Source organism: Triticum urartu, chromosome 3 (assembly GCF_003073215.2).
Source record: "Triticum urartu cultivar G1812 chromosome 3, Tu2.1, whole genome shotgun sequence".
Taxonomy (NCBI): Eukaryota; Viridiplantae; Streptophyta; class Magnoliopsida; order Poales; family Poaceae; genus Triticum; species Triticum urartu.
This window is the reverse complement of record NC_053024.1, coordinates 252,878,839-252,950,927: the sequence shown is the minus strand read 5'-3', so window position 1 is coordinate 252,950,927 and position 72,089 is coordinate 252,878,839. Positions and strand designations below refer to the sequence as shown.

General features: G+C 46.4%; 1 long non-coding RNA gene across 8 annotated transcripts; it reads right to left on the bottom strand.

The window, feature by feature from the left end:
- Positions 1 to 47,942: 47,942 nt before the first annotated feature.
- Positions 47,943 to 52,700, bottom strand: LOC125543764. Of its 8 annotated transcripts, none has more exons than XR_007298738.1 (4): positions 52,234 to 52,700; positions 50,576 to 51,375; positions 49,280 to 50,030; positions 47,943 to 48,517 (listed from the first exon to the last, which is right to left on the bottom strand). It is a non-coding gene; the product is annotated as an uncharacterized LOC125543764 (long non-coding RNA). The 8 variants fall into 8 exon arrangements; XR_007298739.1 differs by having other exon boundaries at positions 47,945 to 48,475; XR_007298737.1 differs by lacking the exon at positions 47,943 to 48,517 and adding an exon at positions 48,638 to 48,835.
- Positions 52,701 to 72,089: the final 19,389 nt, after the last annotated feature.

Sequence of the window (72,089 nt, the reverse complement as noted above, 5' to 3'; positions counted from 1 at the left end):
ACAAGGGCACTTTTCCAGGCCCTCTTCCTCTTAAACAATCGTCGATTGCTCCTCTCAAAGGATCTTGCACCAAGCAAAAAGCGGCACAGACGTGCGGCAGGGTGTCCAGAGGATCTTCAAGACTACCTTTCTTTTTTAGGCCCTGTATACAGCTTTCCCTTGTTCACAAATTCTCGGCATGTAAAATAGCCTTGAGGTTTATGGCATTATCTGTAATAGCATGTTTTGACGTATCAATCAGATTATAAGGGAAACAGTTTTTTACCAACCTTTGTTCGATATTGGTTTCTTTCACAATCTGTATTCCCCCTTCGCGTCAGATTGCCATATATACTCTGGTACGGCCCATGTGCCAAGGGCTTTATTCGGCCACATATATCTTCAAGAAGTCTGAACACTTTTATAGTACACTTCGGCGTCCCGAACCATCGCATTATATGCATCAGCTCTGAATCATGTCTTTGGTCAATAGTTGGGTTGCCCGGCTCCTATGGTTACTACATTACGCTCCGCTCGTTCGGCTAGGGTAGTAAAGGGAGAAATACTGCGATTGTGTTTTTGGTTCGTCTGTTAAAACACCTCAGTAGAGAAAGCAAAAAGCTGACTCTCATGATACGGCGAGAGCTGGTCAGCGATTCGGTGACTTTCTATAAATCTCTTATGATTTTTCCCAAAGGACTGGCCTTCGCTCAGTCCCGCGTCTAAGGCACACCAGTTCGGATAGCTGCATACGCACTAGGGGCTAGTACTTAGCCCCATTGTCAAACTCCTATGGCTAAGTGAAAGTGCTAAAGCCACATAGCCTGATTGCCTAGTTCGCTGCGCAGACATCTCCTTCACGGACCAAGATGTTGGGTCAAGTGTGGCCGTGCGCTATTCCGAACACCCCCGTAGCATCTACGTGGGAGCTGAAGCCGACGACTAGTAAACTCTCAGAAATAAAAACGGCCGCACAGGAGGAAAATAATTTTAGATAATGGCATAAGTATATTACAAAGCCTTGGTTCATAAAACAACACCCGGATAGCTCAGATACATTCATACAAACATGATATCCTTCTAGCACCCTCTACTATCTGGGCACCCTCCAGGACGTCGTCAAAAAACTGCTCCGGCTTGCGGTGGTCCTTGCCTTCGGGCGGGCAAAACCGGCGGATCTCGGGTAGGGGGTCCCGTACTATGCGTCCAAGGTCGATGGTAATAGGAGACAAGGGACACGGTGTTTACCCAGGTTCGGGCCCTCTCTATGGAGGTAATACCCTACGTCCTGCTTGATTGATATTGATGAATATGAGTGTTACAAGAGTTTATCTACCTCGATATCGTAATGGCTAAACCCTAGAGGTCTAGCTTGTATGGCTATGATAATGAGTCTGTCCTATCCGGACTAAGTCCTCCGTTTTATATAGACACCGGGAGGATCTAGGGTTACATAAGGTCAGTTACAAAGAAAGCAATCTACATATCCGGTCACCAAGCTTGCTTTCCACGCCAAGGAGAGTCCCATCCGGACACGGGTGTAGTCTTCGGTCTTCGTATCTTCACAGCCCATCAGTCCGGCCCATGGTGAACAGGCCGGACGCCCGAGGACCCCTTAGTCCAGGACTCCCTCAGTAGCCCCCGAACCAGGCTTTAATGACGAGGTGTTCGGCGCGCAGACCATCTTCAGCATTGCAAGGCGGGTTCCTCCTCCGACGTCCTTCAAGTAGGGTGTTCGGCTTTCAATCCAATGCCGCACCCCTCAGCTTCTGTGCATTTATGACTTTATCTTACACGTGTCGGGCGAATGTGGATGGTCAGGGTATTTTTTGCAAACAACACCCTAGCCCTGCAAGAAAGAGTGCCTATTTAAAGAGATTGGATCTCATATCCTTTCGGCATCACGTGGAGAAAATCCTCAGATACTGCCAGGCAAAACCATTCCAACATGGCCAACATTCCCAGCTCCTCTTCCCGTTCCAACCTAGAGAGAGGCAAGTGGGAGAGGTGCTCCATGCCCCACAGGCAATTAGCAAAGCTGCAAATGCAGGGATTTCTCCCTCCTGTAGATCTGGTCCCTGTTCGAGCAGGATTGGCCTCCTTCAACGGCAAAACCCAGACGGAGGATTTCCCAATCTGTCTGCGGGAGAACGAGTGTGCTTCGTCCCCTATTCGCTAGGGGCGTGGGATTTCCAATTCACCCATTCCTCCGAGGGCTTTTGGAGTACTATGGCCTCCAGCTGCATAATTTTACCCCGGCCTCCGTCCTGCACATTGCGGGTTATGTCGCTTTATGCAATTCCTGGGTTGCGAGGCCCATTTCAATTTGTGGAGAAGACTATTCTGCCTCGTCCCTCGCAATCAAGGTGGGTCAATTTTCGAACTGGGAGGAGCCGAAGTGTGGCGCATTGCCGGGACTGGATACCTGTCTGGCACGCCGAAGAAATCTCCCGAAGAGTGGCCTTCCGAATGGTTCTACATCGATGACGTCGCTCTACCCGACCCCGTCCGCATGGGCCTCCCCGAGTTTTCAAATGCTCCGCTGAAGAAACGCCATAGCTGGCGTCCTCGGAGCCTCGAGGAAGAGTATAGTGCGGAGGTCAGCCTGCTGCTAGGCAAGATTAAGGCGCTTGCCCAGTCTGGACTGTCAATAACCGAGGTAATGGCAATCTCTATAACGCAGGGGGTCCAGCCACTCCAATATAGAGGCCTGCCCATGTGGCATTACAACGGGGAAGATGATGCCTCACGCTATGGTCGGAAGGGCCCGAAGACCCCCGCTGCCCTGGCCAAAATACTGGTCGAGCTGTATAAAGGGGAAAAGGAGGAGTTCACCCATCTCCAATATCGAGATGGATTCTCCATGTATAATCCTCCCAGCTGGGTAAGGTTCAGCTCCACAATTTTACTTTTGTCCCTGAATCATTCTTGGCAGGCAACATCTTATATGCTCATAACAGGAATGGCGAAAGGCTATGAGGGGATCCATGACCCTGCCCCTCAGCCGGAGAATCGCGACTGGGATCTTGACCCCGGATATGAGGAAGATCCGGACATATTTGTGGAGCTCGAGGATGGGATATTCTATCAGATTAGTTATGACGGTACATATGTACCTATTATCACTGATTACCCCGGCCTCCTCCCTGCTTCATGTGTAAGTAATCCGAAGACACCTTTATCCAAAAGAGTTTTCTCATTCCTCCTTACCCACCGCACCGTCTTGTGCTTAGAAGGGGAAGCGATCGGCGTGCCATGCTGCCCCAGGAGCGTCTCCGAAGTGAGCCTCCCCCATACCAGGCAAGCCTTCCAAGAGGAAGGCAAACGAAGATATGTCCGAGCCTTCATCAAAAAGGTATGAATTTGCAAGTATGCACCTTGGCAGTCACATCCAACTGTAACCTTTCCGTTTGCCCTGTACCAGAAAAAAGGTGTGGCGGACTATATCCGGGGGTCTGGCCGGTTATACTTCCCAGAGCCAGGATTCAAATCATGCCATGAAGACGGGGGCTGATGCGGGGGTGACGCCGGATTGTCCTCCAGCTGAGGATTCGTATGATGTGTCCGTCACCAACTCAGAAGTGGAGAGCGCCATGAGTCATCGGCGCCGCAAGGCCGTTTTACAAGACCCCCGGCTTTTCAGAAGAGTCATTTAATGCCTTCAGCTCAGCCAATGCATATATTCGAGCTGCTCAAGATGGGCTTAACAGAGCCACAAAATAGCATTTAAAAGATGTGCAAGTAAGTTTGTTTTGTCTGACTATGATAACCATATACCAGTAGCCCCCGAGACTTAAAGTAGTTGAAACAACTGATTTAAGGATCAATGTACAACCCGGTGCTTACGGAGAAGAACACCTTGTTAACTCAAGAACTAGAAAAGTGTCGAAGCCAGCTGTCTGTTGCTAATGCCGAACTGGAGAAATCCAAGAAGGCATCCCCCGGTAATGTTTCCCTCCATCGAGAAATCATAATTGTACACTAATAATGCTAATATGGTTACTTATCTTTGTATTGGATCGTTAGACCAACTGTGAGAGCAGCTGGATGCCGCTCGAGGCAAAGAACATGGAGCCAAAAAACTGCTAGCAGCGGGCGAGCATGTGTTAACAAAGGTCGTTCAGGAGAAAAAGAAGCTCCAGGATTCGAACACCAAATTGGGAGAAGAACTGAAAGATGTGCGAGCTCAGCTAGCTGACTCCGTGAAGGACCACAAAAAACTACAAGGCGGCATATTCAGTATGTGGCCGCATTTATCTTATAACAGTTTGGAAGTAAAAGTAGATGATATAGCTGTGATTGCAGGTATGCTGATGGGCCGTCCTGAACAGGAGGTGTCCGGATCATCAAGTGATCTTCTGCCAGAGTTGTCGCAGTTGCACGAGAAAGCTCGGCTGGCAATGCGGAGTGTAGCCAAGGCCTTATGGCCATCCGACTCCCCTCCAGGGAGTATGGAGAAGCTTGTAGAGCTGTTCAAGGGAGCGCGGCGGCGTATCCGACTGTGGAAGATATCGGCCTGCCGGGAGGGTGCGCGAGAAGCATGGGCCATGATAAAAACGTGGTATACCAAACTGGATCCGAATCACATGGCTCGGGTTGGACCGCTAGGGTCAAATGGGAAAGAAATTCCCGTTAGTTTAGTATATGGCCAAGTAGAAGTGGCTGCTAAATACTCACAACAGGAATGTAAGTTAGACCGCCTGTTGGACGGTATAGAGGAGGAAGTTTTTGAGTCCTAAGTGACTATGTATTTTCCTTCTAGCTGGATAATAAAAAAAATTATCATGGCCGACCTTTTCGCTTTGACCTCTGGACCCGAAGGTGCGGAGTGTTTCCGAATACCCTAACGGTAGAACATACCGGCGCATGCATGGGAACCAGGCGTAGGGGTCATAGTTGCTTGAACACACAATGTGTATCTGGCTAGTTATGTTATATTACATTATGTAAGAAACATCTTCCAGAGAGAATAGTTCCGTTAAGGGTTCCTTTCCCTAGGTGTGTATGCGTTTGATGTGCATGTCCGAACTGTGATTGAAAAAATCGCAGAGTGAATAACTTCTGGAGTTTCACAATGGAGTGAATGCGGAAACATCTTTAATTCGCCGACCAAATATTCCCTTAAGAACGCTAGCTTTCGGCTTCACCCAGTCTGAGGTACACGTCCGGATGACCCGGCAGTAACAATCGCAGAGGTGCTCCCTTTATGCCCTAGCCGAAGTAACGGGAACGTACGGCATAAGCACAGGAGCCAAGCAACCCAGCTTAGCCAAAACTTAAGTCATATTGATGCATATGGTGGCAAAAAAAGGGTACATATGGGAAAACACATATGTGGTGAGCTTGATGCTCAAAGAATAATAGCAAGCTTCTGTACAAGAAGCCCCCAGGTATAATGAACGTCCATATGCAGAAATGTACGCATCGAGGGAGGACGGTCTAGCCGTACTGAAGTCGTAGGGCTGAAGAGGAAAACGAAAAAAGACGAAAACGAAAAGAGGGAGAGAGAGAGAGAGAGAGAGAGAAAATAACGTTAATAACAAGAGGAAGGGGACGAACACAGAGTTCGGCGCTAGGCATAAAACCATCGGAGTCTGGGCGCGTTCCAGGGGTTCGGCTCCAGGTGATTGTCTGATGCATCACGCAGGCGGTATGCTCCTCTGGTGAGGACTTCGTCAATGATGAAGGGACCCTCCCACTTGGGTTTGAGTTTGTCCTTTTTCTTCTCCGGAAGGCGTAGAATGAGTTCACCAACGTTATAAGTCTTGGCCCGTACTTCTCTGCTTTGATACTTATGAGCCTGCTGTTGATAAAATGCGTAGTGGGCTTTTGCGACGTTGCGCTCCTCCTCTAAGGCATCTAAGCTGTCCTGCCAATCAAGCTTGGCCTCTCTCTCTCTCTTCATACATGCGCACTCAATGTGAGTCATGAATAATATCGCATGGTAACACTGCTTCTGCACCGTACACCATGAAGAAAGGTGTATATCCAGTAGTGCGCTTGGGTGTGGTCCGCAGCCCCCAGAGTACGGAGTCAAGTTCCTCCACCGAGTGCTTGTCTGAGTCTTTCAAAGACCGCACTAGTCTAGGTTTGATGCCGCTCATAATAAGACCATTAGCCTGTTTGACTTGACCGTTTGTCTGCGGGTGATAGACAGAGGCGTAATCGAGCTTAATGCCCAGATTAGCACACCAGGTTTTCACTTCGTCGGCTGTGAAATTAGAGCCATTATCGGTGATTATGCTGTGTGGGACACCATAATGGTGTACCACGCTGGATATGAAATCTATTACTAGCCCCGCTTCAGCCGTTTTGACTGGTTTGGCCTCTATCCATTTAGTGAATTTATCCACCATGACCAGCAGATACTTTCTCTTATGGCTTGCTCCTTTAAGGGGTCCGACCATATCGAGTCCCCAGACCACAAAAGGCCAGGTGATGGGGATTGTTTGTAAGGCAGTTGGGGGCATATGGCTTTGGTTGGCGAAGAGTTGGCATCCGACGCAACGTTGGACAAGGTCCTGTGCATCTGCTCGGGCTGTCGGCCAATAAAACCCTGTACGGAAGGCCTTGCTAACAAGGACCCGAGCTGCGGCGTGGTGACCGCCGAGTCTGGCGTGAATCTCGGCCAAGAGCTGCCACCCCTCTTCCTCGGAGATACATCTTTGAAGAACTCTGGTAGCGCTTTTCTTATAAAGCTCTCCATCATGAACTTTGTAGGCCTTCGAACGCCGGACAATGCAGCGGGCCTCATTCTGATCCTCAGGAAGTTCTTTCCTATTAAGGTAGGCCAGGAAGGGTTCGGTCCATGGGGCAATGACTGCCATGATGAGATGCGCCGACGGTGTTATTTCGGTGGCTGAGCCCCCGATGATGTCGGTGTTTTCAGAATCTGGGCTTATGTTCGGATCCGGACTTGTGTTGCTGTTCTCCCCCTGCCACATCACGGGTGGCTTAAAAAGCCGTTCCAGAAATATATTAGGTGGGATGGGGTCGTGTTTAGCGCCGATACGAGCAAGAATGTCCACCGCTTGATTACTTTCTCGAGCCACATGATGGAACTCGAGCCCCTCGAACCGGGCCGACATTTTTATGACAGCATTACGATAAGCTGCCATCTTCGAATCTTTGGCGTCGAAGTCTCCATGAGATATTGCAAGGTTTGAGTCCCCACGCACTTCTAGGCGTTGTATGCCCATGGAGACAGCCATCCGGAGACCATGCAATAAGGCCTCATATTCGGATGCGTTATTGGAGTCTGTTTATAGTATTTGGAGTACGTACTGAATGACATCTCCAGTAGGGGACGTTAAAACGACGCCCACTCCTAGCCCTTCCAGCATTTTGGAGCCATCGAAATACATAACCCAATTGGAATATGTGTCGTACTCTTTAGGGAGTTCAGCCTCTGTCCATTCGGCGACGAAGTCAGTCAGTACTTGGGATTTAATAGCTCGACGTGGTTTGTATGTAATGTCAAATGGGAGGAGCTCGATGGCCCATTTGGCAATCCGGCCCGTGGCATCATGGTTATTTATAATGTCATTGAGTGTTACTTCGGAAGCCACCGTAATCGAACACTCCTGGAAGTAGTGACGGAGGTTTCGGGATGCCATGAAGACCGTGTATGCTATCTTTTGATAATGGGGTACCGGGATTTGCATGGTGTAAGGACAGTGGATACGTAGTATACTATCTTCTGAAGCGGGAATTTATATCCATCTTGTTCTTGTTCTACGACGAGTACGGCGCTCACCACCTGATGTGTTGCCGATATGTATAATAACATCGGTTGCCGGCGTTTGGTGCGGCCAGGATTGGATTGCTCGCAAGAAGGGTTTTTATTTCCTCCAGTCCGGCTGTTGTCGCGTCCGTCCACTCGAAGTGATTGTTTCACCGTAAAAGGCGATAGAGTGGCAGTGCCTTTTCTCCCAATCTGGAGATGAAGCGGCTTAGAGCTGCCACGTAACCCGTGAGTTTTTGAACTTGCTTAAGGTCTGTTGGTGTAGCCAATTGCGACAAAGCTCAGATTTTGGCTGGGTTTGCTTCAATTCCTCTATTGAAAATGATGAAGCCCAACATTTTTCCGGCCGGGACACCAAAAACGCACTTTTCCGGATTGAGCTTAATGTCATACATGCGGAGGTTGTCGAATGTAAGACGTAAATCATCTATTAGTGTTTCGACGTGCCTAGTTTTGATGATGGCGTCGTCCACATAAGCTTCAACTGTTTTGCCGATCTGTTTTTCTAGGCATGTTTGAATCATGCGTTGGTATGTGGCACCGACGTTCTTGAGCCCGAAGGGCATGGTGTTGAAGCAGAATGGCCCATATGGGGTAATGAATGTTGTTGCAGCTTGATCAGACTCCTTCATTTTGATTTGATGGTATCCGGAATATGCATCCAGGAAACATAGTGAGTCGTGTCCCGCGGTAGCATCAATTATTTGATCAATGCGGGGGAGGGGGAAGGGATCCTTAGGGCAAGCCTTATTGAGGTCTTTAAAATCGACGCACAACCGCCAGGATTTGTCCTTCTTTGGTACCATCACCAGGTTTGCCAACCAATCCGGATGTTTTATTTCTTTGATGAATCCGGCTTCAATTAGCTTGGCTAGCTCCTCCCCCATAGCTTGATGTTTGGGTTTGGAAAAGCACCGCAGTGTTTGCTTGGCCGGTTTATATCCCTTTAATATATTGACGATGTGTTCGGCCAACTCGCGTTGGATTCCTGGCATATCAGAAGGGTGCCAGGCGAATATATCCCAATTCTCACGCAGGAACTCTCCTAGCGCGGCGTCAACCGTTGGGTCTAATTGTGCTCCGATGGATGTTGTCTTCTTGGGGTCCGTTGGATGGACTTGGAGTTTGACTATTTCTTCTGCTGGTTTGAAGGAGGTGGATTTGGGCCGTTCGTCTAGGACCACATCGTCCCTGTCCACCGTAGAGCGCAGCGCGGCTAATTCTTCGGCCGCGAGGGCTTCAGATAATGCCTCGAGGGCCAAGGATGCGGTTTTATTCTCGGCGTGGAGTGCTATGTCCGGATCACTAGCTAGAGTGATTATACCGTTGGGCCCAGGCATCTTAAGCTTCATGTATCTGTAATGGGGTACCCCTTGGAAGCGTGTAAATGCATCTCGCCCTAAGAGGGTGTGATACCCGCTGTTGAAAGGGGCCACTTGGAAGGTTATTTGTTTGGACCGATAGTTCTCCGGCGTGCCGAATACCATGTTGAGTGTTATTTTTCCCGCACATCGCGCCTCTTGACTGGGGATAATTCCTTGGAAGGTCGTGCTGCTTTGCTCAATGCGGCTCCTATCTATTTCCACTTTGTGGATGGTATCTTCGTAGATGAGGTTTAGTCCGCTGCCGCCGTCCATAAGGACCTTGGTAAGCCGAAATCCATCCATAATTGGACTGAGGACCAAGGCGGCTAGTGTTCAGACTGTCCTGCATTTTGGTTCGTCGCCGGTGTTAAAAGTTATAGCCGTGTCGTTCCAAGGGTTTATTGCTGCTATTTGACATACTTCGGTGAGTCCGCATAGTGCTCTCTTGAGCCTATTATTTGAGGCGAATCTCTCGAAGACCGCCGGTACTTTGGGGTCGTTGTCCTCTAGGGGGTGTTGTTCTGGGTTATTCTTGGTGAGGATATCCTCGCCGCTCTTGGCCACTTTCCAGAGTATCCAGCATGCTCTGAGGCTATGTGTTGGTATATTATCCGGTGTTGTGTGTATTTCGCATGGCCCATCGAGCCATCCTTCCAGAACGGTTCCGCGCCCCATACTAGACTTGTATTTATTTATTGTTGAGCCGGGCGTGTTGCAAGGGTGCGCCCTTTTCTCCTGAATGAGGGGTTGAGTGGAACCGATGATTCCCAACGAGCTGCTTGAGTTTTCCAGGCACTTTCCGTTGCACTGTACTTATGTACGATAGTTGCCAAGTCAGCAAAGTGTAGGATGCGACGGCAGTTGATAGCGTTGAGGATTCCTTCATCCCTGCAATTGTTGCAGAACACTGAGATCACTTCCTCGTCGCGGCAATCTTTAATCTTGTTTTTGACAAGAAGGAATCTGGCCCAGAAGTGGTGGACCGTTTCCTGAGACTGCTGTTTTATTCTCATGAGAGCCCTTGTATTCGGGTGGGTGGGTGGATTTAAATCTGAACCCTGCCCCAATTTTGGATCCGGAGTCTGAAGGTCTTCCGAACTTAATAGATCGGGCTCCAGGATGTTCGTTGATTTCTTAGACCCGTCGTCCGATTCTATGTTCAGAGGGCAGGATGCTTCACCTCGCGGGTAGGTGGCCGGCTCTTCGAGACCGCAGATCCGGACATAGTCCGTCCTCAATATGGAGGAAAAGCTATCGACTCGCTCCTCAACTACCGCTATCTGGTGGGTGATCGGCGGAGATTTGATTTCTCTCTGATCGGGTTTAAGCCCAATCCGATCATAGTCTGTAGCGACCCCCAAGGCGACGATGCGATTTAGGAGCTTGTGTAAAGACGAAAGCTCCACTGGATCCATCTGCTTGGAGTGTTCGGAGTTGATACGAAGGGGGTTTTCGATGACCTGAGAGGTCATCGTTGGCTTAATGACCGAACGGGCGGTCATGGTAAAGTCGCCCAACCGGAGGGTTTGGCCTGGAGACAGCGTTCCTTCGATGGTCATATTATCCTTGAGGACAAGGCGAGACATCGATCTTGTTGTCGACGGCACAACGAAACTCTCAATGAGAGCACCAATGTCGGTGTCAAAACCGGTGGATCTCGGGTAGGGGGTCCCGAACTATGCGTCTAAGGTCGATGGTAACAGGAGACAAGGGACACGGTGTTTACCCAGGTTCGGGCCCTCTCTATGGAGGTAATACCCTACGTCCTGCTTGATTGATATTGATGAATATGAGTGTTACAAGAGTTGATGTACCTCAAGATCGTAATGGCTAAACCCAAGAGGTCTAGCTTGTATGGCTATGATAATGAGTCTGTCCTATCCGGACTAAGTCCTCCGGTTTATATAGACACAGGGAGGATCTAGGGTTACATAAGGTCGGTTACAAAGAAAGGAATCTACATATCCGATCACTAAGCTTGCTTTCCACGCCAACGAGAGTCCCATCCGGACACGGGTGCAGTCTTCGGTCTTCGTATCTTCACAGCCCATCAGTCCGGCCCATGGTGAACAGGCCGGACGCCCGAGGACCCCTTAGTCCAGGACTCCCTCAGAGGGAGTCCTGGACTAAGGGGCCTCGGGCGTCCGGCCTGTTGGCTATGGGCCGTACTGATGGGTTATGAAGATACGAAGACCGAGGACTATACCCGTGTCCGAATAGATATCGAGGTAGATAAACTCTTGTAACACTCATATTCATCAATATCAATCAAGCAGGACGTAGGGTATTACCTCCATAGAGAGGGCCCGAACCTGGGTAAACACCGTGTCCCTTGTCTCCTGTTACCATCGACCTTAGACGCACAGTTCGGGACCCCCTACCCGAGATCCGCCGGTTTTGACACCGACGTTGGTGCTTTCATTGAGAGTTCCTCTGTGCTATCTCTAAAAGGTTTGATGGCCCCTTCAATCATCCATAATGATGCCGTCCAAGGAGAAACTTTACTCCCCGGACAGATCTTCGTGTTCGGCGGCTTTGCACTGCGGGCCAATTCGCTTGGCCATCTGGAGCAGATCGAAAGCTATGCCCCTGGCCATCAGGTCAGATTTGGGAGCATGAACTACATTGCGGACATTCGTGGAGACTTGATCTTCGCCGGATTCGAGACCGCGATAGCCGCTCCCGGTCACCCCAATGATCATGACCTAAATCTATCATCTGGCCGCATCTAGGAGATTGCTCTTGTATCCGCTCCGGACCTAGATCCGGAGCAAGCTGCGCCATCCAAGGACGGGAGGATCAACCCCACCACGGAGGCCACAGATTCCACGGCATTGGAGCCGCACATAGACTTAACCTCTCACGACGTCTTTGTCAGCGGAACTCCGGACTCGTCTCCGGCCGTAAGTTCCGAACCACGTGAGCCCGCGGACGCCGAGCTTGATCGCTTATCGATCTTCGAATTCAGTGCTGCAGACATCTTTCAGCACTCGCCTTTAGGCGATGTGCTAAACTCATTAAAGAACATGTCCTTGGCGAAGGACTCACAGACGAACTATATCTGGCTTGAACTAGGGGCTAACGGTGGAGAATTTTTCTTCCCACCCGCCACCCACTTCATAGCCACAGTCAAGGATTTGACCGATGAACTTGATTACGACTCCAAAGACATCGACGGTATGGACGATGATGCTGGAGAAGAAGAGGCCCAGAACCCGCCGTTCACCCGACGCTGGACGGCCACTTCCTCGTACGATGGTGGATGCACCAAAGGAGAACAGCGGCGATGACAAGGAAGATCCAATTGAGGATAAACCTTCCGAAATACAATCCAAGCACCGGCGTCAGCGGCGCCACTCTAAGTCACGCCACAGTAAAGACAGCAACACCGGCACAGGAGAAGATAACACTCCGGAGGGTGCCGAAGACAATGAAGACCCCGTTGAAACAGCTAATGAACAATATGAACGGGAAGATGGGCAGGCTAGCCCTGGTAAACAGGCCACGCACGAAGACTCAGAGGACGGAAGTAATCTTTCACTCTCCGAGGATGAGGTGAGCCTCGGCACCGACGATTTCATCGTTCCTGAGGAACCTCTTGAGCAGGAGCGCTTCAAGCGCCAGCTAATTGCCACTGCAAGGAGCCTGGAAAAGAAGCAGCAGCAGCTTCAAGCTGACCAAGATCTGCTCAATGATAAATGGACCGATGTCCTAGCTGCCGAAGAGTACAGCCTCAAGTGCCCAACCAAAATCTACCCAAAGCACAAATTGCTACCTCAGCTCGACGAGGAGGCGCCGGAATACATACCTCCATTGTACAAAGCAGCTGACCGACCACCACGTGGTCACGACAAAACGACAACTCACGTCGAACACCAGCTAGCCCCGCCTAATCGCACAGGTAGAGGTAAATTAGCCCACGGTCATACATATGACCTCCGACAAAGCCTGAACAATAGAGCAGGACAAACTAGATCAATCTACGGATCGCGAGGACGTGCCTCGACACGCGACGACGGCCACCTATTCGGACGTGACAAACTTAGTCAAGCACGGGCTGAAAATAGCAGACGGATTCCATCAGAGCTACGTCGTGATACGACCCGATATAGAGGCGCCGCACACCCTCATTGCTTCACCGATGAGGTCCTGGACCATGAATTCCCAGAAGGGTTCAAACCCGTGAATATAGAATCATACGATGGAACCACAGACCCCATGGTGTGGATCTAAGACTTTATTCTCCACATTCATATGGCCCGCGGTGATGACCTCCATGCCATAAAATACCTCCCTTTAAAACTCAAGGGGCCAGCTCGGCACTGGTTCAACAGTCTGCCTACAAATTCTATTGGCAGCTGGGAGGACTTGGAAGAGGCCTTCCTCGATAACTTCCAAGGTACATATGTTCGACCTCCGGACGCTGATGACTTAAGCCATATAGTTCAACAGCCCGGAGAGTCGGCCAGGAAATTCTGGACTAGGTTCTTAACCAAAAAGAACCAAATCGTTGATTGTCCGGATGCCGAAGCCCTAGCAGCCTTCAAACACAGCATCCACGACGAATGGCTCGCTCGCCACCTCGGCCAAGAAAAGCCAAAATCCATGGCAGCCCTCACGGCACTCATGACCCACTTTTGTGCGGGCGAGGACAATTGGTTGGCTCGTAGCAAAAGCAATGCAAGCGACGCCGGCACCCCTGAAGCTAAAACTAGCAAAGACAAGTCTCGATGCAATAGATACAAGCGTCGAAACAACAGTGATAACACCGAGGACACGGCAATCAATGCCAAATTCAGGGGCTCTAAGTCCAGTCAGCGGAAGAAGCCATTCTAAAAGAACAATTCAGGCCCATCCAGCTTGGACCGCATACTTGATCGTCCGTGCCAGATTCATGGCACCCCAGACAAACCACCCAATCATACAAATAGAGATTGTTGGGTTTTTAAACAGGCCGGCAAACTAAACGCCGAAAATAGGGAAAAGGTATCGCAAAGCGAGGACGATGATGAAGAGCCCCAGCAACCGAACACAGGGGGACATAAGAAGTTCCCCCCTTCCCCAAAACAGTAAACATGATATAAGCTACCCACATCCCCAAAAGGGAGTGCAAGCGTGCGCTCAGGGACGTCTACGCGATGGAGCCAGTCACCCCAAAATTCAATCCCTGGTCATCATGCCCGATCACTTTTGATCGCCGGGATCATCCTACCAGTATCTGTCACGGTGGCTCAGTTGCACTGGTCCTAGACCCAATAATCGATGGGTTCCACCTGACTCGCGTCCTTATGGACGGAGGTAGCAGCCTTAATCTGCTCTATCAGGATACAGTGCGAAAAATGGGCATTAACCCATCTCGGATCAAGCCCACCAGGACTACCTTCAAAGGAGTCATACCAGGTGTAGAGGCCCGTTGTACGGGCTCAATCACACTATGTCTTCGGATCTCCGGACAATTTCTGAAGCAAGGAGTTAATATTCGATATTGTCCCCTTCCACAACGGCTATCACGCACTGCTCGGACGAACTGCGTTTTCTTGATTCAATGCAGTACCACACTATGCATATCTCAAGCTCAAGATGCCCGGTCCACGCGGTGTCATAACAGTCAACGGAAATACGGAACGCTCCCTCCGTACAGAAGAGCGCACAGCTGCCCTAGCAGCAGAAGTACAGAGCGGCATTCTCAAGCAGAACCTTAATTCGGCTGTCGAGCCCACGAACGCCATTAAGAGGGTCCGAACTACTTTGCAGTAGGAGAGCTCGGCTCGTCAGGAGCTTGACTAGCAATCCAGCCTCCATCGTAGTTCCGATCAAGTGGTGGCATTCATGTCGCGCGTACATAACTACGCACTCAAAATCCCATGGGCATCGACGGAGGCATAGCTAGCTTGTGGTCCATAGTACGGTTCAACCGACATTGGATACACACATACTTTCACTTTTACTCGTTTCCTTTTCAGGTCTCAATCCCACAAGCACCATCTGATGGCCTGGTCATCGGTCCTTTTGAAGGATCAACGCACCAAGACGACGAGAAACGCAGACATATGGCGGACTTTTTAGGTGATTCCGTTAACAATAACTCTACCTGTTTTTCAGGACCCATATGCAGCTCTCCCTTGGTTTCGGCATGTCAAAAGGCATGTTGCTTATCACACTACCTGTATCAATGCGCTTTGACGTACTAATTAAATTACAATAAGAACAGTTTGCAGCTGGAGCTATAGGACTCCAGCTTTTTACCTTTGTACCTTTTCTGTTTTCTTTCTTTTTTCTTTATTTCAGCTCCCCTGTGGACAATCCTACCAGGTAGCACCCGTACACTTTGGTACGTTTTCATGTTCGCTAGGGGCTGCACAGCACCCCACACTATTGCAACAAAAAGTCCAAACACTTTTTTTAAGTATAGTTCGGCACCCCGAATTTAGCATTATATGCATTGGCTCCGAATCATGTCTTTGGTCAATAGTTGGGTTGCCCGGCTCCTGTGCTTGCTACCTTACGTTTCGCTATATCGGCTAAGGTAGTAAAGGGAGCATTACTGCAATTGTGCCTTGGTTTATCCAAAGGAGCACCTCAGTAGAGAAAGTCGAAAACTGACTGTCATGATGCGGCGAGAGCCGGTCAGCTGTTCGGAGTTTGCAAATCATTGGATATTTCTTCCGCATTACGCGAAGGATTGGTACTTACCGATCAGACACTTATAGCACTCTAGTTTGGATACTAGGGGTTGCACCCATGTTTTTATTGTCGCACTCCTATGGCTAAGTGAGGGCGTGACAGCCGCATAGTCTGGTTGCCTGGTTCGTTGCGCTAAACAACTCCTTCAAGGACCATCTAATTGGACAAAGATTGTTTAGATTCCATCCCGAACACCCCCGTACTACCTACGTGGGGGTAGAAGCCGACGACTGGGTAACCCTCAGATTTCATACAACACGGACGCACATGAAGTAAAAATTTAAAAACATAACAAGCATTATATTGCATAAACAACTTGTTTTATACAAGGAAGAGGGATCTCGAGTACATTCATTCAAAGATAATGTCTTTCGAACAGTGATCCGCAACAATGCGGGACCCCTCTAAAACATCGCCGAAGCATCGCTCAGGTGTGCGGTGCTCCTTGCCCTCCGGTGCCCCCCGGTCGCTAGCTTGACAGCGTCCAACTTCGCCCACCAGAACTTGCAATAAGAGAAGGCCAGACGCGCGCCCTCGATGCAGACGGACCGCTTGATGACATCCAGCCGAGGACAAGCATCCACCAGCTTCTTCACGAGGCCGAAGTAGCTGTTGGGAATAGCTTCGGCTGGCCACAGTCAGATTATCATATCCTTCATGGCCAGTTCGGCCATCTTTTGCAGCTCGACCAGTTGTTTCAGCTGATCACTGAGGGGCACCGGATGTTCGGGCGCGCAATATTGCGTCTAGAACAGCTTCTCCGTGGAGCTCCCTTCTTTTTGCTCGGAAGAACTCCGCAGCGTCGGTCACACCGCGTGGCAGATCAGCAAAGACCCCTGGAGAACTCTGAATCTGGGTTAGTAAAAGATATTTCCTCTTCACACTCATGCTTTGCATATTGAATGCCTTACCCGCCGCGGTCTTCCTGGCCTCCTGGATCTCATGGATGGCGTCCTGGGCTTCAATACAGGCCGCTTCCTCACTCTTACGAGCCTTGACAAGTTCGGCCTCTTGAGCCGACGCATTATTCTCCAAGGTCTCGCACTTCCTCACCGCGTCCTGGAGCTCCTGTTGGACTTCGTTAACCCGGCCTTGAGCCTCTTACGGGCGGCCTGCTCCTTGACAGCCTTCCCCTCGGCTTGGACCAGGGCCGCTTTCAGGGCCTCAACCTCGGTCGTCGCCTCTGTTCACATCATGGTATTTCGATCATTGCATATCATTTTCCACCTTTTTTCGAATCTGTAACAGGTTATTACTTACCTTGTTTTTCCTGGAGCTGCCTCTTCACCCGACCCAGCTCCTCCTCGGCCTCTGCCAGTTTCTGCTTCAGTCCAGAGGCTTCGGCAGTATGCGAGGCCACGGCCAACAGTGATGCCTGCGCATACATTTCAGACAGATTTCGTTAGTTCCCTGTAATAGGAGATTGATCCTCTGTCCGGCCTTTTCTTTTCGAACACCGGACAGTGTCTCAGGGGCTACTATCTATATTGGGATTTCCTCCTTTTTTGCGTTGCTTACCTCAAAACATGTTAACAGGCTACTGCAGGCTTCGGTTAGTTCACTCTTAGCAGACTGAACCCTTTCAATTACCGTGCCCATGAGGACACGGTGTTCATCCACAATGGAAGCGCCTCGCAACGCTTCCAGCAGATTATCCGGTGCCCCTGGTTGGACAGGGGTCACCGGGGGAACGGGCATCCCCCCTTCTTCCAAAGGAGGTCGCGTACTGGATTCTGGAGCAGTCTTGGTCTCCGGAATTGAGTCCGTTTGAGGGTCGAACTGAGTTCGGACCTCCCCACCAGCCTCCATGGGAATTGATTCCCCTTGGTGTCCGGCGACGGGATTTTCGCCTTCTGGCGCCTCCAGAGCCTCTCCCCCGCCTGGAACCATCCTTGTTGGGATCTACGGTAGGGTGCGTTGACTGCAAATTAAAATTTCCTACGCGCAGAACAACCAAGAACATGCTACGGGAGATGGATCACAGTTCGTTACCACTAGACGTGCAGTGCCGTGCAGCGGAAGAAGAGTTGGGGTAGCGCGTCTGCGTGGATCGTCTCCTCCTCGTCCGATCTCCTTCGTACAGCTGGTGGTCGGTTCTCACGTACAGGTTCGCCGGAGCGGCGCAAGTGCACCGCCTCTAACGGTATCCGCGCGTGCAGGAGGAACGTCGTGCGGTGGACTGCTAGGTCCGATCACACAACCGGCGGCAAGTGGAGGTGTCTATTCGCAACACATGCAGACCCTAGTGACAGCGCCGAAGCGATCAACCGCGTGAGTGTGCGGCACCTCCACTATATATAGGCGTCCGTCGCGGGCTCAACACTTGGGTCTCGCACGGACCCTAAAGCCCATAAGTCTACTCAGCCACAATCTCAATACAGTTCGGATCACATCCGACCAATGTCCTCGGATCCGACCTCGTAGGTTCCTTCCCTTAAGCGTGCGACCCCTTAGGTTCAAGTTGGCTTGGTCGCAGTTCAGATCACCTCCGAACTGCACGGTTGGTAGCGGCCTCTAGCAAGTCATGCCGAACACCAAGCAGACTATGAAGCTGGTTAGCAAACCTGTACATCATACTTCCATTCCTTTTGCCACACGATACATGTTGTCGAGCTCAAGGCGAGACTGTCATCCTTGTGCTAGCCCGACCTCTTTCTCATTCCAGTGATGCCGACCACAAACCGGATTATCTCATAATCCTTGTCGCATGGCCATGCTTATCCTGGTCGGATCACACGAGGGGCCCAGAGTATATCTCTCCTGATCGGAGGGGCAAATCCCATCTTGCTCGACCATGTCTTGCGGCATGGTTCTGGACAAACCCGAAACCTACCTTTATAACTACCCAATTACGGAGTAGCGTTTGGTCGGCCCAAAGCAAGTCTGTCACCATCCCGAGTACATGCGTCAGCTCGGGTCTTAGGACATAGAACATAGGTTGTACTAGAGACTCACAGATGACATATCGCTGCGTCTCATAGTTGGGTCTGTCCGACTTGGACCTTGTCTCGACTCGGATCCGACTACGTCGAATCCGACGAGATCCTTCCGAGTCCATATTATCCGGTTAGCATCCAATGCTCCATGGCTAGTGAGACCAAGCCATCGACCGTGTCATATGCTAGTCTAGTTGGCTGTGTGTCCACACAGCCCTTTCGACTAGGGACCTTTTAGGACAGTCATCATACAATGCATAGTCCCACAAACAAGTCACGTACTTGCTGATAAACATCATTGATAATGTCCAACGACTATCTTTATTCATAAACACATAGGAAATATCATCATACATGATTGCCTCTAGGGCATATTTCCAACAGTCTCCCACTTGCACTAGAGTCAATCAAATAGACATTGAATGCCCATAGCTCTAACGTGCCCCTCATGCTTGGGTTGTGGAAGCGGCTTAGTCAACAGATCCGCAACATTTGCATCCGTGTGAATTTTGCATAACTCTACATCACCACTCTTTATGATCGTTCGTATCAGGTGATATTTCTGATCTATGTGTCTGACCTTGTGGTGATTCCTCGGCTCCTTGGCTTGTGCGATGGCACCAGAATTATCACAATAAAGGTCCAACGGTTTTACCGAGGCTGGGAAAATACCAAGATCATCCAGAAAGTTCCGGATCCAAACACCTTCCTTTGCAGCTTCACAAGCCGCAATGTATTCGGCTTCTGTAGTAGAATCGGCCGCCGTATCTTGCTTGGAACTCATCCAGCTCACTGCTCCTCCATTCATGACGTACACGAATCCGGACTGTGATCGAAAATCATCTCTGTCGGTTTGGAAACTAGCATCGGCGTAACCCCTTATGACGAGCTCTTCCTCACCTCCATAAACTAGGAACATCTCTTTAGTCCTTTTCGGGTACTTCAAAATAGTCTTTACCGCTGCCCAGTGACTCTCACCTGGGTTGGCCTGGTATCTACTTGTTAGGCTTATTGCAAAAGCAACATTGGGCCGTGTACATATCATGGCATACATGATGGATCCGATTGCCGAGGCATACAGAATCCTACTCATCCTGCTTCGCTCATCAGATGTCGAAGGACTCTGAGTCTCGCTTAGCCTTATACCATGTGAGAGTGGCAAGAACCCTTTCTTTGCCTCACTCATGTTGAACCGCTTCAACACTTTATCTATGTACGTGCTCTGGCTTAAGCCGAGCAGCCTCCTTGATCTATCTCTATAGATCTTAATGCCTAAAATGTACATTGCGTCACCAAGGTCCTTCATCGAAAACTTGCCATTCAATGACTCCTTGACCGAGTTCAGCATCGAAATATCATTTCCGATCAGTAGTATGTCATCCACATACAAGATCAAAAACACTATCGAGCTCCCACTTAACTTCTTGTATAAACAAGAGTCCTCTTCGCTTTTGATGAAGCCGAAACCAGTGACGACCTCATCAAAACGAATGTTCCAACTCTGAGATGCTTGCCTCAACCCATAAATGGATCTCTTGAGATTGCATACCTTACTAGTGCTAGTCGGATCGACAAAACCCTCGGGCTGTATCATATACACGTCCTCGGTTAAATTTCCATGAAGGAAAGCCGTCTTGACATCCATCTGCCATATCTCGTAATCGAAATATGCAGCTATAGCTAGTACGATCCTCACCGACTTCAACATCGCTACCGGCGAGTAAGTCTCGTCGTAGTCAATTCCTTGAACTTGTCCATAACCCTTAGCGACAAGCCGAGCTTTGTGGATCTGAACATTTCCATCCACATCGGTTTTCTTCTTAAAGACCCATTTGCAACCAATGGCCGTTACGCCAGGCGGTGGATCAACCAAGTCCCAAACTTGATTCTCATCCATGGACTTTAACTCGGATCTCATGGCCTCCAGCCATGCCTCGGAATCTGGGCTCACCATCGCTTCCGCATATGTGGTCGGCTCGTCGCTTTCTAGCAACAATACATCGTGCACTCCGCGCAATCTTTCCGACCTCCGTGGTTCCGGTGCCGCTTCCACTACGGGTTCCCTGACTGACTCCGGTATGATCTCATCACCAGCCGAGCCATCCCCGAGTGGTCCTCGAATTTCTTCGAGTTGGACCGTCCTCGCACTGGCCTCCCGACTGAGAAACTCTTTCTCAAGGAAAACCCCATTCCGAGCAACAAACACTTTGTTCTCTTCCCGGTTGTAGAAGTTATATCCCAAGGTTTCCCTCGGATATCCCACGAATATGCATTTATACGACTTGGGTGTAAGCTTATCTGACATAAGTTTCTTGACAAATGCTTCACAACCCCAAATCTTTAGAAAAGACAAACTGGGACTCTTCCCGGTCCACAACTCATGTGGTGTCTTGTCTACGGATTTTGATGGTACCCTGTTAAGTGTGAAAGCTGCAGTTTCTAGAGCGTATCCCCAGAATGACAAGGGTAAATCCGACTTGCTCATCATAGATCGAACCATGTCCAACAAGGTGCGATTCCTCCGTTCTGATACACCATTTCTCTGTGGCGTACCCGGAGGTGTGAGCTGAGGTACTATACCTCTGCTTTTCATATGATCATCAAACTCCTGGCTCATGTACTCACCTCCATGATCAGATCGTAGAAGTTTTATAGTCTTGCCGAGTTGATTCTCCACCTCGTTTTGAAACTCTTTGAACTTTTCAAAAGTCTCTAACTTGTGCCTCATCAAATAGATATATCCATATCTACTCAAGTCATCGGTAAAAGTCAGGAAGTACTGATAGCCACCTCTGGTAGTTGTGCTCATTGGTCCACACACATCACTATGTATCAGTTCCAACAGCTCGGATGCCCTCTCATAACTCTTTGTGAAAGGAGACGTAGTCAACTTGCCGAGCAAGCATGATTCGCATGTCTCGAACGACCCAAAGTCGGTCGAAGTTAGGAGTCCATCATCATGGAGCTTCTTCATGCGTTTCAGACTAATGTGTCCAAGACGGTAATGCCAGAAGTATGTCAAATTTATCTCATTGGGCTTATGCCTCTTGACATTCACGTTATAGACCGGTTCCTGTTCTAGATTCAATATAAATAGCCCATCAACAATGGGTGCATATCCGTGGAACATACCATTCAAATAAATCGAACAACCATTGTCCTTTAGATTGAATTCATAACCCTGACTCATTAAGCATGAGGCAGAAATAATGTTCCGACTAAGTGCAGGAATGTAATAATAATTATTCAATTCCAAAATAAATCCAGAAGGAAGTTGGAGCTGCATCATGCCGACCTCCAACGCAGCAACTCTTGCTTTGTTGCTGACCCTGATGTCAATCTCCCCTTGTGCCACACGCCTAGTTCTTACCAGCCCCTGTATCGAGTTGCAAATATGAACAACCAATCCGGTATCAAATACCCAAGAGCTACTAGGTATGTCAGCAAGGTAAACGTCTATAACATATGCAACAAGTGTACCTTTGCCTGAAGCAGCATTCCCGGCCTTCTTGCCATGCTCTGCAAGCCACTTGCTACAGTTCCTCTTCCAATGACCATTTTCCTTGCAATGATAGCAAATGGTCTTTGAGTCCGGTCCAGACTTCGGCGCAGCGGCGGAGGTTACCATCTCCGTGCCCTTTGCCTTAGCCTTCTTCTTAGACCAACTCTTCTTGAACTTAGCCGATTTCTGCACCATCAACACTTGATGCGTGCCTTTCTTAATATCCTGCTCTGCCACTTTGAGCATCCCATGCAATTCAGTGAGCTTCTTATCCATGCCATGCATATGCTAGTTCGAGATGAACGTCCCATAGTTGGGCGGAAGGGAACCCAGAACTGCATCAGTAGCCAGCTCATCCAAGAGCGGGAAGCCCAACCGATCCAAAGCTTGCACATATCCGATCATTTTGATCACATGCGGGCTCAGTGGATCACCTTCCTTCAGCTTACAATCCATCAAGGATCGCCAGACGTTGAACCTTTCGGTCCTAGCCTGCACCTGAAACATGCTCTTCAGACTCTCAATCATATCGAAAGCCCCAACGCCTTCGAAATGCTGCTGCAAATCGGGCTCCATACAAGCCAGCATGAGGCAGCTGATCTCGTTTGATTCATCAACGAGTTTAGTTTCTAGTAGGCATTTTTGGTTGTGGTACTAGCATTATCGGCAGGTTCCTCTGGAAGCGGATCCTCTAGAACATGTTCCTTTTTATCATGCTTGAGAACAATTCTCAAATTTCTATATCAGGTAGTAAAGTTTGTTCCATTCAGTTTATCCTTTTCCAGAATTGATTTCAATGCAAAGTTGGGTTGAGCAGGTGGTGCCATTGATCTACAACAGAAAAATATGCAATCACTAAGCTATGTGTTTATGCAGAGTAATTCTAGCCTTAAACAGAAATACTCCCACTAAAGTCAGCATCCCTCCGCAAACTCTCAGTGATTCAGGATCCGACTAGCACATGCGACTAGTGAGCTTTAGCATCACTGCTAGAAAACATGTCTATCCGGTAAGCAAATCCTTGCTAATCGTATCTCCATACGACTCCTGTCGGTCGGGTAGGTATCTCATACCCCGGCCCCAACCTTCTTTTCCACAAGGCCCAAAACCATTTTGATAGCCTTGTCAAGCTAACCTGATGCAGTGCATGTCTGTGTCCGACACGAACCCTTCAGTTCAAGGACACCTAGCAGCACTCCAATTTTATGAGCCCACTACTAGACGTACTTGACGTGCGAAGGTGCAACATCGGGGATGACAATTCGCTTGATATTCATGAGGGATCTTTCTACCATTCTAACATGCATAGAAAACAAGGAAGCATAACAATCACAAATAAACACATATAGTGAAATAGTATGTCTCCTTCATGGATGTTCTTCCAGGTTGGCTCCGACTCTGATGACCATCTAGGAACTCCATCTTGTTTGTCACGCCGGGACGCCAAGCCACCAACTTGATCTCTATTATCCAACTGCTACAACTAGTAATGAATTTTACATAGAGTCACAAGTCGACACGCAGGTCGTTATACAATATAATGACAGCACTTTGGCTCCTGTTGGCTGACAAACATGACACGCAAGCCATGTATAATTTACACACATGCATCACATACACATGAGCCATACTATTCACATCAAACCCTGCAAAATAAAGTTATGCATAGAATCGCATTCTACCGGTTTGAGTGATCGTGTACGAAATACAAGGCGCTACGCACATAGCGGTCCCGCTAGCCGGTTAGCGGGCGGGGTTCGAAGGGGCAGCGCCCCTCATGGGTGCGGCCAGTGCCTGGCGTTTTCGGAAATCACAGATCACATATGAACTCCGATCATGCCGAATTCTCTGATTTGACCGATCTCATCGATCATCGCGAATCCGATTCGGATTTACGTTTCACTGTAAACCCCGATGGCGGATAACCGACCGGTAGGGGTAGATCGTGTCATGACCTCATCGATCCCAATCATCAGAAAACATAGCCTTATCGATCCCCATGTGCAGTTGATCTCATCAACCGTGCACATAGCCGATCTTATCAACGACAACAGATCTCATCTGTCGCCTCCACATATCTAATATGCATACGATCTGAATCCAAATCCTATAGCAAAAGGCTCTGATACCACTATTGGGATCTACGGTAGGGTGCGTCGACTGCAAATTAAAATTTCCTACGCGTAGAACAACCAAGAACATGCTACGGGAGATGGATCACAGTTTGTTACCACTAGACGCGCAGTGTCGTGCAGCGGAAGAAGAGTTGGGGTAGCGCGTCCGCGTGGATCGTCTCCTCCTTGTCCGATCTCCCTCATACAGCCGGTGCTCGGTTCTCACGTACAGGTTCGCCGGAGCGGCACAAGTGCACCGCTTCTAACGGTATCCGTGCGTGCAGGAGGAATGTCATGAGGCGGACTGCTAGGTCCGATCACACAACCGGCGGCGAGTGGACGTGTCTATTCGCACCACATGCAAACCCTAGTGACAGCGCCGAAGCGATCAACCGCGTGAGTGTGCAGCACCTCCACTATATATAGGCGTCCGTCGCGGGCTCAACACTTGGGTCTCGCATGGACCCTAAAGCCCATAAGTCTACTCGGCCACAATCCGAATATAGTTCGAATCACATCCGACCAATGTCCTCGGATCCGACCTCGTAGGTTCCTTCCCTTAAGCATGCGACCCCTTAGGTTCAAGTCGGCTTGGTCGCAGTTCGGATCACCTCCGAACTGCACGGTTGGTAGCGGCCTCTAGCAAGGCATGCCGAACACCAAGCAGACTATCAAGCTGGTTAGCGAACCTGTACATCATACTTCCATTCCTTTTGCCACACGGTACATGTTGTCGAGCTCAAGGCGAGACTGTCATCCTTGTGCTAGCCCGACCTCTTTCTCATTCCAGTGATGCCGACCACAAACCGGATTATCTCATAATCCTTGTCGCATGGCCATGCTTATCCTGGTCGGATCACACAAGGGGCCCAAAGTATATCTCTCCTGATCGGAGGGGAAAATCCCATCTTGCTCGACCACGTCTCGCAGCATGGTTCTGGACAAACCCGAACCTACCTTTATAGCTACCTAGTTACGGAGTAGCGTTTGGTCGGCCCAAAGCAAGTCTGTCAGCATCCCGAGTACATGCGTCAGCTCAGGTCTTAGGACATAGAACATATGTTGTACTAGAGACTCACAGATGACATATCGCTGCTTCTCATGGTTGGGTCTGTCCGACTTGGACCTTGTCTCGAGTCGGATCCGACTACGTCGAATCCGACCAAATCCTTCCAAGTCCATATTATCCGGTTAGCATCCAATGCTCCATGGCTAGTGAGACCAAGCCATCGACCGTGTCATATGCTAGTCTAGTTGGCTGTGTGTCCACACAGCCCTTTCGACTAGGGACCTTTTAGGACAGTCATCATACAATGCATAGTCCCATAAACAAGTCACGTACTTGCTGATACACATCATTGATAATGTCCAAGGACTATCTTTATTCATAAACACATAGGAAATATCATCATACATGATTGCCTCTAGGGCATATTTCCAACAGTCCTTCAGGACAGCACCTCCACATCATCCTTGGCCTTGGGGGAGTGAGCGGCTGGCGGTGAATCGCTGGCCATCGCCTTGGAATCCAGCAAGCCTCCTAACGAGGATCGTGGGGACTTGTTGTGGACCGGACTACAATAAAACATAACCCATCATCTCAATACAACCAAGAGGAAAGACTTGGTTCATGAGCGGATATGGGTTTGAGCACTTACGATGCGGCCCGAGGCTTAGTACGGGGTCGTCTCTCCGGACTATTGTCAGCATCCCACGCGGTGTTATCCGCAAGGGAGCTCTTCACTTTCTTGGTTGTCTCCGCCTCCAGATTCGTCGAGGCCGCCCTCTTCTTCCGCCCCTCATCTGGGGGAGGGTTGTTCTTCTCCTCCTCTTCATCGTCGCCATCTTCGGTGACGGAGGAGCGGGTCTTATCTTCGGACGTCGCGTCCGAAGCACCCCGGCGGCAGGGTCCACTCAGGACCCCCTTGGCCTTTCCTATGGCCTTCTTTTCTGGTGCCTTATAAGGCGCCGCCTCCAGCATCTTCGCTAAACACAGGATGACTGGTTCTTCAGGCACGGGAGCCGGACACCGGATCTGCTTCGCCTTCTCCAACCAGTACTGAAAAAGCAATGACAATAAAAGCTTAGCTGTCACCCTTGAAACAAGCAAGTAGGGGATGTGTTGAAAATAACATACCTCATTGGGGAGGTGATTTATGTCGTGGCCACGGTCCGAATCTTTGGCCGGCGGTATCTCGTTGCCCTTGAAGAGCAACTTCCAGGCATCTTCATGATCTGTTTCGAAGAGCCTTTCCAAGGTGTGGTGCTTTTTCGGGTTGAAATACCATAGAGGGCGGCTTCGGCTTTGACAGGGGAGGATCCGGCGCACCAGCATCACTTGGACTACGTCGACAAGCTTGATGTCCTAATCGATCATACTTTCAATGCGCGTTTGCAGCGCAGTCAGCTCGTTTGATGAACACCAGTTCGGGCCCTTCTCGACCCAGGAGGTGAGTCGCACGGGAGCACCAAAGTTGAATGCGGCAGCCGCGACCCAGGTTGCACCGCGGGGTTCAGTGATGTAGAACCATTGTTTCTGCCATTCCTTGACAGACTCCACAAATGTGCCTTTTGGCCAAGAAACATTGGTGAGCTTGCTCACCATGGCACCCCCGCACCCTGCGTGCTGTCCATCCACCACCTTGGGCTTCACGTTAAAGGTTTTGAGCCATAGCCAAATATACTCTGCAAAAGAAAGGGCTCGATGTGGAGGAAGGCCTCCCACACGACGATGAACGCCGAGATATTGAGGAAGGAGTTTGGGGATATATCGTGGAAGTCTATCCCATAGTAGAACATTATCCCGTGGACGAAGGGGTGGAGTGGAAACCCTAGCCCCCGGAGGAAATGAGGGAGAAACACTACCCTCTCGTCGGGCTTCGGCGTAGGAATGATTTGTCCTTGGGCTGGAAGACGGTGGGCGATTTCCTTCGCCAGGTACCCGGCCGCCGGAAGCTCGGCGATGTCCTCCTCCCTGACGGAGGAGGCCATCCACTTGCCTTGACCTCCGGATCTGGACATGGTTGAGTGATTTCTTGAGTGGGAAATAGATGAGAACTTGGGCGCTGGGGCTCAAGAGTGAAAAGGCAGGAAGAAAGCATGGGGGAAGAAGGAGGAATCTTATCTCCTTATAAGGGCAGTGAATATTGAACACGGCCCCACTCGCCTCAAAATTCGCCTGTGTAATGCCCTCGATGCGGCTATATCTCCCACGTGTCGAAGCACGACTTAGAGGCATAACCGCATTGAAAGCAATGTCGCAAGTGAGGTAATCTTGACACAATCCATGTAATACATAAGGGAAAGAGTTACATAGTTGGCTTACAATCGCCACTTCACACAATTACATGAATAAAGCATTACATCAACCAGTTACAATCAAGGCCAGACTACGGAGCCAAAATAAAAGAAGACTACCCCAAATGCTACACAGATCCCCGATCGTCCCGACTGGGCTCCACTACTGATCAACTAGAACGAACAACACAAAGGACAAGATCTTCATCGAGCTCCTCCTGAGCTTGGTTGCGTCACCTGCTTGGTAACATCGGCACCTGCAAACTGGTTTTGGAAGTATCTGTGAGTCACGGGGACTCAGCAATCTCACACCCTCGCGATCAATACTATTTAAGCTTATAGGAAGGGTAAAAGGTATGATGTGGAGCTGCAGCAAGCGACTAGCATATTTGGTGGCTAACATACGCAAATGAGAGCGGGAAGAGAAGGCAAAAGCACGGTCGAGAAACCATGATCAAGAAGTGATCCTAGAACAACCTACGCCAAGCATTACTCCAACACCGTGTTCACTTCCCGGACTCCGCCGGAAATAGACCATCATGGTTACACACGCGGTTGATGTATTTTAATTAGGATCAACTTCAGGTTTTCTACAACCGAACATTAACAAATTCCCATCTGCCCATAACCGCGGGCATGGTTTTTGAAAGTTCAAATCCCTGCAGGTGTGTCCCAACTTAGCCCATCACAAGCTCTCACGGTCAACGAAGGATATTCCTTCTAGCGGGAAGACCCGATCGGACTCAGAATCCCGGTTACAAGACATCCTCGACAATGGTAAAACAAGTCCAGCAAAGCCGCCCGATGCGCCGACATCCTGAAAGGAGCTGCACATATCTCGTTCTCAGGGCAACACCGGATGAGACATCCCACGAGTAAAACCAGCCCTCAAGTTTCCCCGATGTGGCCCCGCAGTCTACTCAGTTCGGACCAACACTTAGACAAGCACTGGCCCGGGGGGGTTAAAATAAAGATGACCCTTGGGCTGGCCTAACCCAAGGGAAAAAAGGCTAGGTGGCGAATGGTAAAACCAAGGTTGGGCCCTGCTGGAGGAGTTTTATTCAAGGCGAACTGTCAAGGGGTTCCCATTATAACCCAACCGCGTAAGGAACGCAAAATCCGGGAACATAACACCGATATGACGGAAACTAGGGCGGTAAGAGTGGAACAAAACACCAGGCATAAGGCCGAGCCTTCCACCCTTTACCAAGTATATAGATGCATTAATTAAATAAGAGATATTGTGATATCCCAACCAAATATCCATGTTCCAAACATGGAACAAGCTCCAATCTTCACCTGCAACTAACAACGCTATAAGAGGGGCTGAGCAAAGCGGTAACATAGCCAAACAACGGTTTGCTAGGACAAGGTGGGTTAGAGGCTTGGCTTAACAATATGGGAGCAATGATAAGCAAGTGGTAGGTATCGCAGCATAGGCATAGCAAAAGAGCAAGCAACTAGCAAGCAAAGATAGAAGTGATTTCGAGGGTATTGTCATCTTGCCTGAAATCCCGCAAGGAAGAAGAACGAGTCCATGAAGAAGACAAACGGACGTAGTCAAACGGGTACTCACAAACGCGACATTCCCGGAACCAACCCGAAGAAGCAACATCGGAAAGAAGCCACAACATAGTAAACAACCAACACATGAACATGGTATGATATGCGGGATGCGGTATGTGATGCATATGCATGATTTGGAAAAAAATGATTGAACCTGGCCTCAACTTGGAAATCCAAGAGTGCCACTGGAAAGGTGAGGTGATTTCGGTTGAAATCGGTATAAAGATCACCGGAATCGGATGCACGGTTTGGAAATGGCAAGCAGAACAAATATGGCACCGGTCTGCGATAATCAGCAAGTGACCAACTAAATGCACCAAGATATATATGCTACAGCACTCAAACATGGAAACAAAATACAAGGAAGGGATCCACTCATGATGCTTGACAAAAGATGAACACTGAGCTACGGCTAATTCATCCATTAACAGGTTAAAACAAGCATGGCAAAAGAGCAAATGATAACAGGTTTCAGACTTAGTGAAATTAACACAAGTCTGGAATTTATCATCAGGAAGCACACTTTAGAACATGAAAACTACATAATACAGGAACTTAACATGGCAAAGCAAGGCATGGCATGAAGCTACTCAAAGCACTTAACAAAAGTCCCTTAGTGACCTTGAGCCAAAAGGGATCAGAAAATACAATGGCAAGCATGTGAACATAGCAAAAACATAAACAGATCTCAGACTTAGTGAAAAACTGGAGCATGCAAATCAGTTAATGAGTAGGCATGTTTACGAGCTCGATGCACTCACTACAGAGCATTGCATGACAAACTAAGCATACACCCATCAAGAATACATGGCATAGAAGCTAGACATGGCAAGAACAATAACATAGCATGCACGGATCAATAGCTACATCCTCGGCAAAATCGCTAACAAGTCAACAATCTGCCAGGATTCACGATATAGCAAAAGTAGAGCTCGATTGACTCAATCTAGGGTGCTCCATAAATGCAAACAAAGACATGGATGGATAGAGCACCACAATGTTAACAAAACATCCTTACTGATCATCCTCAAAAGAGGCACGGATCACTAAGAAACAACATGAACATATGGCATATCAACAAAATCAGGACAAGGACTTAGTGAAATTCTAAGTCCCTGAAATCAACACTACCGATTACGCTACTTTGCAAGCTTGTGCTAGTCACCACAAACATCAAAAAAATACATGGTAAGCACCTCTGTAAAGATGGCATGTCATATAACAAAACACATGTAGAGCTCAGGATCATATCATGCACACATTAAACATGGCAAAAATGACAAATATCTATTTGATGAAACAGATCTGGCAAATTACTCGCATAGCCCTCTTCCAACAGCATTTCGGGCATCAAGATGAGCTCAAATGCAAATGATGCAATGAGATGAAATGATGTACTCTTCGAGACGAACATTTTGATATGCTACACGCACGAATCGAAGCAACGGTGAAGAAGTAATGGCATGATGAAGAGGGGCACAAATTATGAGAATCTGAGGACTTCGCCGATTTCTGAAAAAAAAACATAGACGAGCTGGGAATAAGGAAAACATGTTCAGGCAAGGCTTAGTGCATCTCACCCAGTGGGCTTGGCCCAGTAGACGTGGCAGCAGCGCGGTGGGCCGGATCTGGCACGGCGGCCCACAGGAACGGGAGGAGGTCAACGGGGCGCGCGGATCGGCCGGATCGGCTGCGCGTGTGCCCGCACGCGGGAACGACGACGGAGGCCGCGACGGTGAGGAAATCCGGCGGGCGCGGCGCGAGATATTCCGGCGACGGGCGCGGCGGAGCTCGATGGGAACGGATACATCCGGGCGTGGGGGTCCCGGATCCGGCGAAGGTAGAGGGCGAGGAGGCCGGCGACGAGCTTGGTGACGGCGGCCTGGCTAACTCCGGCGACGGGGCCGGCGACCCTATGCGATAGAGAGAGAGACGGGGTCAGGGAGAGAGAGGAGGAAGCCGGACGGGGGCGAACGGGCTCCGCGGCTCACCAGCGAGTCCGGCGAGGGAGACGGGGCACAGGCGTCGAGCTCGCGGCCAGGTGGTCACCGGCGGGGTGCTCCGGCGACGGGCGGTGAAGTCCGGCGAGCACGACGAGGCGGCGGCGGTGCACTGCGGGCGAGGCGGTGGCGCACGCTAGGGCAGAGCGGGCGGCGACGAACGGGCTCCGTGGCGGGCTCGCGCGGGCCGGATCTAGGCCCCGCGGGCCCGATGGCGAAGTGGGGCGGCGCGGCGCTGAGGTGGCGCGCTGTGAGTGGCTGAGGCGGCGGCACGAGCTGACGTGGCGGCCGCTGATTGGCCGGGCAACGTGGAGGGCGCGGTGGACATGTCCGGCGCGGCGAGGACGTGTCCGGATGCGCGGTGGAGGAGGTAGACTAGGGTTAGACCGCGAATTTTGGAGGGAGACACAAATATATGGTAGAGGGAGTTAGGGGAGTCCAAATGAGGTGCGGTTTTCGGCCACGCGATCGTGATCGAACGACCGAGATGATGGAGGAGGTTTAGGTGGGTTTTGGGCCAGCTAGAGAGGGTGTTGGGCTGCAACACCTTTTCGGTCCCTCGGTTAACCGTTGGGGTATCAAACAAAGTCCAAATGGCACGAAACTTGACAGGCGGTCTAACGGTAGTAAACCAAGGCCGCATGACAAGTCTCGGTCCAATCCGAAAAACGTTTAACACCCGCACACAAAAAGAGGTAGAAAGGTACACCGGGTGACATGGAAGCGCCGGATTGCAAAATGGACAACGGGGAAAATGCTCGGATGCATGAGACGAACACGTATGCAAATGAAATGCACATGATGACATGATATGCAATGCATGACATGCAAGCAATGACAAGGCAACAACAGCGAATAAGCGGAGGACACCTGGCACATCGGTCTCGGGGCGTCACAGCCTGCTCCCAAGGGTTGTGTAAACGGCACTGTTGGGTTACCCATGCCCGTATTGATGAGAATCCCGTAATAAGGGGACACGATCTCTGCTTTGACAAGACGTGCCTCTGAGGGTGTCCTGGACTAAGGGGTCCTCGGGTGTCCGGCCTGTTGGCTATGGGCTGGACTGATGGGCTGTGAAGATACGAAGACCGAGGACTATACCCGTATCCGGATAGGACTCTCCTTGGAGTGGAAGGCAAGCTTGGAGACCGAATATGTAGATTCCTCTCTTTGTAACTGACCTTATGTAACCCTAGATCCTCCCGGTGTCTATATAAACCGGAGGATTTAGTCCGGATAGAAGAGACTTATTATCATAGCCATACAAGCTAGACCTCTAGGGTTTAGCCATTATGATCTCGAGGTAGATCAACTCTTGTAACACTCATATTCATCAATATCAATCAAGCAGGACATAGGGTATTACCTCCATAGAGAGGGCCTGAACCTGGGTAAACACCGTGTCCCTTGTCTCCTGTTACCATCGACCTTAGACGCACAGTTCGGGACCCCCTACCCGAGATCCGCCGGTTTTGACACTGGCAGTGGCCTTCATCTTCAACCATTGCATCTTGACGCGGGCGAAGGCCATCCGTGCACCCTCGATGCACGCCAAGCGCTTGACAGCTTCAATTCGGGGCAGCACATTGACGAGTTGCTTCACCAGGCCGAAGTAACTGCTAGGAATGGGTTCGGTTAGCCAGAGTCGGACTATGACGTCCTTCATGGCCAAACCGAACATCCTATGCAAGAGCTTCTCCGTGGTGTTCCCTCCTGGGCCCGAAAGAACTGCGCAAACGTTGGCCGCACTCCTCGGAAGATCCGCAAAGGCGTCTGGAGAACTCCATAGTCGATTAAGCCAGGCATATCTCTGACCGCCAAATATACTCTGCAAAAGAAAGGGCTTACCAGCCGCTATCTTTTCGGCCTGCTTGATCTCCTCGCGAGCCGACCGGGACTCGGTCCACGCCTCCTTGGCCTCCTGGAGAGCCTTGCTGAGATTGACCACTTGGGCCTTATTATTCTCCTCCAAGGCCTCGCACTTGCTGGCGGCATCCTTGATGATGAGGACATCAATACCATTGTTACACCCACAGCCCCTACTGTTACATATACTGGACCAATTACTAGAGCTCACGCACGCCAATTAAATTACCAGGTACTTTCGTTTCTTGGTAATGATTCTAATGTTCATGAGATTATGATGCTGCCTAAATTGGATATATTTGTTTTGCTTACAAATGAAGGGCCTAGCTTGGAGAGGGATGAACATTGGAGCAAGAACACGCATGGAGTTGATGGCATGTGCAAGGGGATCAAGAACGGAGTTACAAGTGATAATTTCAGGACTTTGAAGCCGCCATAAGGAGTGCATGAAGCCTTGGACGAAATATACAAGATGCCACTTCATAATATTCGTCCATAGGCTATTCTAGGTGTTGCGTCACCTTATTAATGGGCCAGGCCCATGTAATTTCGAAATACTTAAGTATAGGCTATATTTAGAGTCCGTATGTGTGGGGAAACAAGAGTTAGGGTTGGTTTCGGACCCCACCCTCAAGGGCCACGAAATTCCCCCCTCTTCCTCCATATATACAGCCCTTAGGGCGTCGTTTAGACTTTGGGTTTTGTTTAGATTAAAAGTTCTCCATAGCTGCAACTTCTCGTACTTCGTTTGTGTCCAACGACCAGACCAAGACGTCACAGAACCCCACCTTGATCAATAAAGCTTTCATCTAATATTCGTAATATCCAGATTGCAATCTCAGTTTCTTGCTTGTTCTTCGTTTGCTTGCAGGAAACAGACCCTCGTGGTCAGGTTGATCGTGCTCCGGCGTGGTCAATAACCCCTCGGAAGTTGGTTTAGCGATTGCTAAGGCGCGACGTCTCGCACGTTCATAGTCGGATCGTCAAGGTCGACTCCCCCAGAAACGATAGCCACCATCTCATCGAAACATCGGGACACCTTTGCCTCTATCAACAGATTTCCAGGTTGCTTGGTGAGATTTTACATTTTTTCGTAGATTAGATCGAGTCTGTTCTTCATACCTACAGTCCACGAAAAAGCCACAAAAAAATTAGGGTTAGTTCATCATATCCGAACCAATCTGAGCCTTTGCATAATATTTTTAGGGTTTTTGCTTTGTTGAATTTGCGGTTGCATCGTCGTGTCAAGTTGCTGGTCTTAGAGTCTAGTCTTTTAGAGTTTCGAGTTCTGGTCATAAGTTGTCACGCCGCCGCCGCACCATCATCATCGCCCATCTACCACCATTGCTTATCCGCCACCACTCTGAATCCGTATCCATATACAACCACCAATCCGTATCCATATACCACCACCAATCTGTATCCATATACCACCACCGCTACCATATACCACCACCGCTGCCATATACCACAACCATATATCCACCACCAATCCGAGTTCTTCTCAGATTAGGTTTGTTCTTGAGATCAATCTAAATTCCGATTCGTGTTTCCTTGCCTGCGTAGGTCTCGGGGAAAAAAAGAGTCTGGAGACCCCCGGGCAGTTTTTAGGCCAAAATTTTCATGGGCAAAAATATTTTTTCCCTATCCTATTTTTAGGCTTTTCTGAGTCTTTTGAGCCACGTGCCATCATAGTGATTTTTTGTCGCACTTTTTCGTCGTCGCTGCCCTGATTTCCGAAAAAAAGTGAAAAAAAATTGTGCCCCTCCTATCAGTTTGACGAGGGAAGAGTTTTGAGACACTCGCTATTATAGTGATTTTTCGCAAAAAAAGGAGCGCAAAAAAAAGGAGCGCAAAAAAAGAAAGAGTTCCAGAGTGTGGTTTTCCCTTATTTACGTGCAGCGCCGTGATTTTGTTAGTGTTCTAGGCTCGCATCTCTAGCACGGTCTAGCCTAGGACCAGCACAGCACCGTCGTTGAGCGTTTATTCAACTTTGCATCTCTGAATTCATTATTGCTGACCCTTTTTGCTACCATACTATAAGCCTTCCCAGCTCCACATACATCTATGTCGTGCGTTTGACTCTCCCTGGCAATCGCTCTATCCAAGCTTTTGAGAGTTTTGACTACAACGGTTGCCGATCACCGCCTGCTGCTGGGTAAGAACTGGTAAGAATTTGAGATTTGCTTGACGGATTTGTGACACCCGCCACCACCACCACTTGTTAGTAGTCTGTAGGATCATATTCTTGTGTGTTTCTATTGCTGCTAACCATGCCAGGATCACAAGCCGACGAGACTGGCTGGGAGAACTTGACGAACAAGGAGCTTCATGATAAGTTTCAGCAAATGATGAGTGGACAGGTGCAAGATGTGCTAAACAGATTTGAAGAGGCCATGGAGAAGATAGATGACATGGAGAAGACGTTCAAAACCAAGCTCGATAACAGGTTTAATGAATTGCTCGCGCGTCTTCCACCACCACCACCGGCTGCACCTAACGCACCTCTACAACAACAACAACAACAACAACAACAACAACAACAACGACGACGACTACCTACACATCGTGAAACAGCCCTCCGTCGAGCGAGCCGTTTCCCTCTTGCACCTGTCCAAACTGTTGGTGCTGCTGTTGATACTTCTGTGGCTCCTGCTGCTGATGCGGAGGAGGATGATTTTGCCGGCGATTACGAGGATGAGGTTGATCAAAATCAGAACTACGTGCCACCACTAGCACAGCAACCACCAGGTCGTCCACATGCAAATAATGGCAATGGTAGGGCTCACCCTCAGGTACGAGATCATGACCATCTCCCTAAACTAAAATTGAATATTCCACCATTTGAGGGTAGATATGTTCCTGATATATATCTTACTTGGGAGTTAGAAACTGAACAACGATTTACATGTTTATAATATCCCGAGGACAGACGTGTTCCTGCTGCTGTTTGTGCTTTCACTAGTTTTGCATGTGTTTGGTGGTCTGAGCATTGTAGATTATATCCTATTCCTGCTACTTGGGCTGCTTTGAAAACTGCTATGCGTACTCGTTGGGTTCCACCATATTATCAACGTGAATTACTTCAAAAATTGCAGCGCTTAAGACAGGGAAAAAATTCTGTAGAAGAATATTATCAGGAATTACAAACTGGCATGATTAGATGTGGTATTGTTGAGGAGAATGAAGCTATGCTTGCACGTTTTATGGGTGGATTAAATAGAGAGATTCAGACGATTCTAGAGTATAAGGAGTATACTAATATCACTCGTTTATTCCATCTTGCTTGTAAAGCTGAACGTGAAGTGCAGGATCGACAGGCATTGGCGCGGACTAACTTTTCTGCAGGTCGACCTTCATCATGGACACCACGTGCATCATCTACTTCCACACGTTCTGCTACACCGGCGCCTCCGTCGGCTGCCACCTCCAACCGTGATACAAGAAGCAGCACAACCACCACTATCTGCCAAGAGCACACCTGCTGGACCTGCGCAGAGCTCTTTTTCTTCCATGGCATCAACAGGGCACACAACTGATATTATTTGTCGTCATTGTAAGGGAAGAGGACATTTTGCGAGAGAATGCCAATCTCAGCGTGTGATGATTGCTACTGAGGATGGAGGGTATGAGTCTGCTAGTGACTATGATGAGGAGACTTTGGCTCTTATTACACGTGAAGAACACGGTGGAGATGATTCTGATCAAGAGACACAATACATGGCTCCTGACGATGCTGACAGGTATGAATGTTTAGTTGCTCAACGTGTTTTGAGTGTGTAGGTCACACAAGTTGAGTAAAATCAGAGGCATAATTTGTTCCATACAAAGGGAGTTGTGAAGGAACGTTCTGTTCGCGTCATCATAGATGGAGGGAGCTGCAATAACTTGGCTAGCATGGAGATGGTGGAGAAGCTATCTCTCACCACAAGACCACATCCACATCCTTACTACATCCAATGGTTCAACAACAACGGCAAGGTTAAGGTAACACGTACTGTTCGTGTGCATTTTAGTATCTCTACATATGCTGATTATGTTGATTGTGATGTGGTACCTATGCAAGCATGTTCCTTATTACTTGGTAGACCATGGCAATTTGATAAAAATTCTGTACACCATGGTAGAAACAATCAGTATACTCTTGTTCATAAGGATAAAAATATTACTTTGCTTCCTATGACTCCTGATTCCATTTTGAAAGATGATATTAATAGAGCTAATAAAGCAAAACAGGAGAAATAAGAGTGAAAATCAGATTGTGGCAAAAGAATTTGAGCAACAAATGCAGCCTATAATAATAAACAATCTAGTGTTGCTTCTGAAATTAAATTGAAAAGTGCATGTTTACTTGCCACCAAATCTGATATTGATGATCTAGATTTTAGCAAATCTGTTTGCTATGCTTTTGTGTGCAAAGAGGCATTATTTTCATTCGAGGACGTGCCTTCCTCTTTGCCTCCTGCTGTCACTAACATTTTGCAGGAGTTCGTGACGTCTTTCCACAAGACGTGCCACCGGGATTACCACCTATTCGAGGGATTGAGCATCAAATTGACTTAATTCCTGGTGCATCATTACCCAACCATGCACCATACCGTACCAATCCAGAGGAGACGAAGGAGATTATGCGTCAAGTACAAGAACTGCTCGACAAAGGTTATATACGCGAATCCCTTAGTCCTTGTGTTGTTCCTATCATTTTAGTGCCGAAAAAGGATGGTACGTCGCGTATGTGCGTTGATTGTAGAGGCATTAATAATATTACTATTCGTTATCGTCATCCTATTCCTAGGCTAGATGATATGCTTGATGAATTGAGTGGCTCTACAATATTCTCCAAAGTTGATTTGCGTAGTGGATACCATCAAATTCGTATGAAATTGGGAGATGAATGGAAAACAGCATTAAAACTAAGTTTGGATTATATGAGTGGTTAGTCATGCCTTTTGGGTTAACTAATGCACCTAGTACTTCATGAGGTTAATGAACGAAGTTTTACGTGCTTTCATTGGACGATTTGTGGTAGTTTACTTTGATGACATATTGATTTATAGCAAATCTTTGGAGGACATTTGGAACATTTACGTGCTATTTTTATTGCTCTACGTGATGCATGTTTGTTTGGTAACCTTGGAAAGTGCCCCTTTTGCACCGACCGAGTATCTTTTCTTGGCTATGTTGTTACTCACAGGGAATTGAAGTTGATAAAGCCAAGATTGAAGCTATTGAGAGTTGGCCGCAGCCCAAAACGGTCACACAGTGAGTTTTCTTGGCCTCGCTCGGTTTCATAGGCGTTTTGTTGAGAGATTTCCAGCACATTGGCTGCACCTCTCAACGAGCTTACAGAGGATGTACCTTTTGTTTGGGGTACGCACAGGAAGAAGGCCTTCACGGTATGAAAGATAGTTGACACCTGCTCCTTTACTCCAACTTCCTAATTCAATAAGACTTTTGAGCTTGAATGTGATGCTAGTGGAATTGGATTAGGAGGTGTGTTATTACAAGATGGAAAACCTGTTGCATACTTTTCTGAAAAATTGAGTGGGCCTAGTCAGAACTATTCTACTTATGATAAAGAATTATATGCTCTTGTTCGGACCTTAGAAACATGGCAACATTATTTATGGCCCAAGGAATTTGTTATACATTCTGGATCATGAATCTTTGAAACACATTAAAAGTCAAGCAAAAATGAACCGTCCAGACATGCTAAATGGGTTGAATTCATTGAGACTTTCCCTTATGTCATTAAACACAAGAAGGGTAAAGAAAATGTTATTGCTGATGCATTGTCTCGTCATTATACTATGCTTTCACAACTTGACTTTAAAATATTTGGTTTGGAGACCATCAAAGATCAATATGTTCATGATGCTGAATTTAAAGATGTATTGCAGAATTGTAAGGAAAGGGAGAACTTGGAACAAGTTCGTTCTTAACGATGGATTTGTGTTTCGTGCTAACAAGCTATGCATTCCAGCTAGCTCCGTTCGTCTTTTGTTGTTGCAGGAGGCGCATGGAGGAGGACTAATGGGACACTTTGGCGTGAAGAAGACGGAGGACGTAATTGCTACACATTTCTTTTGGCCAAAGATGAGACGGGATGTTGAGTGTTTTGTTGCTCGCTGCACTACATGTTAAAAAGCTAAGTCACGACTCAATCCTCATGGTTTATATATGCCTTTGCCTGTACCTAGTGTTCCTTGGGAGGATATATCTATGGACTTTGTTTTAGGTTTACCTCGAACAAAGAAGGGGAGGGATAGCATATTTGTTGTCGTGGATAGATTCTCGAAAAGGGCACACTTTATACCATGTCATAAAAGCGATGATACTGTTAATGTTGCTGATTTGTTCTTTCGTGAAATTATTCGCTTGCATGGTGTGCCAAATACTATTGTTTCAGATCGTGATACTAAATTTCTTAGCCACTTTTGGAGATGTTTATGTGTTAAGTTGGGGACTAAACTGCTTTTTAGTACTACTTGTCACCCCCAAACTGATGGACAAACTGAAGTAGTCAATAGAACATTGTCTACTCTGCTTAGGGCTGTTTTGAAGAATAATAAGAAAATGTGGGAACAATGCTTGCCTCATATTGAATTTGCTTATAATCGTTCATTGCATTCTACTACTAAGATGTGCCCTTTTGAAATTGTGTATGGTTTCCTACCTTGTGCACCTATTGATTTGTTGCCTCTTCCATCTTTGGAGAAGGTTAATTTTGATGCTAAAGAACGTTCTGGATTGATTTTAAAAATGCATGAGTTAACTAAGGAAAACATTGAGCGTATGAATGCTAAATATAAACTTGCTGGAGATAAGGGTAGAAAACATGTTGTGTTTGCACCTGGAGATCTTGTTTGGTTACATTTGCGTAAAGATAGATTTCCTAATTTGCGCAAATCAAAGCTAATGCCACATGCTGATGGTCCTTTTAAGGTGTTAGAGAAAATAAATGATAATGCATATAAACTTGAGCTACCTGTAGATTTTGGGGTTAGTCCCACTTTTAACATTGCAGATTTGAAGCCTTATTTGGGTGAGGAAGATGAGCTTCCGTCGAGGACGACTTCATTTCAAGAAGGGGAGGATGATGAGGACATCAATACCATTGTTACACCCACAGCCCCTACTGTTACATATACTGGACCAATTACTAGAGCTCACGCACGCCAATTAAATTACCAGGTACTTTCGTTTCTTGGTAATGATTCTAATGTTCATGAGATTATGATGCTGCCTAAATTGGATATATTTGTTTTGCTTACAAATGAAGGGCCTAGCTTGGAGAGGGATGAACATTGGAGCAAGAACACGCATGGAGTTGATGGCATGCGCAAGGGGATCAAGAACGGATTTACAAGTGATAATTTCAGGACTTTGAAGCCGCCATAAGGAGTGCATGAAGCCTTGGACGAAATATACAAGATGCCACTTCATAATATTCGTCCATAGGCTATTCTAGGTGCTGCGTCACCTTATTAATGGGCCAGGCCCATGTAATTTCGAAATACTTAAGTATAGGCTATATTTAGAGTCCGTATGTGTGGGGAAACAAGAGTTAGGGTTGGTTTCGGACCCCACCCTCAAGGGCCACGAAATTCCCCCCTCTTCCTCCATATATACAGCCCTTAGGGCGTCGTTTAGACTTTGGGTTTTGTTTAGATTAAAAGTTCGCCATAGCTGCAACTTCTCGTACTTCGTTTGTGTCCAACAACCAGACCAAGACGTCACAGAATCCCACCTTGATCAATAAAGCTTTCATCTTATATTCGCAATATCCAGATTGCAATCTCAGTTTCTTGATTGTTCTTCGTTTGCTTGCAGGAAACAGACCCTCGTGGTTAGGTTGATCGTGCTCCGGCGTGGTCAATAACCCCTCGGAAGTTGGTTTAGTGATTGCTAAGGCGCGACGTCTCGCACGTTCGTAGTCGGATCGTCAAGGTCGACTCCCCTAGAAACGATAGCCACCATCTCATCGAAACATCGGGACACCTTTGCCTCTATCACTTGAGCTCTTGCTCCACTTCGGTCACCTGCTCCTCATACTGGCGGCGGGTGACCTGATCGACCTTTAAATCTGCAGCCGCTTTGTCAGCGGCCGCTTTGCTCACCCGTGCCTGCTCCTTGGCTTGGACGAGGGTGCTCTTCAGGGTCTTGACCTCGGCCGGTTAGGGCGATTTTTTAAGAAATAAAAACCTTTTGTCGATTTATCCACACTTCCATGACTTCTAGAGGAAAGCTAACTGCTTGCTGGCTGGGAGCTGTATGAGCGGTAACCTGCAATAATGATCAGGGCAACACACGAGCTTAGACTCCGCATTAGCATACCACTTCAGGTGTGTAAATAATTTTTCAAACATACCTTGCGCCTCGTCGAACCGCTTGTTAATGCAGACAATATGATCATCGGCCAGCTACAGCTTCCGCTTGACTTCAGAAACTTCAGCGGCCTGGGCGGTCGCCGCTAACAGGGAAGCCTGTTTATCAATGGACCAGTACGTTACCTCCTGCGATTATTATTCGATCCTCTGTTCGGTCATTTTTCAACACCAAACAAAGTCTCAGGGGCTACTATCTATGCACAGGCATATTTTTCATATGAAAAGCGGCTAAGAATATTACATAGCATACCTCGAAGCCTATTAGCAGGCTGGTGAAGGCTTCGTTCAGCCCGCTCTTGGCGGACTGAAGCTTCTCAACCACCACACCCATCAGGGTGCGGTGCTCCTCCATGATGGAAGCACGTTGCAGTGCCTCCATCGAAGTGTTCGGCGCCTCCGGATTTGTGGAGGTCGCCGTCGGAGCTGGCACCCCCCTCCCTTGAAGGGGGTTGCTCACTTGATTCCGGAGCCACTTGGGTCTACGGAGTCATGTTCGGCTGGGGGGCGGACTGGTCAGGGCCCCCGTCACCAGTCTCCATGGGGGTTGCGCCCCCCATGTTCTCGGCAGCCGAGGTATTACCCTCTGGCACCGTCTTGGCGGCCTCCCGCACCTCTCAGTGGACTGGAGAGGTCCTTTGGGATAACACCTGGTGTCATCTACAGTGGGTGTCGGGGAGGCTCGTGGAGGCGTCTCGCTCTCCACCATCTCCGGCGCCAGAGAGTTCCCCGAAGATGATCATAGTTGGGAGAGGTCACGGGCCGGACTGAAACACATAATATAATATGTTATCCTACAATCATAAAAGACTGGATATATGTAAAGCATCTCCGATACTTATGATGCGGCCTGGGGCTTCACCCTGGGGCGCCGCTCGGGGATGGCTTCAGCATCCGAATCCGAGCCATCCGAGAGGGGTATTTTTCTTTGATGCCTCTGCCTCCGGGTCTCCGGAGGACGCCCTTTTGTTCTTCCTCCCCTTAAGGGGAGAATCACTCTCTGCCTCCTCCTCCTCTTCATCTTCATCTCCCTCATGGGAGGAGGGAGCTTCGGTCTCTCCGGACACAGCGTCCGAAGTACCTTCACGGCGGAGGCCACCTTTGGCCTCCTGATACATCTCCAACATATCTATAATTTTTGATTGTTCCATGCTATTATATTATCTGTTTTGGATGTTTAATGGGCTTTAATATGCTCTTTTATATTATTTTTGGGACTAACCTATTAACCGGAGGCCCAGTGCCAGTTGTTTTTTTGCCTATTTTAAAGTTTCACAGAAAAGGAATACCAAACGGAGTCCAAATGGAATGAAACCTTCACGATGATCTTTCTTGGACCGAAAGCAAACCAGGAGACTTGGAGTGGAAGTGTGGAACTTCGCGAGGCGACCACGAGGCAGGAGGGCACGCCCCCACCCTTGTGGGCCCCATGTAGCCCCACCGACGTACTTCTTTCGCCTATATATACTCTTGTACCCTAGATCGATCGCAGAGAGCCACGAAACCACTTTTCCACCACCACAACCTTCTGTACCCATGAGATCCCATCTTGGGGCCTTTTTCGGCGATCTGCCGGAGGGGGAATCAATCACGGAGGGCTTCTACATCAACACCATAGCCTCTATCTCTCTTTGATTCTCAATACAAAGTTCTCCTCGATGTTCTTGGAGATCTATTCGATGTAATACTCTTTTGTGGTGTGTTTGCCGAGATCCGATGAATTGTGGGTTTATGAACAAGATTATCTATGAATATTATTTGGTTCTTCTCTGAATTCTTATTTGTATGATTTGATATCTTCGCAAGTCTCTTTGAATTATCGGTTTAGTTTGGCCTACTAGATTGATCTTTCTTGCAATGGGAGAAGTGCTTAGCTTTGGGTTCAATATTGTGGTGTCATTTCCCACTGATAGTAGGGGTAGCAAGGCACATATTATATTGTTTCCATCAAGGATAAAAAAGATGGGGTTTATATCATATTGCTTGAGTTTATCCCTCTACATCATGTCATCTTGCTTAATGCGTTACTCTGTTCTTATGAACTTAATACTCTAGATGCATGCTGGATAGCGGTCGATGTGTGGAGTAATAGTAGTAGATGCAGAATCGTTTCGATCTACTTGACACAGACGTGATGCCTATATTCATGATCATTGCCTAGATATTCTCATAACTATGCGCTTTTCTATCAATTGCTCGGTAGTAATTTGTTCACCCACCGTAATACATGCTACCTTGAGAGAAGCCACTAGTGAAACCTATAGCCCCCATGTCTCTTTCTTATTATATTGCATCTCTTTTATCGCATCTCGTTTACTATTTTCAATCTTTACTTTCCAATCTATAGAACAAAAATACCAAAAATATTTATTTTACTATCTCTATCAGATCTCACTTTTGCGAGTGGCCGTGAAGGAATTGACAACCCCTTTATCGCGTAGGTTGCAAGGTTCTTGATTGTTTGTGCAAGTACTATGTGACTTGTGCGTTGTCTCCTACTGGATCGATACCTTGGTTCTCAAAAACTGAGGGAAATACTTATGCTACTTTGTTGCATCACCCTTTCCCCTTCAAGGGAAAACCAACGCACGCTCAAGAGGTAGCAAGAAGGATTTCTGGCGCCGTTGCCGGGGAGATCTACGCCAAGTCAAGACATACCATGTACCCACCATAAACTCTTCTCCCTCGCATTACATTATTTTCCATTCGTCTCTCATTTTCCTCTCCCCCACTTCACAAGATTTGCCCTTTTCTTCGCCCTTGTTTCGTTTGTCCTTCTGTAAATCTATTGACATGGATCCTCATCAACTTGCTAATCTTTTTAAAAGATCCAATTATGATGAACCAATTGTTAGTGAGTTGAGTGCACTAGATTATCTTTATGAGGTTTTGCTTGAAATTCGTGAATCTGAAAACTTTGATGAAGTGTTGAAAGAAGAAAATTATAAAGTGATTCATGATAGCCCCTTGAATGAAAAGCATGATTGCAATGAAGTTATTATAAATTCTATTAATATTAGTTGTGCTAATAATATGCAAAACCCTAAGCTTGGGGATGCTAATTTTGCTATGTCTACTACTTGTTTCAATGATCATGATTGGGGTGATTCTTCTTACAATCTTGAAAATTTATTTAAGCCCCATGATGAATATGAGATTGATAATATTGTTTGCAATAATATTGAAAGTGGGTTTGGAAGAGTGTCAACTTTAGATACCACATATTGGGATAATGTTCAATCTTATGAAGTTTTTGATAAAAGTGGGTTCAGAGAGGTCATGACTTTATTTCATGATAATCCCACTATTTCGGAAGAGTGTCAACTTTGCATGCATGTGGATCATGAAGAGAAAATTTTATGTGATAGCTATATTTTTGAATTTGATTATAATTATTATGAGAGAGTAAAATATGGTTGTATAAATTTTTGTGTCACTAAATTACCTCTCGTCATGTTGAGATTGCTATTGTTTCTTTTTTCTTCCATGTATATGCTAGTTTTTGCTTGTCTTAATAATTTGTTTGCTTATATAATGCCTATGCATAGGAAGTATGTTAGACTTAGATGTGATTCTCATATTATTCATGATTCTTCCTTCGTGTTTCAATTGCTATCTTTCATGTGAGCATCATTAAAATTATAGATGCCTAGCTTAATGGCTTTAAAGAAAAGCGCTTGTTGGGAGGCAACCCAATTTTATTTTTGTTCTTTACTTTTTGTTCCTGTTTAGTAATAAATAATTCATATAGCTTCTATTATGATTGTGTTTTTATTTTTTTAGTTAGTGTTTGTGCCAAGTAAAGCCTTTAGGATCTTCTTGGGTGATTGTTGTTTGATCTTGCTGATAAAAACATAAAGTATGCGCTCACGAAAATAATTTTTTCACCAGAGAGCGATAAAATACCAATTCCAACTGCAGTAGATCAATATACAAATTATCCTGGTCGTCCTAATTGTTTAGAATTTTTGGAGTTACAGAAGTATTCGTAACCTCCGGATTGCTACAGACCATTCCGTTTTTGACAGATTCTGTTTTTCACGTGTTGTTTGCTTATTTTGATGAATCAATGGCTAGTATTGGGGGGTATGAACCATAGAGAAGTTGGAATACATTAGGTTTAACACCAATATAAATAAAGAATGAGTTCATTACAATACCTTAAAGTGGTGGTTTATTTTCTTATACTAACGGAGCTCATGAGATTTCTGTTGAAGTTTTGTGTTGTGAAGTTTTCAAGTTTTTGGGTAAAGATTTGATGGATTTTGGAATAAGGAGTGGCAAGAGCCTAAGCTTGGGGATTCCCAAGGCAACCCAAGGTAAAATTCATGGACAACCAAAAGTCTAAGCTTGGGGCTGCCCCGGAAGGCATCCCCTTTTTCGTCTTCGTCTATCGGTAACTTTACTTGAGGCTGTATTTTTATTCACCCCATGATATGTGTTTTGCTTGGAGCGTCTTATATGATTTGAGTATTTGCTTGTTAGTTACCACAATCATCCTTGTTGTACACACCTTTTGGGAGAGACACGCATGAATCGGAATTTATTAGAATACTCTATGTGCTTCACTTATATCTTTTGAGCTAGATAATTTTGCTCTAGTGCTTCACTTATATCTTTTTAGAGCACGGTGGTGGTTTTATTTTATAGAAATTATTGATTTCTCATGATTCACTTATATTATTTTGAGAGTCCTTTAGAACAGCATGGTATTTTGCTTTGGCTATAAAATTAGTTCTAATATGATGGGTATCCAAAATGGGTATAATAAAAACTTTCATATGAAGTGCATTGAATACTATAAGAAGTTTGATTTCTTATGATTGTTTTGAGATATGAAGATGGTGATATTAGAGTCATGCTACTTGAGTAGTTGTGAATTTGAGAGATACTTGTGTTAAAGTTTGTGATTCCCGTAGCATGCACGTATGGTGAACCGTTATGTGATGAAGTCGGAGCATGATTTATTTTTTGATTGTCTTTCTTATGAGTGACGGTCGGGGACGAGAGATGGTCTTTTCCTACCAATCTATCCCCCTAGGAGCATGCGCGTAGTACTTTGTTTCGATAACTAATAGATTTTTGCAATAAGTATGTGAGTTCTTTATGACTAATGTTGAGTCCATGAATTATACGCACACTCTCCCTTCCACCATTACTAGCCTCTCTAGTACCACACAACTTTCGCCGGTACCATAAACCCACCATTTATCTTCCTCAAAACAGCCACCATACATACCTATTATGGCATTTCCATAGCCATTCCGAGATATATCGTCACGTAACTTTCCACCATTCTGTTTATTATGGCACGCTTCATCATTGTCATATTGCTTTGCATGATCATGTAGTTGACATCATATTTGTGGCAAAGCCACCTTCATAATTCTTTCATACATATCACTCTTGATTCATTCCACATCCCGGTACATCGCGGGAGGCATTCACATAGTCATATTTTGTTCTAAGTATCGAGTTGTAATTCTTGAGTTGTAAGTAAATAAAAGTGTGATGATCATCATTATTAGAGCATTGTCCCATTGAGGAAAGGATGATGGAGACTATGATTCCCCCACAAGTCAGGATGAGACCCCAGACGAAAAACAAAAAAAGAAGAAAAAAGAATCCATAAACAAAAGAGAAAGGCCCAAATAAAAAAATAAGAGAAAAAGAGAGAATGGGCAATGCTACTATCTTTTTTCCACACTTGTGCTTCAAAGTAGCACCATGATCTTCATGATAGAGTGTCTCCTATGTTGACACTTTCATATACTAGTGGGAATTTTTCATTATAGAACTTGGCTTGTATATTCCAATGATGGGCTTTCTCAAAATGTCCTAGGTCTTCGTGAGCAAGCGAGCTGGATGCACACCCACTTAGTTTCTTTTTGAGCTTTCATACACTTATATCTCTAGTGCATCCGTTGCATGGCAATCCCTACTCACTCACATTGATATCTATTGATGGGCATCTCCATAGCCCGTTGATACGCCTAGTTGATGTGAAACTATCTTCTTCTTTTTGTCTTCTCCACAACTACCATTCTATTTCACCTATAGTGTTATGTCCATGGCTCACGCGGCTCACGCTCATGTATTGCATGAAGATTGAAAAAGTTTGAAAACATCAAAATTATGAAACAATTGTTTGGCTTGTCATCAGAGTTGTGCATGATTTAAATATTTTGTGTGATGAAGATAAAGCATAGCCAGACTATATAATTTTGTAGGGATAACTTTCTTTTGCCATGTTATTTTAAGAAGACATGATTGCTTTATTAGTATACTTGAAGTATTATTATTTTTATGTCAATATTAAACTTTCGTCTTGAATTTTTCGAATCTAAACATTCATGCCATAATAAACAAAACTAGTTGACCCGTTGCACCAAATAGCGCAGAGACCCGCCAAAGCCATGTTGTCGATGAAAATAATTTTATTTTGCAAGGACATATGGCAGGGAACAGCTGAATTAATGTGGGCGTTGAAAAGGAAATCCATAGGGTAACAAATTTAACCCGAAGGTCCTTGATAAAAAACAATGAAGGCTTGCTGTCAATAATAAGATGTATAATAACAGTACACATTGTGCCAGATGGCACAAGGTCCCATTTCAAACCAAGAGCTATTTGAAAATAATTGACAATTTGGCAATAATAGGATCCTTTTAATAATGAAAATTGAAAGAAACATAGCCTCAAACTATATAACAGAGTTTTCAAAATGCAGGCATCCTCTCTATACAATTCTGCTATGTGAGCTGGAACTTTGGAATCAAGGTCACGCTTTTTGTCCTTGCACCGTTGGTAAACTGTGCCCTCCCACTACTCTGAATCCATAGCATTTTGTCCTTCACAACCCCTTTATAGGTCAAATGCACTATAATTCCTTCATTTTTAAAAGGAGCTTAACAACCAATGCCTTGCACAACATTTTTCATCTCTTCAGTGAGGCATGTTTATAGTTCCCACTCCTCTGCTCTGTTATGTTAGAAGGATCCACTCTCTATAGCCATCTCTTCTTTTTTGAAGGGAACTGGACAAACAATGCCCAATGCCATGTTTATGAAATGTTGTACTGTAATAGAAGTGCAAACATGAAACGATAAACCAATTGAAGAAACAAGGACTTTTTGGTCTGCTAAATTTAAGGGCAGACTTGAAATGGAAGGGCAAACCAAGATTGACAAGTACCACATCACGAAAAAAAGTTTATAACAGATATAGAAGTGACAATAAACAAGTTTTTCAAGATTTACAATGAACTACATGATTTGGCTTCTTGCTCTAAAATAGAAACAATCTGCAGCACTAACTTGGTGACAATCCCACCAATTCAACGACAATGGACATATTTTCTACACTTCACTCCTTTGCGGCTTGTAGAATCAAAGGGCTACGACCATCATTGCAGAAAAGGAAAAAATTAACAATAGTTCTTGCGTGAATGAGTCATCAGGTAATCATGTGAGTCTACTATATATAAACAATAGGCAAAATTCAGCAACAAAGGTAACATGTGTAGTGAGAAACTGGATAACATAAGGTATACTTTCAATCAAGTCTAGAGGAACACATAGTACGCGCAGGAAGTTTTCACTGACGTAACAATGCAACTATTCATAGCAACAAAATTTATACGGAAAAGGGAGATACTTCTACTCAAACAACAACAACAAAGCCTTTAGTTCCAAACACTCCTACTCAACCTCCCTAAAATTTAACCGGATTTCATCTGATAACCTAGAGGCCAGCTGGAGATTGAGCAATATTGGAATATAGATATATATTTCAAACAAATTAATGAACTGTTGAACGGATCTTAGAAGGATGGCCTCACTTGGGGATTTGGAACTTGAGTATCTCCATGGCTAATCAAGGCTTAGAGAGGCAGCAGTTAAAGCATCAGTCGAGTTAAGGTATGCCGCTATCAATCCTTCTTTTAGTAATCTGAACACAACGTTAATAATGCCAAGGAAAATACCTTGATACCTTGTTCATGGTCATCTCGTTATTGAGAAAGTAAATGTAAAACTGGCCTACAAGATAAAAGCATTTCCCAGTACCTGAATGTACAACCTGGGATCGTCAGTGCTCTTAACATTCAGTTACTGGGAATACCGCTGGATGAAATATAGTGCAAACTCCAGATCTTATAAATTTTAATACATTCAACAACTAAGACTTTGAGCCATGAGATCATATGTCAATAGTTACATTTAAGCTTGTGAGAGCATAAATCAATCATAAAAAGGCAGAAAGAATAGGCTCAAGAACACAATAAGGGCTTAAACTACTTATTTGAAAACAGTGAAACAACTCATTAAATCTAACTAATTTTAAATGATCCAGTTTTAAGAATTAATATGGTACAACTAAGAGAAGGCTACAAAATCATCAATCAAGAAGACTCTATATAAAATTGATAATTAGAGACAACTGTCACCGCTCGGTCACATACCATGGTCGACATGAGCAATGACAGACATGTTATTGATAATTTTTTATCCATAATTCCACAGAACTCCTCCGTTCTAAACCTCGCCGTTTTGACTGCTTTTGAATGTCACACCAGGAATACCCTTCCTGCTCTAATAATAGCAAGCTATCAGAATCAAGCAATAATATAGTGTGAATAACTGAACATGGAAATCCGACAGTAATATATACTAACGATTCTTTAAAGTAATTATGACCACAGTTGTCTACTCAAAGCTCAAAAGCGCACTTAACAATGGTGTACAACAATTAGTTTTATACACTGCCACCAAAATATTTTAACCAACACTTCGACCAACAGCCCCGGTGAAGTGAAATATATAATTAATATGGTCAACCGAGCATATTATATTAATGTATTAGAACTAATAAAAGTGCACTGAGAAGGCATACATAAAGCAAGAACAACCACTGTTAAGAGCACAGATGATCACAGTAATGACAAAAAGTAACACATGGCAATAACAAAGAAACGTAATCCATTATGAAGAGGATGCAGGTGGAAAGAAACGTAATCCAAAAAATAAGACTAGTATAGACAAGCCTCCAAAGCTAATACTACTATTGACACACCTCCGACACTAAGACTATATAGACAAGCCTCCAAAAGTAAGACAAATGGAACACGAAGTAGTACCTCCTGCAATTTCTTCCATCTAATTCCTTTTGATTCTACGGGAAAAGGTTGCAACATGAGGAATAGCCTGCAGATATAGATAGATCAAATGTTCTACAAGTCAAAAAAATGTTACTGCTAGCCATAGTGCATACATTCTATCTCTTATTGTACTTTTTGCAACATACTACGACTCAGAGCAAATACATGACATATCATGGTAATGCCACAATGGTTATTATCGACTGGAATGAGTTGTCCAGATTTTTACTGGTAAATCAATTCAGTTTACATGCAACTAACAAAATTTTATAGGGAAATGTTGTACTGATATCATGGTGGCGCAAGCATAGAAGTTGTTACAGAGTGGAAAGAACAGTCTAGATTTTCAGTACTGAATATGTCTAGCATCGCAAAAAGCTACAGTTAAGCCTCTCGCATGCTAACTATCTATGTTGAAGCCGGTAGAAAACCTACACTTACAATGGCACGTAGAAAAACAATGGAATGTAGCTTTTTGCAATGCGAGAGGCTTAAGTGTAGAAAACCTACACTTACAATGGCATGTAGAAAAACTATTGCAGTTGAAGGAATCATCACCACCACAAAAGGCAAGAAAATAGAAGCTTCAGCTAGCACCGAGTCATAATATGATAGTAGATAGCTCCAAGAAGAAATAGATTATATGTACTTTGAGCCGACACTAAGTTGTGAGTTGCTATCTAGCAGCCACAACTTCCCTTTGAGCCGCCATAGCCACTGTTTCCACATGTGTAGGTTGCTGCTGCCAACAACTCTTATTTATCTGCACCCTCCTAGTTCTGAAATTAAAGGAATGAAGCACGAAGTTTAAAGATTGAAGAGAATAGTAAACAACTACAGGTTTCAAAGGTGTGGTGAATTTAACTTGCAAATCTACATATGTAGACCTCACTTTTGTTATGCAAAACACCCTACAATGTAAAGGATAGCAATGCCAAAATAACTAAGATACATGCTCTTATATTACATGCTTTCAAACTTGAGAACATGACTGTCGCTGCTTCCGCGTCGCATGTATTTGCTGATTTATGTGATGTAGTATGTACTTTGCAATAAAAAAGATTATTATCCATGTAGCAATACTGATAATCAAACAAAAGTATGGAACTATGCTTTGTAAGTAACTGGTACAGACGCTATTTAGAACCATAGCAAAACATCTACACAATTAAAATATCCATGACTAATTTTCTTCTCTATAATATATTTTCTGTTTAGAGAAAACTACTCAAGGGTGGTAATCTCTAGCATTTATTTACCTACAGTACTCACATCGATATCCATGAGACAAAAAGATGGAGAGGTAAATTAATTTTCGTGGGGACTAATTGGCAAGATGCTGCAACTGCCATACATACAACAACTAAGGACACTTGCAATCAAGCAAAGGAACAAAAGACTCCTCTATAAAGAGAAAAGGAGCTCCAGGACAAATCTATCCCCTTCTCGACAAGGAAAGATCAAGGTACCAAACAAACTAAGAAAGCCAACAAATTTTTTTCCAGGAATATAGCTAGATCCGAGAGCATCTCCTGAGCAGTAATAAACAAAAATCCACTTTGCAGAAACTTAGCTGAGGTACCCAACAAACTTAAAAAGACAACAAAATTTCTATATGAAAGGGTGAAGAAGCTCACCCAACAGAAGAACTGGAGCATGGACCTGCCGCAATCACCGCGCATCCTTGGGTCCGCGGCTAGCACGCTCGTTTTCGTTGGGGTCTCCTATTCTCCCTCCAAATCGGACGGTGGCTGAGCACCACGGAAGGACGAGCCCCCCTGCATAAATAGATAAGATGAACATCAGCAAGGGAGGGAGGCGATGGCGGATCTAGATGGGCGAGGCAAAGGAGCAGCCATAAATCCCGAGCACGGCGGTCGGTGGGGGAGAGCGACTTCGGCTGCTGGCGGGTGAGGGCGCGGGAGATCGGCGGCTGGCATGTGAGGGCGCGAGAGGTTGATGGCGGCGAGGGCGCGAGAGGTCGAGCCGCCAGCTGGGGATGAGGAGGAGGCATTGGGGAGTGGATGGAAGGAATGAGATGGGTTGCTTTCACCCTGCCGCGTGAAGAGATGCGCGTGGAAGGAGACTCTCCCAAGGCCAACTCCAACGCGCCCCAAACGCACATCGGTTTTGTCTGGATTCTGTCTGTTTGGATAGGGTGATAGAGTCATGTCCGGGCCTGTCCTGAGATGCGGTGATCGTGCGCTCAGCACGCGGACGCATCCCGGCCGCATCCTGTCCGCGTATATTTTTCCTTGCAAGTCCTTAACTTCTTTTCTTCATTCATTTTCGATACATGAAAAATACATCATCACATTTTGACTAGTAAAGCAAGACAAAAAAACAAAACAATAAGAATACATTTTAGAAGATACCCAACTTCCATAATTGCTTCCTTGAGTTGGGTTAGGGCCTTCTCGATGCACTCATTGTTGATCTATGGAGGAGGCTCGATCTGGCATCCTCCTTTCTTCTTCAAATCAGAAGTCGATGTTGCTTCCTCACATCTAGTCTCGTGTCTAGCCTCTAATCTAGCAACAAGTGCACTTGTCTCATCTACAGCCTCTATGATTGCTAAAAGTGCACGAACATGTATTAAATTTTGTTCTATCAATATATTGATGTACTCTTCTTCCCAATACCAAAACTTGCATCCATGCTACACAATAAAGATTTGTAGTTAGCATAGCTAGTCAAAACTATAGCACAAACCGAAGCTAAAAAGAGAACATACCCCATCATTTAAGTACTTGATGAACACCCATCCGGGATGTTCCGGCGTTGTAGACACGCGGCGCACGGCCATCCTTGGGTAGTGGTCGCACTTAATGAATGGCAACGGTGCACCGACGAGTTTTTGGGAAAGCACCGAGCCCGGCTGACCGCCATTCCTGTATCTGCCGGCGGACCACCGATGGTGCAGATCCGAGCGGCTAGAGGAGGAGCCATTGCCTGCATGTGGCCTTGCGGTCCTGCCAGGGCCTTTCGCGCGAGGTGCCCGGCCAATCCATGGCGCGGCCCGGCCTCCCACAGCCGGGCGAGCTCAAGACCGATCGGATCCGCCCCAAATCCGGCCGGCGGGTGCGTAAATCAGGTGGCCGTGGTTGGGTAGCTCGGCGGCGGCGGCAGCGAGAGAAAGAGTGGGGAAGAGTGGAGGGGGTGCGGTCGGAGGGAGGGGCGGATAGAAAAAGGCCCTCCCTGTGCCACCGACGGGCGGGCCAGGGAAGGACACACGCAGACGGCCCGTGCGTCCGCGTGGTGTCCGTTTCACCTCAAAAGTGGCACAAACTTAAACCACGGATGAGTCGAAAGCGGACACAAAACGGACAAAAGTCCGTTTGCTCCCGCGCGCTGGGCCACCTCGTTACTCCAAACGAACGGGGGGCGGACAGGATAGGGTTGCGCGGTAAAGTTGGTCTAATAATAACTGGCACAAATGCCCGTGCGTTGCACCGGGATAAAAATAACAAAGTGCCAATGATAAAATGATATTATTTTTTGCTTGAGATATATCGATTGTGAGCGATCATGCACATAACAGACTGAATGGGAAATTTAATGGGACATATGCTATGCATTCAGGAGACTTCATGTATCAAAATCAAACGCGCAACATCATAACGTAAATAATTAGCATTTAGGCGTTCGCTTTGCCATTTAAGTCATTGTGTCTTTGTGATACCCTCCTTTGACTAATATAGTAGCCGCTTCATCTCCTGTTCTAAGGAGACAGGAGGTGAATTAAGTCTAACGGACTGTCACAAGAGGCTCTTGCAAACAAGAAAATCTAGGTTTCGCAAACATGCACACTCAAAAAAAAGATCACAAGATGACAAAAATATGGCAATTCGATTAGAAGGCATATACCTGATCGCACAAGTGCTAGTTATGTTTAGCGTGTACGTGAGGTTGCATGTACATAGGTCTTATAGAAAAGTTGTAGGTCCTCATCGCTCTACAGTTTTAGCAGCTCATAAAATCCCTCCGTCCAATATTTAGGTTCGGCTCTCCTGCTGGGTTCCCAGCACGCAGTATTGTGCAGGGCCAATCAGGGGCTAACACGTATCCTGATGGAACCCACCATTCAAACAACCACAATTCCTTTTCCTAATTTACAGAAAATGTTTTTGCCTTGCCTTATCCCGGCCACACTGCTGCTATTGCACACTCCATAGCCACTCGTTCTAGAGCTCCGTGAAAGAGGATTATGACAAGGTGAGGTCCGCTGCTCGGCGTTGTGGCCGGCGGCCAGACGGGAGCTGTCGCGGCTAGCGCTGCACGTGTCCAGCGCGCTGGAACGTCCGGGCCCTGGGCTTGGAAGGCGGCAAGATGGGCCCGTCACGGGTAGTGCCGCCCGCCTCCGGCCGGCGTGCTGCGCCGCGTGGGGTAGTGGCCTTAACTGGAGGCAAGATGGGGTCCATGGAAGCTAGCTCCGCTCGTGGCGCTGCGCCGCCCGGGCCATCGCCTTGGCCCGATGGGAAGGCGGGGTCGTCGCGGGCTCGCGGCTAGCTCCGCACGCCTCCGGCGTGCCCAGGGCTGTGGCTGACCGTGGCCGGTGGCGAGATGCCGCGGAAGGTCGCGGGAGATCGCTGGGTCACACTTGAAGAAGGCGTGAGCTCGATGCAACTCAACCTGCAAAGGTGATTGTACAGTTGATTGCTTCTATGTTTGTACTAGCTAATTAGCTCTCTCTTATTCACCTATATGCACGTACTGAAATTGGAAGTATACCAGCTATCCAGCTTCATCTATACATATTCTCTACTTTTCAATCACACCAGTGCAGGTGAAATCATAAATTGGTGAAAACTCTTTTCAAATTTAGTGCCCAAGACCAACTGGAAAGTGGAAAAATTACCAGCGACTAATCAATATATTTCTTGACGATAGAACAGTTACACATCTATATCTAAAAGAATAGTAAGGTGAAATATTACATCTCAAGGGGAAGTATTGCATCTGAAGGTAATTGTTTGAGATCAATCTTCAGAAGCAAACTTTATATAGAGCTATTTAAAAGTGTTTCTCTTGTGCATGACTTGATTGGCTACCACAGTCCTGGTTTTAGTGAAACCTGAAAAGCGCTTCAAGATACAACAAAAGGTTTTGCAAAGAATCACATACAACAAAAGGTTTTGCAAAAAATCACACAGTATTCACAAGAGCATTAGCAAAATATTTATCTTTTTATTTGATACATTAATCTAATATTTATCTTTTTATTTGATACATTAATCTCTATCATTAGAGTTGGCAAAAAGAGAATATGTCAAACGAGAAATCGCATGCAGTAAAATTTAAAATAAACTTAGGTTGTGCTCTGTTAGTAGTGGACTTTGATTGTAGATAAGATCGAGCTGATGTCTCATTACTAAATCAACTCATGATGCTATGTATAATATGCTTTAGCAAAACTGGTATAATATCTCCCCTCTTTTGGATAAGCAGCAAACAAATGCAGATGATTCCGAGTTTCCAAGCATATTTGTTTATTTAGATAGAAACAGAGTAATGCAATTCCGAAGGATTAATTTGCATGTGTTTGAACACAAGAAACAGGGTTATGGAAGATGAAGTACGGGGAGCTATTTCTGAAGGATTAATTTGCATGTCATAGTTGTTTATTTGTGTTCATCTTATCTGAGTGTTAATAATCTGTAGATTCCAGGGGCAACAACCGACCTATGTGTTGGAATTTTGCTAGTAGGCCTTTGGCCCAAAGCCCAACTAAAAATCTGAAATTTTCTTGGCCCATTCATGCACACATATGAGTGGAGTGAGTGAGGCTAAAGTTTAGTCCCACCCCGGAAGTTCAGAGAGTTGCACCTCTTTATATGGTGAGCTCTTCTACCACTTGTATGAGCATGAGAAGAGGAGACCTACACGCGCGCTCCTCCTCCTCGCTCGCCTCGCCTCGTCACGACATGCCGCGCCGCGCCGCGGGTTGCGGGATTGAGCCGAGCCGAGGACAGAGCTATGCACGTTGTCTATATTTTTGCTGCATGGGAAAATCAATGAGTCATTAATTAATAATTAACGGACGCGTTAATTACTGAACCGTTCCCGATTCTTTTGGATCGTGACGACTCGGACGTGGGGTTTACTCCCACGACCTACCCGGCCCGCACTATATAGTCAGGCAGATGTCTACCCTAGCTGCCGCCGCTTCGTATGGTTTCTCACCACCATTCCAGATCATTGCGCCGCTAAGCAAGTCTTCTCCATCCCTCCTTCCGGCGTGCACTGCGAGAAGGGACAGCAGGCCTCCGGAACCCCGCCTCTCGCGATGCTGTACGGGAGAGGGGCGATCAGGTTTTTGGGGAGCGCACTCGCGCGACTGCTGACAGCGACGACTTCGCAAACGACGACTTCTTCCCCGACCTCGGCAACCTCATCCTCGAAGACATGGGCGACAACGTCAACGCCGGCGGTGCTGCACCCGCTGCACCGTATGTGATTCTATCCTTCCTGTTCGAGATCGTGGTAGAATTCATGTTTCTAGTATATGCCCTAGATGCGATATGTTCATCTGCTATGCTAGTTCGCATGATTAGTTTAATCTCTGCTGCTGTGGTCATGATTTATCTTCTATTTATTCGGATTAAATCTCGTAGTAATTTGCTCATATTTCCAACAATCCAAAAACCTGATTATAGGCAATTTACTCCGAGTGGTTTTGCTGCGCATCTGAAGCCGCCTGCCTTTAAGAGGGCGCAATATAAGAGGTGGCGCATGAGAGCAGTCTACTGGTTTCAGACCATGGGCTGCTATGATGCCACCAAGGGCAAGCCTGAGGGCGATCTCAATCCAGCACAACTGGAAGCTTTTGAGAAGATCGATACCCTCTTTAAAGGCGCTCTTCTGAGTGTTCTTGATGACTCCATTGTGGATTCGTATATGTCATTTGACAACGGCAAGGACATGTGGGCTGCGCTCGAGGCCAAGTTTGGTGCCTCGGACGCCGGCAGCGAGTTGTACGTCATGGAGCAATTCTATGACTACAAGATGACTGATGAGCGCCGTGTTGTACAGCAGGCTCATGAGATACAGTCGCTCGCAAAAGAACTTGAGTACTTCAAGTGTGTGTTGCCGGACAAATTTGTTGCTGGAGGCATCATTGCCAAGCTTCCACCTTCGTGGAACAATTTTGCTACTTCCCTGAAACACAAGAGACAGGAGTTTTCCGTTGCGGATCTCATTGGTACTTTTGATGTTGAAGAGAAGGCGAGAGCAAAGGACACACGTGCTCGAGTTGCTGAGGGAGGTTCTAGTGCCCACATGGTACAGAAGAAGAACTCCCAGCCCAACAAGTTCAAAAACAATAAGAACAAAACTCAAGGCAAAGACAAGTTTGATACAAAGAACAAGCCATCACATTCTACCAACTTCAAGAAGAATTCTCATAAGAAGGGGAAGGGACTTTGCCATGTCTGCGGTGATCTTAATCACTGGGCTCCGAAGTGTCCTAACCACTTTGAGGAGCGCGAACATGAGAAGAGCGGCAAGTCCGCTAATGTTGTCATCGGTGATACTGATATGAAGGAATCAGGGTACGGTATTTTTCCTACCATCCTTTCAGTATTTCAATCTCCTGATTGGTTAATTGACACCGGTGCCAATGTACATGTTTGTGCTGACGCCTCCATGTTTTCTTCTTACCAGGCAACAGGGACTTCACCCGTGCTGATGGGGAACGGGTCACATGCCATCGTTCGAGGTGTTGGTACGGTCGATCTGAAGTTTACTTCGGGGAAGACTGTGCGTCTGAAGAACGTTCATCATGTGTCGTCCATCAATAAAAATCTCGTTAGCGGTTCCCGTTTATGTCGAGATGGTTTCAAGTTGGTTTTTGAATCCAATAAAGTTGTAATTTCTAAGTGTGGACAATTTGTTGGAAAAGGCTATGAGTGCGGAGGCTTGTTCCGCCTATCTTTGTCAGATATTTGCACTAAAGTTATTAATAATGTTTGCCACAATAATGAGTCTGATATTTGGCATTCACGACTGTCATATTAACTTTGGTTGCATGACGCGGTTAGTCAATATGAATTTAACTCCGAAAATCTCTACTGTCAAAGGCTCCAAGTGCCAAGTATGTATGCAAGCTAAGCAACCTCGCAAGTCCCATAAGACTGCAGAGGCAAGAGACCTGGTGCCACTAGAGCTTATACATTCTGATCTTTGTGAGATGAATGGCGTGTTGACAAAAGGTGGAAAGAGATACTTCATGACGTTGATTGATGACTCCACTAGATATTGTTATGTGTATCTTCTGAAATCAAAAGATGAGGCTTTGACTTTCTTTAAAAACTATAAAGCTGAGGCAGAGAACCAACTTGATCGAAAAATTAAACGGCTTAGGTCCGATCGTGGTGGAGAGTATTTTTCCAATGAATTTGATCTGTTTTGTGCGGAACCTGGTATAATCCATGAGAGGACGCCTCCCTACTCACCCCAGTCAATGGGGTAGCCGAAAGAAAGAATCAAACTCTAACTGATATGGTTAACACCATGTTAGACACTTCGGGTCTATCCAAGGAATGGTGGGGGGAGGCGCTAATGACTGCGTGCCATGTCCTAAACCGAGTTCCCATAAAGTATAAGACCATGACTCCATTTGAGGAATGGGAAAGGAAAAGGTTGAAACTCTCTTACCTACGTACTTGGGGTTGTTTGGCGAAAATCAATATACCAATTCCCAAGAAGCGCAAGCTTGGACCAAAAAACCGTGGATTGTGTTCTTCTGCGCTATGCTTTTCATAGCATCGGCTATAGATTTTTGATAATAAAATCTGAGGTATCCGACATGCATGTTGGTACGATTATGGAATCAAATGATGCAACTTTCTTTGAGGACATATTTCCTATGAAGGATATGTCGAGTTCATCAAATCAGGAGATACCTACTCCATCTAGTGAGGAATTCATTGTAATTCCTGAACCCACCATTGCGATGAAACACGTTGAGAATCCTGTTGAGGGTAACAATGGAACTCCTGTGAGGAGTAAGAGACAGAGGACTGCAAAGTCTTTTGGTGATGATTTCATTGTGTACCTCGTGGATGACACACCCAGGACTATTTCAGAAGCCTATGCATCTCCTGATGCTGACTACTGGAAGGAAGCTGTACGTAGCGAGATGGATTCCATCTTAGCTAACGGTACCTGGGAGATCACTGACCGTCCTTATGGGTGCAAACCTGTAGGATGTACGTGGGTGTTCAAGAAGAAGCTTAGACCTGATGGTACGATTGAAAAGTACAAGGCACGGCTTGTGGCCAAGGGTTATACCCAGAAAGAAGGTGAAGACTTCTTTGATACTTACTCACCTGTGGCTAGACTGACCACAATTCGGGTGCTACTATCACTGGCTGCCTCACATGATCTTCTCGTTCATCAAATGGACGTTAAGACGGCTTTCCTCAATGGAGAGTGGAAGGAGGAAATTTACATGGATCAGCCAGATGGTTTTGTAGTACCTGGTCAGGAAGGAAAGATGTGCAAGTTATTAAAGTCTTTATATGGCCTTAAACAAGCTCCTAAGGAGTGGCATGAGAAGTTCTAAAGAACATTAACTGCTGCCGGTTTTGTAGTAAACGATGGTGACAAGTGCGTGTACTATCGCTATGGTGGGGGCGAAGGAGTTATTCTTTGTCTGTATGTCGACGACATATTGATCTTTGGAACCAAACTTGATTTAATCAAGGAGGTTAAGGATTTCTTATCTCGCTGCTTTGAGATGAAGGATCTAGGAGTAGCTGATGTTATCTTAAACATCAAGTTGTTGAGAGATGAGAATGGTGGGATCACACTGCTTCAGTCTCATTATGTGGAAAAGGTCTTGAGTCATTTTGGGTATAGTGACTGCACACCTTCTCCAACTCCATATGATGCTAGTGTGTTGCTTCGAAAGAATCGACGGATTGCTAGAGATCAACTGAGGTATTCTCAGATTATTGGCTCGCTTATGTATTTGGCGAGTGCCACGAGGCCTGACATCTCTTTTGCTGTGAGCAAGCTGAGTCGGTTTGTGTCAAAACCGGGAGATGATCATTGGCATGCGCTTGAGAGAGTTATGCGCTATTTGAAAGGCACCGCGAGCTATGGGATTCACTACACCGGGTATCCAAGGGTACTGGAGGGTTATAGTGACTCAAACTGGATATCTGATGCTGATGAGATTAAGGCCACAAGTGGTTATGTTTTTACACTTGGTGGTGGCGCTGTTTCCTGGAAGTCTTGCAAGCAGACCATCTTAACGAGGTCAACTATGGAAGCAGAACTCACAACATTAGACACTGCACTGTTGAAGCAGAGTGGCTTCATGAACTCTTGATGGACTTACCTATGGTTGAAAAACTAATACCCCCTATCCTGATGAACTGTGATAATCAAACTGTGATCGTCAAGATAAACAGTTCTAAGGACAATATGAAGTCCTCAAGGCATGTGAAGAGGAGACTAAAATCTGTCAGAAAATTGAGGAACTCCGGAGTTATTACGTTGGATTATATCCAAACGTCGAAAAACTTGGCAGATCCCTTCACAAAGGGTCTATCACGTAATGTGATAGATAATGCATTGATGGAGATGGGTTTGAGACCCACCGCATGAGTTGTCCATAGTGGTAACCCACTCTATGTGATCGGAGATCCCGTGAAGTAGAAGTGGGAGACAAGCTGTTGGTCAGCTGGGAGGAGAGTATCCCTATATTAATTATCCCACTCCATGAAGATGCAATACTCTCCTGATTTACATGGCAGGTTGATACTTATCTTAATGTGTTTCAAGTGGCTTATTCGGGTAAGCAGAGATGTTGTCCTGCAGAACATCTTCTGAGGAACACACCTATATGAATTTGACTGTTAACGTCGCAGTCTGTGAGAATTGGGTGTTCTCTAATAAATTCATGAAAGGCCCTGGAGTATGACGTATACGCTCCACCCGCGGGGAAGCCTTGCGGCAGCCCAATATCGGTCAAGAATTTTGTGTGAAACTAATTTCACAGAAAACTTGTAGTTCAAGGCATAGTCCACTATTCAAGTTGTGATCTAGTGTAGCATAAATTTCTAAGTGGAAGTTCAACTTCACAGTCTCCACTAAGCACCGATATATAAAACAATGTTTTGGAACTAAATGATGAGATGTGCCAATGAGACTTTGTGGGGGATTGTTGGAATTTTGCTAGTAGGCCTTTGGCCCAAAGCCCAACTAAAATTCTGAAATTCTCTTGGCCCATTCATGCACACATGTGAGTGGAGTGAGTGAGGCTAAAGTTTAGTCCCACCCCGGAAGTTGAGAGAGAGTTGCACCTCTTTATAAGGTGAGCTCTTCTACCACTTGTATGAGCATGAGAAGAGGAGACCTACACGCGCGCTCCTCCTCGCTCGCCTCGCCACGCCACGCCTCGCCTCGTCACGACGCGCCGCGGGTTGCGGGATTGAGCCGAGCCGAGGACAGAGCTATGCACGTTGTCTATATTTTTGCTGCATGGGAAAATCAATGAGTCATTAATTAATAATTAACGGACGCGTTAATTACTGAACCGTTTCCGATTCTTTTGGATCGTGACGACTCGGACGTGGGGTTTACTCCCACGACCTACCCGGTCCGCACTATATAGTCAGGCAAACGTCTACCCTAGCTGCCGCCGCTTCGTATGGTTTCTCACCACCGTTCTACATCATTGCGCCGCCAAGCAAGTCTTCTCCATCCCTCCTTCCGGCGTGCACCGCGAGAAGGGACAGCAGGCCTCCGGAACCCCACCTCTCGTGATCTTGTACGGGAGAGGGGCGATCAGGTTTTTGGGGAGTGCACTCGCGCGACTGCTGGCAGCGACGATTTCGCGAACGACAACTTCTTCCCCGACCTCGGCAACCTCATCCTCAAAGACATGGGCGACAACGTCAACGCCGGCGGTGCTGCACCCGCTGCACCGTATGTGATTCTATCCTTCCTGTTCGAGATCGTGGTAGAATTCATGTTTCTAGTATGTGCCCTAGATGTGATATGTTCATCTGCTATGCTAGTTCACATGATTAGTTTAATCTCTGCTGCTGTGGTCATGATTTATCTTCTGTTTATTCGAATTAAATCTCATAGTAATTTGCTCATATTTCCAACACTATGGGTGACAAAGTGCCAGGAGCTCCTTCCATGATGCTGAAGAACACGTAGAGGTTGGTCCACGGAGAGGGAACTTTTCTACCAATCCTAATCTATTCTCCTGTATCCAGTGTGTAACAATCAACAATGGAGTAGATGGGTAGGAGACGGACGCTGCTTCGGTGCCGTAACTGCACCTGCAATTGGGTCATTGACATGTGGGCCAGCTATCTGTTAGGCCCACATGTCAGTGACCCAACTGCAGGATGTTGGATGTATAGCCACCAAGAAATTTTGGCGGCAATCTATTGTTATGCGGTAGAAAAAAAGGTTGTTTTGCTGATTTTCTGGAACGAAACAACAATTAGAGAGATGCGATGTGTTTATTGCATGGTGGGGTCCGCCAGGACACGTGTCGGCCGCTGGCTGGCCCTGCACGATACTGCATGCTGGGAACCCAGCAGGAGAGCCGAACCCGACGGGCGGTGGCGGCCTGAACGGCCACGCTTAAAAAATGGGGAAGAATTTCACTTCCCCAACGCCTTTTAAGTACGAGTACTAGAATTTTTTATCTCGGTTATGCACCGAGTCTAGTTCTTAATAAATGCGTGAGTACCAAAAAAGTCTGGTCCTCAAGAATAAATAGTAAACAGGAACCTAAATTCGTCTTCGTGAAGCTTTTGAACCCAGGTGTTGAGTTTGTACATCCACCCTCCCAACCAGCTGAGCTAGGCTCATCCCGCTTATATCCAAAGTTCAGTTTTATTACCCAAAGTTGATGATGTTTCTATCGTTTCTTCTTTCAGCCTTTGATGTGTTGGGCATCATGCCGCTCTGATGTGTGCGGCCTTCTGCTGTCCTTCCCGGTACAATTGATCGTTCTCGACCTGTGTGGATCCACCTTTGATTTGTGATACGCATGGTGTGATGTGTGATGGCATGTGTTGATTCACTGGGTGTTCTGGCATGTATGCTTCTCTCTTGTGGGCGTGCCAACCTTTATAGTCCAAAGAATACTGGGTATGGAAGACTGTCAGTTAGAAACTATTATGTGTGCTCAGTTTGTACTTGCGTGTGTTGGAATTTTGCTAGTAGGCCTTTGGCCCATAGCCCAACTAAAATTCTGAAATTCTCTTGGCCAATTCATGCACACATGTGAGTGGAGTAAGTGAGACTAAAATTTAGTCCCACCCTGGAAGTTGAGAGAGAGTTGCACCTCTTTATAAGGTGAGCTCTTCTACCACTTGTATAAGCATGAGAAGAGGAGACCTACACGCGCGCTCCTCCTCCTCGCTCGACAGAGCTATGCATGTTGTTTGTATTTTTTCTGCTCGGGAAAAATTAATTGGATCACACGTCTACCCTAGTCGCCGCCTCCGCTTTGTATGGTTTCTCACCACCGTTTCAGACCATTGCACCGCCAAGCAAGTCTTCCTTCATCCCTCCTTTCGGCGTGCACCGGAAAGAAGTATTGGAAATATGCCCTAGAGGCAATAATAATTGATTATTATTGTATTTCCTTGTTCATGATAATCGTTTATTATCCATGCTAGAATTGTATTGATAGGAAACTCAGATACATGTGTGGATACATAGACAACACCATGTCCCTAGTAAGCCTCTAGTTGACTAGCTCGTTGATCAATAGATGGTTACGGTTTCCTGACCATGGACATTGGATGTCGTTGATAACGGGATCACATCATTAGGAGAATGATGTGATGGACAAGACCCAATCCTAAGCATAGCACTAGATCGTGTAGTTCGTATGCTAAAGCTTTTCTAATGTCAAGTATCATTTCCTTAGACCATGAGATTGTGCAACTCCCGGATACCGTAGGAGTGCTTTGGGTGTGCCAAACGTCACAACGTAACTGGGTGGCTATAAAGGTACACTACGGGTATCTCCGAAAGTGTCTGTTGGGTTGGCACGAATCGAGACTGGGATTTGTCACTTCGTGTGACGAAGAGGTATGTCTGGGCCCACTCGGTAGGACATCATCATAATGTGCACAATGTGATCAAGGAGTTGATCACGGGATGATGTGTTACGGAACGAGTAAAGAGACTTGCCGGTAACGAGATTGAACAAGGTATCGGGATACCGACGATCGAATCTCGGGCAAGTATCGTACCGCTAGACAAAGGGAATTGTATATGGGATTGATTAAGTCCTTGACATCGTGGTTCATCCGATGAGATCATCGTGGAACATGTGGGAGCCAACATGGGTATCCAGATCCCGCTGTTGGTTATTGACCGGAGAGTCATCTCGGTCATGTCTGCATGTCTCCCGAACCCGTAGGGTCTACACACTTAAGGTTCGGTGACGCTAGGGTTATAGAGATATTAGTATGCGGTAACCCGAAAGTTGTTCGGAGTCCCGGATGAGATCCCGGGCGTCACGAGGAGTTCCGGAATGGTCCGGAGGTAAAGAATTATATATAGGAAGTGCTATTTCGGCCATCGGGAAGAGTTTCGGGGTTTATCGATAACGTACCGGGAGGGTCCCGGGGGTCCACCAAGTGGGGCCACCAGCCCCGGGGCCACATGGGCTGTAGGGAGTGTTCCTTGGCCTACATCAAGGGCACCAGCCCCACTAAGGCCCATCGCCTAAGAGATGGGAGGGGGCAAACCCTAATGGGATATGGGCCTTAGGGCCCATATTGGTGCGCCTCCCTCTCCCATCCCCTCTTGGCCGCCCCCTTGCTCCCCATCTAGGGCTGCCGCCCCCCTAGGGGTGGGAACCCTAGAGGGGGCGCAGCCCCTCCCCTTCCCTATATATATGAGGCATAGGGCTGCCCATAAGATGCGATTCGATCTCTCGTTGGTGCAGCCCTGCATCTCTCTCTCCCTCCTCTTCTGTGGTGCTTGGCGAAGCCCTGCAGGATTGCCACGCTCCTCCATCACCACCACGGCCGTTGTGCTGCTGCTGGATGGAGTCTTCCTCAACCTCTCCCTCTCTCCTTGCTGGATCAAGGCATGGGAGACGTCACCGGGCTGCACGTGTGTTGAACGCGGAGGTGCCGTGTGTTCGGCACTTGGTCATCGGTGATTTGAATCACGACGATTACGACTCCATCAACCCCGTTCACTTGAACGCTTTCGCTTAGCGATCTACAAGGGTATGTAGATGCACTCTCCTTCCCCTCGTTGCTGGTCTCTCCATAGATAGATCTTGGTGACACGTAGGAAAATTTTGAATTTCTGCTACGTTCCCCAACAGTGGCATCATGAGCTAGGTCTATTGCGTAGATTCTATGCACGAGTAGAACACAAAGTAGTTGTGGGCGTTGATTTTGTTCAATATGCTTGCCGTTACTAGTCTTATCTTGATTCGGCGGCATCGTGGGATGAAGCGGCCCGGACCGACCTTACACGTACTCTTACGTGAGACTGGTTCCACCGACTGACATGCACTAGTTGCATAAGGTGGCTAGCGGGTGTCTGTCTCTCCCACTTTAGTCGGATCGGATTCGATGAAAAGTGTCCTTATGAAGGGTAAATAGCAATTGGCATATCACGTTGTGGTCTTTGCGTAGGTAAGAAACGTTCTTGCTAGAAACCCATAGCAGCCACGTAAAACATGCAAACAACAATTAGAGGACGTCTAACTTGTTTTTGCAGGGTATGCTATGTGATGTGATATGGCCAAAGGATGTGATGAATGATATATGTGATGTATGAGATTGACCATGTTCTTGTAATAGGAATCACGACTTGCATGTCGATGACAACCGGCAGGAGCCATAGGAGTTGTCTTTATTTATTTATGACCTGCGTGTCAACTTAAACGTCATGTAATTACTTTACTTTTATTGCTAACCGTTAGCTGTAGTAGTAGAAGTAATAGATGACGTGACAACTTCATGAAGACACGATGATGGAGATCATGGTGTCATACCGGTGACGATGATGATCATGGAGCCCCGAAGATGGAGATCAAAAGGAGCAATATGATATTGGCCATATCATGTCACTATTTGATTGCATGTGATGTTTATCATGTTTATACATCTTATTTGCTTAGAACGACGGTAGTAAATAAGATGATCCCTCATTAAAATTTCAAGAAAGTGTTCCCCCTAACTGTGCACCGTTGCGACAGTTCGTAGTTTCGAAGCACCACGTGATGATCGGGTGTTAGATTCATACGTTCATATACAACGGGTGTTGACGAGCCTAGCATGTACAGACATGGCCTCGGAACACATGCAAAGCACTTAGGTTAACTTGACGAGCCTAGCATGTACAGACATGGCCTCGGAACACAGAAGACCGAAAGGTCGAGCATGAGTCGTATGGCAGATACGATCAACATGAAGATGTTCACCGATGTTGACTAGTCCGTCTCACGTGATGATTGGACATGGCCTAGTTGACTCGGATCATGTAATCACTTAGATGACTAGAGGGATGTCTATCTGAGTGGGAGTTCATAAGATGAACTTAATTATCCTGAACATAGTTAAAAGGATTTTGCAAATTATGTCGTAGCTCGCGCTTTAGTTCTACTGTTTAGATATGTTCCTAGAGAAAAATTAGTTGAAAGTTGATAGTAGCAATTGTGCGGACTAGGTTCGTAAACTGAGGATTGTCCTCATTGCTTCATAGAAGGCTTATGTCCTTAATGCACCGCTTAGTGTGCTGAACCTTGAACGTCGTCTATGGATGTTGCGAACATCTGACATACACATTTTGATAACTACGTGATAGTTCAGTTAAACGGTTTAGAATTGAGGCACCGAAGACGTTTTTGAAACGTCGCGAAACATATGAGATGTTTTGAGGGCTGAAATTGGGATTTCAGGCTCGTGCCCACGTCAAGAGGTATAAGACCTCCGACAATTTTCTTAGCCTGCAAACTAAGGGAGAAAAGCTCAATTGTTGAGCTTGTGCTCAGATTGTCTGAGTACAACAATCATTTGAATCAAGTGGGAGTTGATCTTCCAGATAAGATAGTGATGTTTCTCCGAAGTCATTACCACCAAGCTGCTAGAGCTTCGTGATGAACTATAATGTATCAGGGACATATATGATGATCCTTGAGATATTCGCGATGTTTGACACCGCAAAAGTAGAAATCAAGAAGGAGCATCAATTGTTGATGGTTAGTGAAACCACTAGTTTCAAGAAGGGCAAGGGCAAGAAGGGATACTTCATGACACGGCAATTCAGCTGCTGCTCTAGTGAAGAAACCCAAGGTTGAACCCAAACCCGAGACTAAGTGCTTCTGTAATAAGGGGAACAACCACTGGAGCAGAATTACCCTAGATACTTGGTAGATTAGAAGGCTGGCAAGGTCGATAGAAGTATATTGGATATACATTGTGTTGATGTGTACTTTACTAGTACTCCTAGTAGCACCAGGGTATTAGATACCGGTTCGGTTGCTAAGTGTTAGTAACTCGAAATAAAAGCTACGGAATAAACGGAGACTAGCTAAAGGTGAGCTGATGATATGTGTTGGAAGTGTTTCCAATGTTGATATAATCAAATATCGTACGCTCTTTCTACCATCGAGATTGGTGTTTGTGTTGAGCATAGACATGATTGGATTATGTCTATCGCAATACGGTTATTCATTTAAGGAGAATAATGGTTACTCTGTTTATTTGAGTAATACCTTCAATGGTCTTACACCTAAAATGAATGGTTTATTGAATCTCGATCGTAGTGATACACATGTTCATGCCAAAAGATAGTAATGATAGTACCACCTACTTGTGGCACAGCCACGTAAGTCATATCGGTATAAAACGCATGAAGAAGCTCCATGTTGATGGATCTTTGGACTCACTCATTTTTGAAAAGTTTGAGACATGCGAACCATGTCTATTGGTGTGTATGCATGAAGAAACTCCATGCAAATGGACCGTTTGGACTCACTTGATTTTGAATCACTTGAGGCATGCAAATCATACCACATGGGCAAGATGACTGAAAGCCTCGGTTTCAGTAAAATGGAACTAGAAAGCAAATTGTTGGAAGTAATACATTTTGATGTGTGCAGTCCAATGAGTGCTGAGGCATGTAGTGGATATCGTTATGTTCTTTCTTCACAGATGATTTGAGTAGATGTTGAGTACATTTACTTGATGAATCACGAGTCTGAATTATTGAAAGGTTCAAGTAATTTCAGTGTGAAGTTGAAAGATCGTCGTGACAAGAGGATAAAAGATCTATGATATGATCACAGAGATGAATATCTGAATTACGAGTTTGGCACAAAATTAAGACATTGTGGAAATCGTTTCACAACTAATATAGCCTGGAACACCATAGTGTGATGGTGTGTCCGAACATCATAACTGCACCCTATTGGATATGATGCATACCATAATGTCTCTTATCGAATTACCACAATAGTTTATGGGTTAAGCATTAGAGACAACCACATTCACTTTAAATAGGGCACCACGTAATTCCGATGAGATGACACTGTATGAACTATGGTTTAGAGAAACCTAAGCTGTCATTTCTTAAAAGTTTGGGGCTGCGACGCTTATGTGGAAAAGTTTCAGGCCGATAAGCTCGAACCCAAAGCGGATAAATGCATCTTCATAGGACAACCCAAAAACAGTTGGGTATACCTCCTGTCTCAGATCCGAAAGCAATAAAGGATTGTTTCTAGAATCGGGTCCTTTCTCGAGGAAAAGTTTCTCTCGAAAGAATTGAGTGGGAGGATGGTGGAGACTTGATGAGGTTATTGAACCGTCACTTCAACCAGTGTATAGCAGGGCACAAAGAGTTGTTCCTGTGGCACCTACACCAATTGAAGTGGAAGCTTATGATATTGATCATGAGACTTCGGATCAAGTCACTCCCAAACCTCGTGGGATGACAAGGATGCGTACTACTTCAGAGTGGTACGTAATCCTGTCTTGGAAGTCATGTTGCTAGACAACAATGAACCTACGAGCTATGGAGAAGCGATGGTGGGCCTGGATTCCGATAAATGGCTTGAGGCCATATAATCCGAGAGAGGATCCATGTATGAAACAAAGTGTAGACTTTGGAAGAACTACTTGATGGTCGTAAGGCTGTTGAGTGTAGATGGATTTTAAAAGGAAGACGGACAATGATGGTAAATGTCACCATTAAGAAAGCTCGACTTGTCGTTAAGATGTTTTCTGACAAGTTCAAGGAGTTGACTACGGTGAGATTTTCTCACTCGTAGCGATGCTAAGAGTCTGTTGGAATTATATTAGCAGTCACTGCATTATTATGAAATCTTGCAGATAGGATGTCAAAACATTGTTTCCTCGACGATTTTCTTGAGGAAAGGTTGTATGTGATACAACCGAAAGGTTTTGTCAATCCTGAAAAGATGCTAATAAGGATGCAAAGCTCCAGCAATCCTTCTGAGGACTGGAGTGAGCATCTCGGAGTTGGAATGTACACTTTGATGAGATGATCAAAGATTTTGGGTTTATACAAAGTTTATGAGAAACTTGTATTTCCAAAGAAGTGAGTGGGAGCACTATAGAATTTCTGATGAGTATATGTTTTAACATATTGTTGATCGGAAATGACGTAGAATTTCTGAAAAGCATATAGGGTTATTTGGAAAGTGTTTTCAATGGAAAACCTGGATTAAGCTACTTGAGCATTGAGCATCAAGATCTATAAGGATAGATCAAAACGCTTAATGGTACTTTCAAATGAGCACATACCTTGACATGATCTTGAAGTTGTTCAAGATGGATCAGTCAAAGAAGGAGTTCTTGCCTGAGTTGTAAGGTATGAAGTTAAGACTTAAAGCTCGACCATGGCAGAATAGAGAAAGGATGAAGGTCGTCCCCTATGCTTAAGACGTAGGCTCTACAGTATGCTATGCTGTGTACCGCACCTGAAGTGTGCCTTGCCATGAGTCAGTCAAGGGGTACAAGAGTGATCCAAGAATGGATCACAGGACAGCGGTCAAAGTTATCCTTAGTAACTAGTGGACTAAGGAATTTTCTCGATTATGGAGGTGGTAAAAGAGTTCGTCGTAAAGGGTTACGCCGATGCAAACTTTGACACTAATCCAGATCATTCTAAGTAGTAAACTGGATTCGTATAGTAGAACAGTTATTTGGAATAGCTCCAAATAGAACGTGGTAGCTGCCATCGGGAAGTGCTATTTCGGCCATCGGGAAGAGTTTCGGGGTTTATCGATAACGTACCGGGAGGGTCCCGGGGGTCCACCAAGTGGGGCCACCAGCCCCGGGGGGGGGCCACATGGGCTGTAGGGAGTGTTCCTTGGCCTACATGGGCCAAGGGCACCAGCCCCACTAAGGCCCATGCGCCTAAGAGATGGAGAGGGGGCAAACCCTAATGGGATATGGGCCTTAGGGCCCATATTGGTGCGCCTCCCTCTCCCATCCCCTCTTGGCCGCCCCCTTGCTCCCCATCTAGGGCTGCCGCCCCCCTAGGGGTGGGAACCCTAGAGGGGGCGCAGCCCCTCCCCTTCCCTATATATATGAGGCATAGGGCTGCCCATAAGATGCGATTCGATCTCTCGTTGGTGCAGCCCTGCATCTCTCTCTCCCTCCTCTTCTGTGGTGCTTGGCGAAGCCCTGCAGGATTGCCACGCTCCTCCATCACCACCACGCCGTTGTGCTGCTGCTGGATGGAGTCTTCCTCAACCTCTCCCTCTCTCCTTGCTGGATCAAGGCGTGGGAGACGTCACCGGGCTGCACGTGTGTTGAACGCGGAGGTGCCGCGCGTTCCGCACTTGGTCATCGGTGATTAGAATCACGACGAGTACGACTCCATCAACCCCGTTCACTTGAACGCTTCCGCTTAGCGATCTACAAGGGTATGTAGATGCACTCTCCTTCCCCTCGTTGCTGGTCTCTCCATAGATAGATCTTGGTGACACGTAGGAAAATTTTGAATTTCTGCTACGTTCCCCAACAAGAAGGGACAGCAGGCCTCCGGAACCCCGCCTCTCGTGATCCTGTACGGGTGAGGGGCGATCAGGTTTTTGGGGAGTGCACTCGCGCGACTGCTGGCAGCGACGACTTCGCGAACGACGACTTCTTCCCCGACCTCGGCAACCTCATCCTCGATGACATGGGCTACAGTGTCAACGCCGGTGGTGCTGCTCTTGCTGCACCGTATGTGATTCTATCCTTCCTGATCAAGATCATGGTAGAATTCATGTTTCTAGTATGTGCCCTAGATGTGATCTGTTCATCTACTATGCTAGTTCGCATGATTAGTTCAATCTCTGCTACTATAGTCATGATTTATCTTCTGTTTATTTGGATTAGATCTTGTAGTAATTTGCTCATATTTCCAACAATCCAAAAACCTGGTAATAGGCAATTTACTCCGAGTGGTTTGGCTGCGCATCTGAAGCCGCCTGCCTTTAAGGGGGCGCAATATAAGAGGTGGCGCA